The sequence below is a fragment of the Canis lupus genome, chromosome 25 (assembly GCF_011100685.1).
Source record: "Canis lupus familiaris isolate Mischka breed German Shepherd chromosome 25, alternate assembly UU_Cfam_GSD_1.0, whole genome shotgun sequence".
Taxonomy (NCBI): domain Eukaryota; kingdom Metazoa; phylum Chordata; class Mammalia; order Carnivora; family Canidae; genus Canis; species Canis lupus.
In genome coordinates this window covers 2,891,051-2,963,139 of record NC_049246.1, presented here as the reverse complement: position 1 = coordinate 2,963,139, position 72,089 = coordinate 2,891,051, and the positions used below count along the sequence as shown (strand labels likewise).

The window sequence follows — 72,089 nt, the reverse complement described above, 5'->3', positions numbered from 1 at the left end:
GGTTTCGTACAAATAACAATCCTAAGCAAAGTACATAGGAAATAAGGAGACAAATTTTTGATGGATAATGGACTATACCTTGTTACCCAAAGCAATGGGCCATATCTAATCTCCCTGTCTCTGGAAGGCAATTCAAAAGAACACATGCCGCAGTAATGTGACCAGTATTATTGTCTTGAGATTATTTAAATCACCGTAAGTAAGCTTCCTAACTTAAGATACAAAGAAAACTATTTATTTTGAATAAAAACATCAGAACTTTCAAATGGCAAGGACTTAATATACACTAATATTCACGTAAAAGAAGCCTCAGAGTATGCAATCATTGGAGCTTTTGTTAATCTTCCCATTTATAGTTTATAATACTAAATTAACATAGAAGCAAATGAATTTTTCCTATATGCCACACAGAATAAAAGATCACAGAAGCCTTCCAGAGTATGTAGCTCTATGAAAAGTTCTGAAAGATGCATTTAAGTTTTCTTTCCAATCATAAAAGTTGATTCTTTTTTTTAAAGATTTTATGTATTTATGTATTTATTTATTTATTTATCTATTTATTTGAGAGAGAACGTGCATGCATGAACAGGGGGAGGGCAGAGGGAAAGGGAGAATCAGGCTCTCACTGAGCTGAGATCCCCATGCAGAACTGGATCCCAAGACCCCCAGATCCTGACCTGAGCCAAAGGCAGCCACTCAACCAACTGAGCCAACCAGGTGCCCCTAAAAGTTGATTAATTCTTGATTGAAAACATAACACTCTACAAAGTCATGCTAAATGAATTGCATTTTGTTTCAAGTTTTATTAAACAATGGAATTGTACCAACCTGTTTCTAGGAAAATTTTTTACACAATTATATTGTACTCGATTATTCAAAACACTAACTGATGGGTATATAATACAGAAAAACATGATAAATATAAAAGAGTTATTTTGAAAGAGAGAGGTATAAGTTATTTCTGTATTCCAAATTAAGACCAGAAACAATATTAAAAAAATATATGAAAAAAATATATGGTACTGGTCCTCCACTGACTTCTGCTTTTATTTATCTTTACTTTCTTTTTCTTCTTTTTAAAAAAGATTTTATTTATTTATTCATGAGAGATGCACAGAGAGAAGCAGAGACATAGGCAGAGGGAGAAGCAGGCTCCCCATGGGAGCCTGATGCAGAACTCAATCCCAGGACCCCAGCATCATGCCCTGAGCCAAAGGCAGATGCTCAACCACTGAGCCAACCAGGCGTCCCTTTTTCTTTTCCTTCTTGATGTCCCCTTCAGTTTCTGAAGGTTTAGCCCTCAAAACTCCTCACTCTTGGGGGAACAACAGACTTTATCTCTCACCGCTAAGCAGATGGTTCCCAAATCTGTGCTACAACTCCTCTTTCTTGCCACAGTCTCTCCTTTGATCTATAATTTCACATTCCCAAATGAAACTCTAGGTTGTTCCTAGTTAATGTCAAACAGTGAATCTACAAATGAATCCATCATGAAGGATAGAAATAAATACACAGCTTTTTGTGATCTTGTCCAATATATTTTACAGAACATTCAATTCCTTTTTGTGGAACTAACAGATTTAGTCATTTAGTATCCTATTTTGCATGGACCCCTTAACCCCATGGCCTTAATTTTTTAGCCCCCTGAGCCATGTTTTCTTTCCTACAAGCACACCCTAGATGCCTGTTCCTAGAGCATGCAGGGTGGGGGGCATTCTAGTTACTCCTCCATAATGGCAGCCTTGGCTTCACTGATTATGGTAATTAGGCTTCCATTGTTGTTGTGGTCTCTGTTTCTCTGCTAGAAAAATTGCTGTCTCCTGTAACCACAGCAACAAAAACATGACTTTCTCTGCCCCAATTCCAAAATTTAATTTCCCATGAAATACCAAAAGAGAAGTAAGACATTGTTTAGGTTTAGAAATTTGCATTTGGACTGGGGAAATTGTGATAAACATACTTTCTTTGCCCTATGTGTATTTACTGTGTAAAAAGCTGTCAGATCTTTTTCCCCTTCAGAAATAAGAGCTACATTATTCTAATGCATCTAAATGGTATTTTAAACTAGTTTTACTTTATTATTTTGAGTGACTTAATGCAAAGAAAGAAATCTAGATTTAGCTGTGTCCTAGTAGGGATAAAAAATAAAATGGAAAGTAGAATAATGCAACCACCCACTGTGGGCCAGAGGGAGAAGGTTTTAAAATTATTCAATCTTCAAGTTTTATAGATAGCCTCATGTGCTGTTATCAAGTAACATAAATGAGTCTGTCAAGACAAAAATGTAAGTGGCACCACTGAATACTTCAAGTACATGTTCTGACACCCATGTTCTGATACCACACAGGCATAAAGTAGTTAAATAATAAAACCTCGTACTGCTACACCTCATAGAGCAGCAAGTAAATTGAGCATGTCTGCAGACGTAGAAAAACTTTCACATATGACTTACCCTGGAAGTTATCCTTCTCCAAAATGAAGGGCAGTCTATATAAACTCATGCCCACTGTGCAGAAATGAGGAAAGTATTTCTGGGGTAATAAATTGTGGCAGCAGAGGATTAGTAGATTAAAGGGACAGAAATCCCTGAGTTTTTAGAGACACATTGATTTATCCAGTACCTAATTAAGAACATGAATAGCTAAGGCTGCATACACGGTTGATGAAGATATTAATAAAACAATTATATGCATACCTCTTTGTATCCTTTGCCAGATTGCACATTCCATTGAAACCATTCTTGTTCACCACACATGTATCACAAGAATTTATCATAGTGACGGGTACATATCAGGTGCTAAATAACTAATTCTAAGGAGGTTGAGAATTTTCTTATAAGTAAAGCAAAAGTCCTGGTAGGAAGAAAGGGCAACTCCTGACCTAGGTGATCCAGAAGATGACTAGCAGATAATATAGAAGCAAGTGACAAAGAAAACAATAACCGCAAACTGTTATATAATGCTCACTACGTACTGGGTGAGAATGTATATCAATTTATTCAGTTCTCTCAATAAGCTTCTGCAGTAGGGACTATTATATCAGGGAAAAAATTAAAGGTATGGAAAATAAAAATGAGTAGGTAACTGTTTTAGCTTGCACAGGATATGATTGTTGTACAAGAAACAATTATGAAAATTAAGTTATTAAGAACTACTTAAAAAGAGAATTCAGTGAATTAGTAAGGCAAACAATTTATATATAGTAATTAATAGCATACAGATATAAAATACTATCTATATAGAAACTGTAATGAAGGATAAGACCCCATTTGTAATAGCAACAAAAAAATATATAGGAAAAATTATGAAGAAATTAGCAAAACCTATGGGAAGAAAATTGTGAGATAGAGAGGGAATAATGAGAAACTACGTATTTTGTAAAATATGCATAAAGAATCTCTGAAAGACTACACGATAAACTCTCCAAGAACATTTAAGAACCAAGAGCAATTGTTCTATGTGTATGAATTGGAGGTAGTGTGGGAACTGGACCCATGGGGTCAAGGATGGGGGGAAGACTCATTATTTTCTCTTTACACACTTTTTGATCTTTCAATCCATGAATGGATCACGCATTCTAAACTTAAGAAATAAGTTTACCCAAATCCTAAGCATCTATTTTATCTTAATAGAACAGAATTCTTATACATATCATCTGAAAAATGCTCCATATATTCCTCCAATCTCACACTCTTAAATGCATAAGCTGTGATGAATATTGTAGGTGAATTATTATAGGCAATAAGCTTCTATAATGAGCAGACAATTGATTAATCATTCACAGTAAATTTTGCAGGTATGTGGGCTTATCCATCAGTTTCAGTGTAGTGAATCAAGTTCAAATTCATTCTCATCATGAGATGAAGCAAAATGAGAAATTTAAAAGAGCAGTGAAATCATCTGAAGATAACTTTGTTCTTGCTTTAGAAAAAATGATTTGTAAAAGAGGCTTTCAGAGGATTTTGGCAGGAACCTGTGAATATATCTCTATACCTTTCCTGTAATCAGTTGGAAGATACTGAGTATACTAACCTCTCTAGTTATGGCAACTTCATGATCAGACACCACACAAATGCACTGAATGCCAAGCATCATGTTTTTGACTAGAGTTTGCACGGAAAAAATGGAATGACCCAATCCAACAGAATCCATCTGAGGCTCACAGTGCAATTCCCCTGGCACACCAGGGAAGGAAGTGGGTGTTAGGGGATCTTCAGGGCACTTAGTACATGACTTACAATCTGCCAGCAGGGTTGAATGAGTAGCTGTGGGTCATTTAAACCCTAAAGAGTGATCTCTTCTCAACCAATTTTAAGGAGGCAGACCATGTTGTTTGCATGTGAATATGTTTTATTAAATTAGGTGACTGCAATTAGATGAGGCTTAATAATGAACTATAACAAATAATGAATTATTAAGTCGAGGAAACACATTTATTCCTTTAAAAATTCACCTTCTATGGGCTCCTAGGTGGCTCAGTTGGTTGAGCATCTGCCTTTTGCTCAGGTCATGATCCCAGGGCCCTGAGATAGAGTCCCTCATCAACTCCCTGCTCAGCTGGCAGCCTGTTTCTCCTTCTCCCTCTGCTTGCTGCTCCCCCTGCTTGTGTTCTCACTCACTCTCTCTCTGTGTCTGTCAAATAAACAAAATAAAATATTTTTTAAAAATAAATAAAATGAAATAAATAAAAAGAAATAAAAAGAATAAATAAAAATTCACCTTCTAGATGAAATCAGGATCAAATATAAAAATTAATGTTAGGATAGAATTAAGGTGGCAATGGGATTGTTAAGTATTTTTCTCCAATTAACTAAAGGCTTTCATCAATCTTGTACAAACCTGAAATGAAATCTATGGAATGCGCACATATTCTGATTGTCAAAGTGGAGGGATATAACATTCTAGGAGCCACACAGTGTACAATTTGGAAAATTCAGAATTTTGGACATCCTTTGAAATTACCATATTCGAATTATTCCTTATTTTCTTTGTTAGAAAATTGTAAAATATCTAATCAGCTGCAGAACAACAGATATGTCAGCAACAAATAAGTTAATGCAGCAGTCCAGAGTGTGCACCATGGAGTCAAATGGCTGGGATTTAAATCCCTGCCCTGTCCCCTACCAGGGTGTGACTTAGAACAAGTTACTGAACCTCTCTGTGCCTCTTTTTTATCATCTGGAGATTGGGGATTATAATTATGTCTTTTCCACAGGGGTTTTGTGAGTATAAAATGAGTCTTTTTCTTATTAAGAAATGATTTTTTTTTTCACAGAATCATACGGTTATCCGGAAAATCTGAGATTTAATCACACAGCAAAGATTTTAGAGAGATGTAATGTAGCACAGACAATTCCAGAGGCAGTCAAGCTCAAGGGTTCTGGATGTGCTTGTGCTTGAATCTAGGTTGCTTTGCTCACTAGATGAACACTTTTGGGCAGTTTACTTAACCTTTGCGTGACTGTTTTTCTCCATTTACCGAAGGCAGCTTCAGTGGTGACCTCATCATGTTCTTGAGATAATGAAGGAAGGAATGTTTGAAATAGTCTCTGGTAGATGGAATAGTTTAAATATTAAGAATTCTTCTTCTTCTTACTATTCTTATTGATGTGGAAATATTGAGGTTTGAATCAGATGGTCAAGAGAGAATTCTTGAGACGTCTTTGATGCTAAAAGGCAGTTTTATTAAAGCACAGGGACAGGACCCGTGGGCAGAAAGTTCTGCACTGGAGTTGTGACGGGTGACTGACTACACACTTTCAAGTTAGGATGTGGGTAGGGACAGCACAAACCTGCAACGTATTTTGGAAACAGGGTTTCTAGGACCCTGGGGGCTAGCTATTGTTAGTAAAAGGTCATTTATTACTGTCTAGCAAAACCTTAGTCATGAGACCCTTTAGATGTATTTCAGTGGGCCATAATGCTTGGAGGATGATTGCTAACATCTATCTTGGGGGACAGAGATAAAGGAAGTTTCCAAAGAGTTTCTATATGTTTGGAGTAGATTCACAGGATTCTGGGGTGGGGGTGGGGGACTACAACTGCCTTTTGCCCTTAGCAAAATGTCAACGTCAAAGCAACTGAGTTCCCAGACGAAGGTCACTAACTGCCTGTTTCAAGGACTTAGTAATGAGCCACAAGTAGTAAGCGCATTTTTTTCTTTTGCCTTCATTTCCCCTATCACTTACTATATTTTATCTCTTAAACTGATAACATTGATTATCCAGTTAGTCATTTTTCCTATCTCAAAGAATAATGTAGATGGCTGCTTAATAGTGATCAAGATGAATGAAAGAAAAAAGGTGTACTATAATAACGGAGCTTTGTTCCAAATTGTGATGCATGTGGCAGGGAGGTATGTGAGCTGATCCACTGGGTATGTGCGGTCATCCATTTCTTTCATTCAATGAATGAAATAGGAATTCTATTGAATAATAAAATAAAATTTCAATAATAAGAATGTTCAATAATATTTAATGTATACCTTGAATATTGTGGATACAAAAGAAGGCTGGGCCTCAAGAAGATTTTACAGATTGATGTGAACTTTTGAAAGTTTAGAAATAATGTACAGAAAAAAACTATAAAAAAGATAAGCCGGGATCCCTGGGTGGCGCAGCGGTTTGGCGCCTGCCTTTGGTCCAGGGCGCGATCCTGGAGACCCGGAATCGAATCCCACATTGGGCTCCCGGTGCATGGAGCCTGCTTCTCCCTCTGCCTATGTCTCTGCCTCTCTCTCTCTCTCTGTGACTATCATAAATAAATAAAAAATTAAAAAAAAAGATAAGCCATTTCATAGAATGGTCTGAAGCACCAACACCCTGGATCTCCAGTGTAGTTCTGCCACTTATTACTCTGTAATTCTAAAAAGTAGTCCCAGATTAAAAGCATTAGAATCACCAGGATGATTCTTAGAAACACAATTTCTAGAGCCCACCCCAGACCTACTGAATCAGAAATTCAGAGCATGAAGTTCAGCATTCTAGTTCACACCTTCCAGGTGGTCCTAATGCAGGTTAAAGTTTAGGAGAATCCTCTCAAGCAATTACCTTCACTGGGTTCATTCTCTTAACTGTCAAGTAAAGAGGTTGAACTATGTCCCTCTTTTCCTTTATTCCTTCAGTCCAGGAAATTATGGCCACCCCAAATTATTTTCATCAATATTTTAGTTTCATTATGTATCAGTAAATGTCTCAGTTAGAAATTGTCATCTTAAGGAGTAGCTTCAACAATTCATAGTATTTCTGTTGTCTGAAACAACTCAGGAGATGTGAAGTGTGAATTAATTTCTTCCAGTAAATCACCAATTTTTGTCATCTCAGTAATTGTTTCTGTGTGAAAGACTGCTTGCAAAACTATTTGAGAGAAAATGTAGGAAAGTTGAGAAATAAGGTTTCAACATTACAAGGAATTCTTTTTAAAAATTATACCAGAACAATAAAGTTTGATTTGACTAACCCAAGTGTGAATAATTTTCTCTGAAAGAAATTTTAATTCTTTGCTATTGTGCCAATGAGAAGTGTGTAAGAAGATAAAATAAATGCAAATAACTTGATTGATTTCAAATTATGTCAAAGCAATATATAGAGAGAGGGAGTCCTCACTTTGCAAGGTTATGTGTGGGATCATAAAACAGTTTCAGATGCTGACCCTGCAGAGCAGTCTTACTAATCAATGAAAAATTTTACAAATGTCCCATGGCCTTTTTTAACATTTTTTGCCAACACATTAAAAACTTTCTTACAATTAGTCATAAATGTATCAGGAAATGAAAGAATAATAATATTTTAGTACATTCTAATTCAATGCTTTAATAATATTGAGAATTACAATGTCTTATTTATTAGTAAGATCTTATTAGAGAGACCTGCTTCTGGGATACAGAGAAGACATACTTTACTGCTCCATAAGAACAACTGAAAAACATGGATATTATATTTAAACAAACGTAAGAAGGCTGAAAATTGGAGAGAAGAAGGTAGACTGCCCAGGGACCCAAGACCTGAGGAACAATGTGGTGGTAGGTTGCATTTTCTCTTTATCTCAAATATCCCAGACTTAGAGCTGAAGAAGCCAGCAACCAAGAATGGCCAATGGATATAGACCTAGAAAGGCCCAACACAAACCTACCATCTCTAGATAATGGAGCAGGAAATGGCAGCCTAGAAGCACAAAAAAATGTTTGAACAATAATCCCTCTACTTCGGAGAGTACTATAGGAGAAGCTGCAGTCTTTCTTCCACAGTGTTAGTAGAGGCTGGGTGGGACTTAGACTTTCATCCTGTGGAGGCTATAAAGAAACACCCCAATCACCCACTTCTCCCTCAAGGTGATATAAAGAAATGTAAGTGTGGAGGCAGGACTTTCATCCCTGCCAAGTGTAATGAATCCCCCCACCAACTACTATGCACTGTCAGTAGACACCCTGTGTGAGGGGTCTGGACTTTTACTCTCTCCTGTCAGTACTGAGGTACCAGTGGGGTGGTGTTAGAAGTGACTTCATGTCAAGTTAGTACTTTCACCAACGCCCAGTAATAATGAGGCCTCATGTCAAGTTAGGACTTTCACCAACGTCCAGTAATAATAAGGCCTGTCCATCAGTGGAGGCCACATTGGGAACAATAATGAGGGACTTCTGTACTCCTTAGCCAGAAAAGTATCAAAGGAGGCCTACTGGGGAACCAGAACCACCCCTTCTACTCTTAAAGGTACTGAGGAGCCCCTCCTACCATGGAGTCAAGGGAGTTAGAGTGGAGACTCCCACTTCCCTTGCCAGATCAGTGTCAAAAAAATACAGCTAAAATAGAAGGTTTAAATAAAGCCTTGAGTCTCATAATGTAATATTCAAAATGTTTGGGTTTGAACTGAAGATCATTTCTTATACTTAGAACCAGGAAAATCCCAACTTGAATGAAAAAAGACAACCAACAGACATCAACACTGAAATGACAGAGATGTTAGAATTATTTAAAAAGTTTATAAACAAGCCTTCATAAAAATACTTCCAAGAGTAATTATGAGTGTGTTTGAAATAAATGGCAAAACAGAAAGATTCATCAAAGAAATAGAAGACATAAAGAAGAGCCAAAGAGAAGTTTTAGAACTGAGAAATACATTAGCTGAAATTTAAAAGGTCAATTGATCATCTCTACAGCTGAATATAAAGGCAGAGGAAAGTAGTTAACTTGCTGGAAGAAAAATAGAAATAACAACCCAATCTGAACGAGAGAAAAGAGACGAAAATGAACAGAGTCTCAAGGACCTGTGAGACTGTATCTTTTTTTTTTATAATAAATTTATTTTTTATTGGTGTTCAATTTACCAACATACAGAATAACACCCAGTGCTCATCCCATCAAGTGCCCCCCCTCAGTGCCCGTCATCCATTCACCCCACCCCCGCCCTCCTCCCCTTCCACCACCCCTAGTTCGTTTCCCAGAGTTAGGGGTCTTTATGTTCTCTGTGAGACTGTATCTTAAGATCTAACATTTATGTCAACTGAGTCTGGAAAATAGAAAAGGAAAAAGGCACTGCTTCAAGCTCACTTGAGGAAATAATGTCTAGAAATTCTTCAAATTTGGCAATACCTCCTCCACCTAACCAAACCAATCCAAACAAAAACTACAAATTCAAGAACCTGAGCAAATCCTAAATGGGATAAACCCAAAGGAATTCTGTAAATATCTAGGCAGTATATATCCCAAACCCATAAAGTTTCAAAATGGATAAAGTAAGACCACTACCCTGCAGTGATAATTTCTAGTGTTGTTAGACATAGAGACATGGAAAGCAATATAATTTTAATCAGTGTAATAGTGTCGCAAGGTTGCAGTGTTATTGTCTCAGGGATTCGAAGAATGAATCTAGGGGACACAAAATGGTGAAATGAAGTGAAATTTATTATAAAGTGAGGACAGAAAGGAAAGAAAAAAAACTTCTCTATAGTGAGAGGAGTCCTGAATGGGTTGCCACTGAAGGGTGTTATGGTCAGTCTCTTATAGGGAACTTGGTAAATATCTTCTCTATAATCTTTAGGAAAAACAAGGTGGATTTGTAACTTTTATGAAAATCTCTCATCTATATTAAGAACAAACAAGGTGGATTTGTTATGTTCTCTTCTCTCTGGTTAATATCTCATCCATAATATTTCTCCACATCTGGGATTTCTGTGAGCTTGGTCATGTAGCCTCCCACCCATTCCTACCTGGCCTCCCCGTCCCTGACTTAATGGTTGCTATGGTGAATGTCAATGAAGTTTGCCATGGGACATCAGAGGGAGGAACCTTGGAGGAAATCACTCAAACTGAGCTTCCAATTACAAATGCACCCAAAAGGAAGGATCTTGGTAAGGGGCATAAGAGGAACACATTGGCAGAAGGAAAAGCATGAACAGAGACAAAAAGGCTTGAAACAATAGAGTGTGAGTATATTTTGATATTACTACACTGCAACTTGTAAAGTAGATAAGGAGAGATAAAACTAAGGGTGATAGTATGTGAGACACTATGTCAGCATTTGGAAGATTTAACATTAAGTACTGATAGTTCCCTGTTCCCTTTGAGGAATTTGATAAGGTACTAATAACCTATTGTGTTATTTGAGGAGCCCAAGAGGACTGATGTTCTACAAAGCATCTTTGTGACTAATCTTATATGGTCACGGCGATCAAGGCTTTAGACTAAAGCCTTAAATGTCCTTGCCAAAGGGCCCTTAAGTTTTTTAAGCAAAAGGTAAAATAATAATTGACCATCTGTCATTAATATTAGGGTGCTATTTTTATCTTCTTTCTTATCATCTGTAATGTGTAAACATTCTATGGAAGCATCACAAAAACAAGCTTCATTGTAGGAGAATCAGGGTATTGGGGTAGTATAGGGGCATCCGTGTAGAAATTGATATTGATAAGGAAGAAATTCTGGGAGGATAAAACACCTAAGGCAAAATACATAGCTTTATATGGATTAGCTTAAATGTGGGTTAAATAGATCAGTACAAGTAAATAAATTAGCACTGAGTTTAATTTATGAAACTTGAAAAATAAACCCTTTTAAGAGTTGCAATAATGAATAGCCTTTCTGTTAACAGTTCCATCCTATTCCAAAACTCCAGATCTGGTCCCTGCTGCTGAGCCCAGCAAGAGTGTCCACACTTTGCCCTTTCCCAGACTCCTAAGGAACAAATTAATAATGTAGCCAAAACAAAATCATGAATTAGCATTAATTGCTGGACATCTATCTTACCAGACCTTGGATGGAATCCTACTCTTAGTGCAGGACACACTAACAGTTAAATCTGCAGGCTTACCCTTCCAAGCATGCAGCCCTGAAACTTAATTAAATCAACATTTTGAGTTCCAGTTGTAATATTCAGGTTACTGCTGTACACCTGATGTCTACCGAGTGAGCTCAAACAAGAAGTAACCATTGACATTATTGGTATTGGATCAAGCAAATAGTCTCTTGCTTAGAAAAAAAAATAACAGTGAGGCTGTGAAATATCAGACGTAAATACACATGGACAGCATAATAGAAATTTTCTCACTTCTGGAAAGAAACAGTGACTCAAAGCAAAATAAAATGGAAGAATACTGGCATTAGTGCTGAATATTTAGTACATTATTGGGAGAGATTATGAAGAGTATTCATCTGATTTATACTTCAACAAAGAAGAAAATTAAGGCATTAAAAAAAGTTATATGGAAGACCTTAATGTCTATTCATGGTCCTGTGTGTGAAGATGGCTATAAATTTCTTCCACAAATATTTATTGAGAACTCAATTTCAGACTAGACACGATTCTAGCACTAGAGTGACATGTTCATAGGTCCTGGCTTTCACTGAATTTACTTTCTTGTGAAGATGGACAGAAATATGCAAGCAAACACAAGGTTAGAATTCTTTAAAAAATTGAAGGTGTTATGAAGGAAGTCACAATGGTCCATGAAACGGGAGGTTCCTGAATTGGGCAGAAGACTACTTTATTTATTTATTTTTAAAATATATTTATTTATTTGTTTGTTTATTTATTTATTTATTTATTTATTTATTTATTTATTTATTTATTTAAGAGAACACGTGTGAGCACATGTGTGCAAGCAAGGGGCGGGTCTGAGGGAGGGGAAAAAATCCACTGGATCCACTGGATCATCCCATCTCAGTACCCTGATATCATGACCTGAGCAGAAACCAAGAGTTGGACTCCTAATAATTGAGTCATTCGGGTACCCCGGAAGACAACTTTAGATAACGTGGTATAGAAGGCCTTCCTGAGGTGGTGAATTTGAGCTTGTATAATGAGTAGGTAATAGGCATTGCACTCCAGGAAGAGGAGAAATGGGAACAAATGCCCTGAGCCAGGAAAAAATCTTGGAATATTTGAGAAATAAAAAGAAGGGCAGTGCACCTGGAGCATAATGCATGAGAAAGAGAAAAGTAGGGAATGAAGTGAAAGGCATACGTAGGGACAGTCCCATTCTGGCTAATCATTTTTTGTTACCTGTAAGTCAGCATGAAAATGTAAGATAATAGTTTATGCCACAGTTAATTAAAAAAGAAGAGGATGGCTAGATCAGCTTTTGGCTGGACTTCAGATTACAGAAAATTGCTGGAGTTGACAGTGATTTACTGCAGCTGATTGGCGTCAAAAGCAGCTGTCAGAAGCATGTAGTTAGGATGAATGAGAGGGAGTTTTTGGTGTAATAATCTACTTTTCTTTATCTTTTTCTGAGATGACTCTATAATGTATTTGGACTGAGAAGCAAGGAAATTTCTCTGCTTCTGGAAACATTTACAATCTTAGCATTTATGCTGAGATTTTGTGTGTAACAAGAATGTTTCTTTGTAAATATTGGAAATAGTCCTCATGGGCTACTGCAGTTGCATCATGTGATTTCCCGGTTCCTATTAACTGTCATATTCTATAATCCTTTGAAAACTGAATCTGGCAGTGGCAGAATTTAGGCAAGAAGTGGTTACAGCCTGGGGTACATCCAGAATCAATTAAGACTCTAGATCTTGCAAATAAAAAAGTCTCAACAACTTGGTAGAACAGCAAGCAGAAGGAAGGTCTAGAGAGCCATTGAGCTTCCAGAGACACTGTGTTTAAAGAGAACGTACCTATTTATGGACTCTCAGATTCCAGATCAGAATTCCAACACAAACTCAAAGAGGAAGGACTCATTGGGCAAGGGATTTTGAGGCAATGCTGTAACAGAAAGGTGTCATGGCTGTCAATCCAAATGGGAACTTTGAGTGAAGCACCCTAATACAAACTATAATTGACTTAGAGAACAAACATATTGGACCTTTTTAGAGCTTTCAAAATTTGCATATTATTTGGAAAGGTCATTCTGTTAAAAGGAGAACCTTTGACTAATTGTGAACCTGTCTCAATCATTATTCTCATACAAGTGAGGAGAAATAAATACAGAGAATATTATTTAGGTTGATGATTGGCAAGTGGAGTGACTGTGCTCTCTTGCTATTGGAGATAGAAAGGGAGAAAAATGTTATATATATGGGCTAAACCTCATAAAAATACAGCTTTAAAAAATTGGTACTGTAAAATACAAGCTAACGCTAGGCTCTAAATGATATCACTTAACAAGAAGGAAAACAGAGAAATATTAAAATTCCCAATCATAAGCTCAAGAGAAGCATTTTGTTTTAGATGAATAGACAGATATAGATAGATGACAGAGAGAGAGAGAGAAGAGGTAAGTAAATGGCAACACAAAGAGAGGTCTGATGAGCACAAATTTTTTAAAAATTGTATGAAATACAGAGGAATAATTTTATTGATTCCACAAAACATGACAGTGCTCAAAGGCATTTACTTAGTGGTCAATTTTAATTATACTTAAAGGAAAAACAAATTAAAATATTTCACAAAAGATATAAAGAAGGCTAAAACCAAGGACTTATTTTAGTTGCTCAGATGGCAGAACAGATCAGAGAACACAGATCAGATTGTGTTCTATATTTTAGGCATAGTACCTGCCATTTAGGCTTGTCAGGATTTGTAAAAACAATCCATAAAAATGTTTTCATTCATGTTTAAAGAAAAACAACCCTACAAACTGAGCTGTGATGATCTGCTCATGCTAACAAGTATGGTCCTACAAGAACAAGCAAAGAAGGAAGTGCACAGTTCCCATTTAAAGAATTGTTCTTGGGATCCCTGGGTGGCACAATGGTTTAGTGCCTGCCTTTGGCCCAGGGCGTGATCCTGGAGACCCGGAATCGAATCCCACTTCGGGCTCCCGGTGCATGGAGCCTGCTTCTCCCTCTGCCTATGTCCCTGCCGCCCACCCCCCATCTCTCATTAATAAATAAGTAAAATCTTAAAAAAAATTGGTAGTGTTATTTTGTTTAGAGAATGCTGTCTGGAATTCATCATTCCTGACACATCATCACAGGGGAAAATATTAGAGAGCATTAGGATTACAGGCGGTGGGCTGAATAACAGTCCCCAAATATGACCATATCCTAATCCCTGGAACTCTGAATATTACTTACTATGGGAAAAGAGACTTTATAGTTGGAATTAAATGAAAGGTTTTGAGATAGGAAGATCATCCCAGTTTATTGAGATGAGTCCGGTATAACCACAAAGATCCTCGTAAGACAGATGCATGGAGTCAGAGTAAGTAAGAGGAGAAGGTGATGTGATGATAGAATCAAAGATTGGAATGATATGTTTTGAAGATAGTAGAGGCCACAATCAAGAAATCCAGACATCCACTAGAAGCTTCTTTCCTTGGAGCCTGCAGAAGGATCAGGCCCTGCTGTCACCTGGATTCTGGCCCATTTTGACTACCAGTACCATAGAAGAGGTTTTTATAAATTTGTGTTGTCATTAAGTTTGTTATAATGTTTACAGTAGCACTAGGAAATTAAGTCAGTATAGTTCAGTGTTGTAAATGGATACATATGACGGTGAAAATGTGAGGAGTGGTTTTTTTTTCTGGGGTATGTGAAAATTCTTGAGGCCTTTTTATATTTTTTCAAAAGTTCTTAATAACATTGTATTGCCTTAGGAATCAGAATATAAATAATAAGTTTAAAGAGTAGGCATATATAGGTTGAATTTATGTTATTTTTATTTCCATGCAAAGTTTAGAAACAAAGTTGGTCTCAAGGTCAATCTTTCCTTCTAGGTTTCCACTTGTAAAAAATGTTATTACTATCATTTATTGGTTTGCTTATTATTTTAAAAAAATTCTTCTGTAGATTAATAATTTTAGTAGCTATTCATATATTTACATATGTTGCTGCTATAAATTCATGCATTTTTAAAAAAAGATTTATACATTTATTCATTCAGAGAGAGCGCGAGAGAGAGGCAGAGACACAAGCAGAAGGAGAAACAGGCTCCACGCAAAGAGCCCGACGTGGGACTCGATCCAGGGTCTCCAGGATCACGCCCTGGGCTGCAGGCGGCGCTAAACCGCTGCGCCACCGGGGCTGCCCGATTCATGCATTTTTTATTTTTTATTTTTGTTTTTTACAATTATAAATTCCTCCCCTGCACTAGAACATGGCTTTAAAGAAAGGCAATAATTGCTGATTTCCCAGTTACACAAATCCTACTTTTTCAGCTTCATGTCTTTCCTAGAGGAACTTTTTTGACATCAATACGTGATTTTTTTATTCTTACTCCTATCATTATAAAGTTTCTAGGTTAAATTTTATTTTCTGTCTTGACAATCTTCTCAGATTCTCCTAGATTTTATCCGTATTCTTAGCTTATTGTATTACTGTGAATTTACAAGAATTCCCATGTTTTTATGGAAAAATTGGCAATTGTGAGAACTTTTCCAGGTGCTCCTAGGCCAATACCATTCTTTCTAGAAGTTGCTTCCCTATTTTTTTCTCAGCGTCTATAAAAGTGACTACCACTGGTTTTACAATTCAATACCAACAATCTTATGATTTCCTAAGAGATGCTTTCTTAAATCTATGTAAGCAACTACAAAAATATTTCCAAAAATTTTTCTTAAGTAAAAAAGGTGTTGTGGATTTTTACCTCTATTTCTTTAATCATAAAAGAAAAAAATACTAGGATGTGATGTCTAAGCCTAAGTGATCATTTTTTGTGTGTGTGTTTTTATTTTTCATTCTTGTAATTAGAAAAATGAAGCTGGGTTTTTTGAGTAAATTACTCCTGATCCATGTTTTCAGATTCTCTGAGTCACTCACTATTCTCTCTCAATAGATGAGAATTGAATAAAAAACCCCACACTTGAAAAATTAATTTAATAGGACATAATAAATTTCAATTAATTGTCTTAGAAAACAATTTTTCTGTAAGCTACTCTGCTCTGGATATGATATTATGACTGTTCCTAAAATCCAAGATTAGTGTCTTGCTGTTTTATATAAACAGTTACATGAAATTAATGTGTTTTGAATTGATATTTGAAATTGTTTATAAGTGGAAAAGAAACTTAAAAAGAATTATAATAGCATTTGTTTTAAAAACTTGAGAAATAAATCTGCATTCAAATAAAAATAAAAATGCTTTACATCATTCATTAGTCTACCTTTCTTTAACTCCAGATGGTTAAATTATTTTATTGGAATAGAATAGTTTAAATGACAAAATCAAATGAAAATATCTTATTGAAAATTGCTCTTCACATTTGCTATTGCAGCATCACCCAGTCTCATACTCTTGATTCCTTTATCTGTTCTATTTTTTAAATAGACTTATCATCTTCTAATAATACACAATATAATACTTATTTACTCTGATAAAATATAAGAATATTATGAATATATCTTCAAACATAAGCTAGACTTAAACTCAACATGTGTGTTTTGTTGACGGATGCATCTCAAGTATCTAGTATATAAAAGAACCTCAATTAATATGATGAATAAATGAGTGAATATATATTATTGAGAGCTAAAGATTGTATAGGCTCTGGGAATAGAGCAATGAACAAAATTGGCAAAATCTTTTGTGGCGCAATTGACATTCTAGGGGTTAAGATCAACAGGCCTTAGATAGTCCTCAATGACAAAAGAAATTTCAGATTCTTTAATTGGTGTGGGGAAAAAAGGGATGATGCACTAATAACTAGCCCTTTGAGTGACTGTGTTAGTTTTAAAATTCAGAGAAGTCATTGAGGTGTTGCTCTTTATGCTGATCCTTGAATAATAAAAAATAGAATGTCTCTGAAGAGCATTTTGAACAGAAGTCACAGCAAGGGCAAAGACCTTTGAGAAAGGCAAGAATGAGATGTATAAAATCGTACTAGAAGAGTTGGATAAGGTATCAAGAAAGACCTGGGAGTAAGCAAACTGCAGAGGATAATATCAGGCATGGGGGAAAGGAACACTTCAGATAAAGAAACCAGCCTAAAGGAAAAAGAAATAAGGTGTGTCCAGAACGCAGAATTTTAAGGGATATGATCAGGAAATGAGACTGGGTAATTAAGTAATGGCCAGATCCTGAAAGCACTCTACTTCATGCTAAGGTTTGGACTTTATTCTGAGAACAGTTTGAAGATAATCAGGAACTTTAAGCAAGGTTAAAAAAAAATCATAAAATAGGGCAGTCCGGATGGCTCAGTGGTTTAGTGCCACCTTCGGGCCAGGGTGTGATCCCGGAGACCTGGAATCGAGTCCCACGTCAGGGTCCCTGCATGGAGCCTGCTTCTCCCTTTGCCCGTGTCTCTGCCTCTCTCTCTCTCTCTGTGTCTCTATGAATAAACAAATAAAATCTTTTAAAAAATCATAAAATAGATTTCTGTTTCCATTAAGCACAACTAAAAAGCCTGGACGTTATATAAAAAAATGTAAGAACCTTCTGGAAGAAGAGCGCAGACTAGCTAAGAACTTCACTGCCCAAAGAATCAATTGTTAAGTTCCCTGAGTTTACCTTTGCCTTATATATTCAGGACTTGGAGCTGAAGAAGTAGCAACCTAAGAAGGCCAACCAGGCACAGACAAAATTAGCCCCAACAAAAAACTGCTTCCTCTAGCAAATGGGCCAGGAAAGAAATAATTCAATAAGAAAGAACATTCCTAGAAAATAATTACTTTCCTCAAGTCAAATACCACAGGAAAAACTGGGTCCACCACCAATCCTGCCAGCAAAGACTAAGTGAGGAGCTGAGATTTCTATTTTAGCCGGAAGGTAGAAAGCTCTATAATCCCAGCTGTGGTGGAGGCAGAAGCATCAGGCTTTCATTATCCAGAAGAGATAGTGAGGAGAAGAGTTCTAAGCCCCAGAAGCTGAAGGGATCCTCAGCTCTCATGTTCTCTGGCTCTTTTCTATGTGGGGAGGGAACATTTTTTTCTCTGCCCTTCTAGATTCTTCTACCTGGTCTAAGAATTAGATTGACTTAAGACAAATCAACAGGAGAAAACCAAATTCAATTGCATACATACAGGGAATCCACACACACACACATGAGATTCCAAAGATAGTCATACAAATGAGGCATGAATCTCATCCTGCACTAAGAAGGGGGTAAGGGTGTGAGACTAGAAAAGCATGGGAAACAATGTACAGGAAGATGAAAAAGAGTACATGTTTGGTAAACAAATGTTTGCTGTGCTGTACAGAAACAACGGGATAGAGGGAAGAATTTTAACAGACTTTGCTAGGTTCCTCCCTGTCCACCATATCAAGTTCATATTATAATGTAGTTATCTCTGGTGATAACTGTTCCCCTGCAGCAGGTCCTCAAGCTAAATCCTTTTAAGTAGTTAGGGGGAAGATTAACATTTTTCCCTGAATCTTTTAAGCCTCCATTGTTTTTAGTTTAAAATAATCCACAGGCCAAAGTGGCACATCTTGGGGGTGGCCTGCCATTGGCTCCTAACCTGCAACCTAACCGGTGCACAGTCTAAACTGTATCTATTTCAAATCCACCAATCTCCATCCTTCTGTCTTCTACCATAACCTGTCCTGCTTTTGAGAGTATTCTTAGGTTTAAACTTTTCCACACTCTGTTGCAAATGCAATGATTTCCTTGGAGGTAGATTAGGAGCTGTTTTGCTGCCTGCTTCTCTTCTCCAAGGCAAAATCCCTGAGCAGGGCTCTGAAGTTGGGGATTAGGACAATAGCAAGCTACTTTCCGAGTGACACCTCTACTCTACGAGCTCAGTGTGGGGATGGGCAGCAACCAAGGGCCCGTGGGTTGTCTCTGCTGGTGTCAAACCACCACAAGCTGGGGCAATGGTAATTAAGGCCCAGTATTTTCAGTAAAGGTGCCTCACTTTCACAAGTGTGGGCTGTGTGAGAGAAGAGCCCTCAGCTTGCGCTAGCCAGTACAATGGATGGGCAGGATGGGGATCGGCTGATTTCCTCCTCCTCAGAAAATAGCCCTCAGAATGGGAGCTGGGAGATGGCAGGACAGGGAGCCCTGGTTCATGGCTACAGCAGCAGAGTCTCTGGCTTGCTGAGCTGGCAGTGGGGAACCAGGATCTTGATTCCAATATCAGATTCTTGCTTTTCTTACACATGGTTAGGTTATCTTGAATAGAGGTTTCTTCACTTTTTGTTTGTCCTTAGGACAATTTCGACAGCCTTTAAGTGGTTGTTCTTAAAATAATTTTCATCAATTTCACTGGGGAGCAAGTCAATGGGAGTTCCTCACATTTCATCACCCACTGTCTTGGTGTAAATTGATCACCAATGCATTATTTCTTACAACTGTGTGTGAATCCACAAGTATCTCAAAATAAAAGGTTTATTTAAAAAAGAAATCATAGGATAACCCACAAGCAGTTACACAGGATAATTATCCAGCCCATTTCCCTGTTTCTAAGAAAGCTTTAAGTAGACAAGTAAACTAATTTTCCTTTTCTGGAGTCTCAGTAGAGAAAAAAAATCTTTCTATTTTCTGTGATTTGTTAGTATACTGCAAAAACATCACACTGGTAATGTGAATAGAGTTGGTAGGATAATTTACTGATGAGAAGTTGAAGGACAAGACTAAAATATACAGAGGACCCTTGAACAACACAAGGGTTAGGGATGATGATACCTGCTGCCAAACCTCTGTGTACAACTTTTGACTCTCCAAAAGCTTAGCTAATAGCCTACTGATGACTAGAAGCCTTACTGATAACATAAACAGCCAACTGACATCTTTTGCATATGTACTATATGCTATATTTTATAATACAGTGAGCTAGAGAAAAGAAAATGTTATTAAGAAAATCATAAAAAAGAAAATACATTTATAGTACTAAACAGAATTTATTGAAAAAATCTGCATATAAGTGAACCCACACAGTTCAGACTTGTGTTGTACAAGGTCAAGCATATTCACTGAACACCCAGTACCTAGTATTTTCTTCAATTATCTGGTAAGTGAATTATTAAAGGTCCAACTAAGTAGAATAAGTTGGATTAGTAGCGAGGGTGTTACTTCTCAGTTTTTATTCACTGCTGCCTTCTTATTATACTCCCACCACATTTAAAACTCATTTAAAATGCAGGAGTGGGGCATTGCACCAAGGTCACCTGATACATTCAGTAGTGACACTGCCTGAAGGGTTGTCATGGTCTGGTTTATAAACTTGTAGGCAATGGTAGAAGCGTTATCTTGTCAATTTTTATTCAATGTCTCTGGGTGCAAATGATAATCTGTTTTTATCTGTTTTTCAAAGATTCTCCTTTTTTCTTTCTTTCTTTTCTTTCTTTCTTTTCTTTCTTTCTTCTTTCTTTCTTCTTTCTTTTCTTCTTTCTTTCTTTCTTTCTTTTTTCTTCTTTCTTTCTTTTCTTTTCTTTCTTTTTCTTTTCTTCTTCTTCTTCTTCTCTTCTTCTTCTTCTTCTTCTTCTTCTTCTTCTTCTTCTTCTTCTTCATTTCTTGGTCAGAGAGTTGAAGGCCTAAGAAGGTGAAGAGAAATGCAAAGTGGCAGATCAGACCCTGTGAGTGCAGCTTGATAATCCCTGCAGCAAGGAGGAGGAGCCCAGCCTTGGTCCTGATGGTGCCTAATGAGAGTCTAAAAGCCTCTGCCAGGCTTCTTGTCTGTAGCTGGTTTTTTGTTTTTTTCTTTCTTCAGGCTTAGAATATTACCCTACATGCCACATGTGGATGACATGGGGAGAAAAGCACTGAATCAAAACAGACTAATTTCTAAGCCAGAAGAGAAGACTGGTTTGGAATGCAGACCACCAACACTGAATAATTTCACCTCACTATAAATAGCACATTAACTGAGAAGGCAAATTAGCCAGGCAATGACTGAAAAATGTCTTCAGAGTGCTTGCTTTGTCTCTTTTTTGGAAACATGTTCTTTGCAATGAATTGAATGAATCACTGGTAGCGTGGACATCTAGCACAAATTCAAGAGATTTCTCGGTTATTATATATATTCTGTCCTAGCACTCAAATGAACTCCATTGCATATTTACATCAAACAAAGTAGATAATCCTCACATCGGATTTTGTTCTCCATAGACAAAGCCTAAATAAATAGAAATGATTTCAACCCAGAGTAACACTCCTCTTATCTAGAAGAGTTATACCAAAAACAGTGCCTACTCGAAAACTGGCTAAGTAGCAGAAAATAAGAAAAAAGTGAATAATTTGTGCATGGGGACACCCTCATGTTTTCATTCACAATCTTCTGAACTATAGATTTAATATAAAAATGTTAAAACAGTATTTCCTCTCACTGCTGCTTAGGAGTAAGTGGAAATTAGAGTACTGTTGGAACACATTTACTGAGAGCAGCAGTGATAGCCAACAGGCCAGGCTCTCACCTTCTATAGTATTTGATTCTTCCTGGTAACTCTTTATTAAATGTGTGTCCTCCCAGACAGGTTCCAAGATTGCAAGACAAGGATTCAGTCTTCTTCACTGATGAATCCTCAGTTTTAAAAACACTGCCCCAAACATGTTAGCTATATCAATAAATGAATACTGTTCTAAGATTTTTCCAAAACAATGTTTGGGGGATAAAGCCACAGATTGTCATCTTTCCCTTAATTTTCTAGAGCCAGGAACATCATGGAAAGGCATGTGGAAGTCCAGATTGGGCAGAGTGCCAGCTTTGTAGCTTGGAGGCCAGTTATAAACCCAATATTGTAGTCATTAGAGCCACTCACAAATATTCTGCTTCTTCTGGGGCAGGGGGAGAAATATGGGAAGTTTGCACTTTCTCACTTCCTTTTAAGATTGTTTTCACTAATGAAATGTGAACAGAAGTGTCATGCTACACTTCTGAGTGCCTGTGCACAATTCTTCAAGGGACCTGCCATGGGTATCCTGGAAGCATGGATCAGGTTGCAGCCTCCATCAGCCAAGGTTCCTGAGTGACTAGGAAGAGAAGAGCTTCCCAATCCCTTTAAGTATTTTGAAGTTTTGCCTGTCTTCAATTGTACAGTCAAAAATATAATCATTTTCTCTACTTTCTTTTTTAAAATTAAAAATTAATGGCAAATCAGTTAAAACAGTACGGAGAAGAGAATAAGTGGCATACTCAAAGTATGACAAAGTCCGCCTACAAAATTTCTCTGGATTACAGCCAGAGTACTTATTCGGCAATGTGGATGATTGGCTAGACTGTCAAAAAGAAACATTGACTTCCTGGAGTTAAATACATTTTATGTCCAGTTTTACAACTTGCCTTGCATTTTCTTGCAAGTATTGGCGCAAACCTTAAACTGCCATGTATTAATGAAGTTTTTAGAGAATATTCTACACCCGGTAAACATAAAAAATACTTTATAGATGAAACATGAGAATAAAAATGCCTGTAACATGACGATATAAGATATCCTTGTAAAATAAGGCAAGCTATAGGATTTAATATTCTCCTTTATCCCTCGGATATTCTGCAAAGCTCAAAGACATAGATAAGTATAAATGTAATTGCCAGTGAAAAACCTATTTAAAAATAACTATACTAATAAATAATTTAAAGACTTGTTCTTCAACATGAATACTCCAATTCTTTTCTTTTTAAAGATTTTATTTATTTATTTATGACACACACACACAAAGAGAGAGAGAGAGAGAGAGAGGGGGGCAGAGGGAGAAGCAGGCTCCTTGCAGGGAGCCTGACATGGGACTCGATCCAGGGTCTCCAGGATCACACCCCGGGCTGAAGGTGACACTAAATTGCTGGGCCACCGTGGCTGCCTGACTCCCAATTCTTAATACCTGATTTATTTGTATGTTTCAATAGCATCGAGAAAGATGATTAGATTTAGGTTCTTTATGTGCGGGTGATTTGGAAGAAATGCATCTAGTCACTTCCTTTCTACCTTTTCTTTTTCCTAAATGAAGTTCCCAAGAACTGTAATATATACTTAGTAACAATAATCACAATAACAACAATGTACACAAACCTCCTAATACATGAGATCAGTAACAGTAGCATCTCATATTTATTTTGAACTTGAGCTGTATCAACTCATTTTTGTTCCATAACAACCTGATGAGATAGGACCTATTGTTATTTTTGTTTTTTCATAAGACACTGGGTCACAAAGGGTGTCCTGAATGATGATGCCCTTGGAGCACTGTAGGTTTACTCTGTCTCTTCTTTGACTTCCCTTAACACTTTTGACTTTCCTTTCCTGCTATGCCAACATCTGATCATCTGCCTGCCACACAAGAGAACAAAGACACTAGGTGCCTAGGGTTTGGACTTAGTACACCTACATTCACACTCTGCCGGGCATCCTTATTCTAAAATGGGAAACAAAGCAACACAATAGGGGCTTTGTGAAAATTAAATGGGATAATATATGTTAAGCACTTAGCTCAGTGACTGCCACATAGCGATATATCAGTAAATTGTACCAGTTATTATAAATTTTTGCTTCTCAGCCACCAAGAATATTTAGGATATGGTGAAAGTATGCATATTGCTCGTATAATAAACCACTGCTATGTAATTACAACAAACTGTACTCCTGTGTATTTTTTCTTTGTACTTCTGTGTACTTTGTTTTTCTGTGCACTATTTAAGTGATTTGACAAAGCAATATTTCAAATGTTATTCATACAGAAGGCTACACTAGACCCACTCATATTTTATCACAAAGGTCTAAAGTCATACAGCATGAGTTTCTTCAGCCACAACACATAAATTAATTGAGTTTTTTTTTAAAGAAGCAGTATGGTGTTGAGTTTAAGAGTTCAACCTTTGGAGTGGATCCCTCAATTCTAATCCCAACTCTGCTACTCTCTGTGCATTAGTCTTGTCATTTCTAAAATGAAGATACTAAAAGTTCCTAATTAATAGGCTTGTTTTAAAGCTTGAATCAAGCATTAATACATAAAAAAAAGTGTTTCAAAGATTACCTGACAGATAGCAACTGTTATATCAGTTTAGCTATTATTGGTCAATCATAGACACTGACTATAACCTCATATGCTAGTTCTCAGATTCAAGGAAAAAAAATGGTATAACACTCACTTCTCAAAGAATTTACGGTCTTGGGAGTTAGATGTGCTGATACACAACTAGAAGACCAGAAGGTAAGTACTACTGAAGAATATGTGAAATATGAAAAGGAGGAAGAATAGTATACTATGCTGATAGAATAGCTAGGAAAGACATTAATATTATTTCTATTTCATACAGAGAGAAATCACAGCTTAGAAAGGTGAAGTGGTCATTCAGCTACTGAGTGAGAGAGAGGAAACACTTGAACCTAAACCTTTTTTTAAAAGATTTTATTTATTTATTTATTTATTTATTTATTTATTTATTTATTTATTCATGAGAGAGAGAGAGAAAGAGAGGTAGAGACACAGGCAGAAGGAGAAGCAGGCTCCATGCAGGGACCCTGATGTGGGACTCGATCCCTGGTCTCCAGGATCATGCCCCAGGCTGAAAGCAGCGTTAAACCACGGAGCCACCCGGGCTGCCCTGAACCTAAACTTTTAACTGTGGACCTCAGTGTTTCCACTGGATCATCTGTATCTAGTTATTGGTCCTCTATTTTTCCTGTTCTCACTTGCAGATTTTTCTATCTGACAAACTAGAAAAAAATATTGGAAGCAAATCTTCTCATTTGCAATCAAAGTAGTCTATCTGTATTTGCAATCATACATTCTAGCAACAATTAACACTGCTCTGGAAGATCAGCTCCTCAGCTCGGGCATTTGACAGTGTTTCTCTCAACTTCCCAAGGACTTTGCTCCTGAAATTCTTCCGTACTCCTCTGCACTGTTTTCTCTCTCTCTTTTTTTTTTAAGTGTTCCTGTTTTCATACTAATGTGTTGTAAATCGCATCCCCTCAAGCTTCTGTCCCATTTTTCTGCTTTATTTTATAGCAGAATTTCTTGAAATAGTTTATAATTACTCTCTCCACTCCCTCGCCAACCATTCTCTCTTGAGCCCATTAAAATTACACCATTTTCCCACTTCTCCAATGAAACCACTCATTAATGTCATTCATGAACCCCATCTGGCCAAACCCAATAATTATATCCCAGTCTTTATTTCATGCAACGGAGTTAAATAAACACATAGGTGAATGAAGGGTCAAAAGCTCTAGAAGCTACCAGAGCAGGCTGTGAATCATAGAAACCTTAGTTTACGTAACTTTATGATGAAGAACATCTTGATGAAGTCTTAGTACATCTCAAAAAGGGAATGAAGAGAGGAGCATGCCTAGGTTTTGGGGGTGGGGGTTAGTCATAATGTCTTTATAGAGTGGAAATTGATAAGTGTGATGTAAGTCTGGAAGCTCAGAACCAGGTGAGTTACAGAGGAGGGGAAGGCAGAGAGGAGGGAAAGGTAGTGATTGGTCTTATCTCAGTAACGTAGGAGTCCATTCAGGATTTATCTCTGGTTTTGGAAAATATGAATCTCAAAGAGCAGCTGTTAAAACTTCTGAGGTTAGTTTTGTAGCATGGTATGGTATGTTTGGGTGCAGGTCATCTGTTTTGAGAATCATGGTATAGTTTATTTTGCAATTTGGTGCTTCTTTTTCATTTCTCAAGAGGATTCTTAGCTCTTACCTACATAAGAGACCTGGAACAGTGGATCTGCCTACCCAAGTACTTAGCCCCTTAAGAATGTTTTGATTTTCATCCTGACACTTAAACTCACTTACCATCATGCCAATCTATCTATTTCTAAGAATAAATATTTTTAAACGTATTTCCAAGCATACATCCTTATTGGGTTGTATTGTGCCTCTTCAATTACGGAAATAGCACCCTATCTGAAGTGGAAACATAATATATACTTTTAATATTTAAAATTTAAAATCTTAAAATTATATTGTCATATAATTACCTGAATTAATAATTGTGATTTGAACTGCTGCTCCTCTCACCTCAGCTTCTTGGAACATTCCTAAAATCCCAGAAGTAACAAAAAGATCTCTGAAAAGTGGAAGCAGTTACTTGTTCTATGGTTTGTGCCAACTGATGACTATATCACTTCAATTATCTTATTTTGTATCTCATAGAAGGATAGAAGGTAAAGGTAAGAAATGGTGGGAGGTGTTATTAGGTACTGGTACTCTGTCAACACTGTGCAGTGATTACTGAATATCTGCCAGCAGGGAAAGACTGAAGAAAGAAACAAATATGAAAGACTAATTAGTGCATTTGCCTTTTTAATGAGCATTATGACTCCTAACAAGGTTGCATGTAAGTTAATTTAATGTTTTCTTGATGATTCAAAGTTATCACTATTATGAACTATTTTGCCTATAATACACTAAAGCTTTCAAAATCTGGCTGAAAGTGTTATATTTTACCCCAAATAAGTACTTTCTACAGGTCTCTCTGTATTGTGGGATAGTATGATAATAAACAAAAGTAATAGAAATATGGAATGTATCTTAGAAAGATTTCAATAAAGGTGAATATCATTTCAAAACAGACAAGTATCAGGACTTTAAAAACCATACATTGGTTATCTGGGAAATTTGCTTGGGATTAAGACTTTGTTTGTCGGCAAGGCCAGAGAGCTGACTTCTTGCTCTGTCTGAGCATTTGAATGAATAATGCAGGAAAAAAAAAAATCAAGAATGTTGAATCAGGTTATCAGCATGTATTGTGATCCATCTTGGTCAAGAGCCAATAGGGCTGTTATCTCTTCCAGTAGTTTGAGCATCATTACAGAATTCTGACAAATCGATAGCTATTATTTTAATGCAATTCTAATTGTAACATTTGCCATAATAAGCTATGCAGGCTAAGAATACTGTTAACAAAAGTGCTAATCAGACGATTATTGTAACCACTGTATTTTAAGATTTTTAAAAGCTGTTCAGCTTAAGAAACATGTGGCTGGCATGATCTTTCTTTGCCATTGGCAAGTTGTATTCACTGAAGTCAGTAAATAATATGAAAGGAAGAGCTACACACATCTTTATGCTTTAACTTTCGCTACAGTTGTGCTTTGTTTAAAGCTTATATATTTATGTAGCTGCTTCATGGCATCCTTCCCCTCTGTACCTGATAAAGATATTGGTACTTTGAATTAAATCAGATGCCTTATCTTCCTTTTCAACATTTCATCAGCATGCCCTGAGAGCAACTGCCCTGCATTATCTTTGTGCTATTTCCCAAGTTATTGCTATATAAATTCGGCAAACACAATATTGAGTTCATACTTTTCTGGGGTAACCTTTCATTCTTGGCTATAAAACATATTTTGACTACACATTATTTTGATTCTTCATGCTTGTGATTTGTCAAGTGTCATTATCTGCAGTCATAGGACACTTTATTTTAATCATCTGACATGGTGGAATATTGTCAAGAATTGGCCTCATTCCCTTGACTAGTACACCTTCAGAAATATAAACCTGGACAAAATAGCACTGATTCAAGATCCTTGTGTGCTGTTGGCACAATAGGAATAAAAATTAACTGAAACCCATCCTTTAGAAGTAAATTAGGCATGTTAAGAGAAATATTAAGGAAAGGAAAGAAATAATTTAGTTTTCTGTTATATATTAAAGCATGCTTTATTTGCAAAACTCTAGGATAGGGAACAAAGTACCCGTGAAAATGTGAGTTTACAGTTCTGTTGATAGGCATTTACAAAATGGGCTATTTTGAAATTAGCTTTTTAAAAAATATCTGAGCAAAATTAACAGTTATTCTCTGTACAGTCAATTGAACAGATCTATAGTATGCCCAACTCAGCATTTATGAAGACAAAATAAATGCCCCTCCTTCAGTTGTGGTCATTAGATAAAGAATATCATATATTAAGTAAAACCTTACTGGGAAACCTGACTAGTGTCTGGAGCTAGAATCACCTAAATATTTCAATGTATGTCACAAAAATTAAATACCTTTTCTTTGGGGAATCCCTGGGTGGCTCAGGGGTTTAGCACCTGCCTTTGGCCGGGGGCGTGATCCTGGAGTCCTGGGATCGAATCCCACGTCGGGCTCCCTGTTTGGAGCCTGCTTCTCTCTCTGCCTGTGTCTCTGCCTCTCTCTCTCTTTCTCTCTTTCTCTCTGTCTCTCATGAATAAATAAATAAAATCTTAAAAAAAAAAAACCTTTCTTTGAATGCATATAAGCTATAGATTAAGAAAGTTCTCCATATAGTCAAAAAGTAAACTCTGGGAAGTATGCCAAACCCTGAAAGACCTCAAGGGGTGAAAACTAAATTCAAAGAGCAGACCTAAAAGGATGTAGTATACAGTATCTCGCCTTGTTTTCTCTTCATAGAAATTCATGTCAGCTTCAACTGGGAGACATAGCACAGGCCCAATACCTTGTGCTTGACATTTGGCTTCAGAACCAGTAAATACAACTGTCTTCCAACTTCCCTCAGTTTGCCTGACCTTAAATATCAGTCATCCCACTATAAAAAGTTACAAAAACAATCATAAGGACAAAGAACACATCATAAAAAGGCATCTTGGATTCTTCCACTACTCCCCATTCCCACCACTCTCCTAGCATCAGCCAAAAGTCTTTATTTAATAGTACATCTTAACAGCTATCTGTGGTGCAAATTAATGCCTTCAGCGTTGACTCTGAAGTACTATAAGACCCTGAGGGGATTGGGACTCCTCAAATGTAGTACTTTTTTGTGAAATATGTTGTATGCTCCTCTCTTTTTAAATGCAATTTCACATAGAACTCCATTCTACTAAACAGATCAAGGCAGATATTCCATGGCAGAATCACAGAAGTCCGCTGTGAACACCTCAGAGGAACTGCTGGGCTCCCTAAAGCAACGGGTAAGTAATCAGACCATGCGAAAGAGGTGCTGAGGTGTAGTGACTAGGAAAATGGCTTCTGGAGTTGGATTGCCTGGTTTTGAGGCTGACTGTTGCCATTTTTTATGTCTGTGAGGCCACTTAAGTCATTGACTTCTCTATGTCTTGGCTTTCTTATGTGTAATAGTTAGACGACCCATATGAGTCTATTCAAGTGATTAAAAAATGACTTCTTTCATTCATTCATTTTAATGTCCTCTGAAATGAGCAGTGTGGACAACGTAGTATTTTAGGACTAGATTTTATTGGATAGGATTTTGTATTTCCCAGATTATTGCTCCTAAATCTACTATACATTGGTTGACATTATCCTGGATAGATCAATCACCTCAGTGATTCTAGACCTCAGCTTGCATGTGTATATGTTTTCCTGTGTGATCTTTCCCAAGTGGGACATGCCATGCTATATTTGTTTTTAAAGATGAACAAGCATTTTAGAATAACTATAAAAATAATTATTTCAAATTTAAGATCAATTTCTCAATTTTCTCTTCTTTGACTCTCTGTACATATTAATTCAATTAACACCTAGACTCGAGTGATTCACACTATCTAAAATAAATAAATAAATAAATAAAATCCCAAGGCATTTTGAATGGCCTCCAGCAATTGTGCAATTCTTAGTCTGAAATAGAGGTCAGCCAAGCGATATTTTTTTTTTTTTTTTTTTTTTTTTTTTTTTTACCAGCGAAGCCTGTTTTCTGCTTCTATATATGGAGTTTGAATAAAGCCATCATAAATCAGATAGGATTAAAATTTAGGAAGTGATCATAGTACTGGTTTTGATTAGGGTTTTTTTCTATCTTTGTGTGAGTATGTGATAACTTGTGAGCCACTTATTTAGACCTAACAAAACCAGCCAGGTATAGCAGGAGAGACGAAGGACAGTGATGCCCATTACACTGCCTGTCATTATTAATTATGTACTTCCCATTGGAAATTGTACTTATTCCTAGCTGACAACTTTGGCTACTTGGGGTCTGTCTGTCTCTGGCTGATGATGTAGATTTTTTAATTGTGACAAAAATAAAGCTGATGGCAGGGTGGAAAGTTTCTGACATATGAAAGAGAAGTGGGGCATTTAATAGCATTTATTTCTGGGAGAAATTACAAGAATTTGTATTGAATTGGAGAAAACGACTGCAAAGCCAGGAAGGCACACTGTGCTACAGAGAGAAAAAAGCACATTTAGTCCTTACACATTCATTACCCACTGAGTTCAAAGAGAACATAGCTCTTTCTCCAGAGCCACCTCCATGATTAGGGCTTTACAGGATGGTGGCACTGCAAAATAAAAGCTGATTGGGAAAATTGCTAGTTGGTAGAATACACATTTTAAGGTTTACTGCACATACTGAGCTTACATAATACCATCATTACCTGTGACTACATCTGTGTGTGGTTAGTTAGAAAAGGTCATTTAATTTCTGAATCTTCTCACCCCCCACCAAAAAAAAAAAAACCCTACAAAAACTGGCTAAAAGAATAAGATGGATGAATTTCTGAAATAATGTCAATAGCTTTTGAAAACTGCATGCTTTCACTTACTTTAATTTGTGCATTCTTGGCTCAAAGCAAACATTTCCCATTTCACTCTGCTTAAAGGGATATTTCATGTTGGAAATGAGCAAACAGAAAAACAAAATACTACAGAAATACATTAAGTTTTAAATGTCTATTTTATTAAATAATGGTGGTTTTCTCATTATAAAAGTCATATATGCTCATTGTATAACACATGGAAAAAAGAAGCGTAATCATAAGAAAACAAAAGTAGCCATTAATCTATTGCTAATATTTAAAGCAGATTCTTTTCTTCCTATATTTGTGTGTGTGTGTGTGTTGAGGGGATGTGAGAGTTAATATTTCTATATCCTTTCATTTTGCTTAAATTATACAATAAAACTTTCCCACATCACATATATATATTTATATGTATATAGATGTATTTCATTATCCATTATATTTATGGACATATTATAATTTATTTATTTAGCCTTTTTTTACAATTATAGGCATTTACATTGAAAATCTAAAACAATATTGTGACTATCGATACATGACTTTCTTGTACATAATTTATTTCTCTAAGCTAGATTCCTAAAAATGTCACTGCACTATCAAAGTGGATGAACATGTATAATAAGTCTTTCAGTAACTGACATCCCATTTCAGATATGTTGATTAGTTTATACTAGCACCAACAACGTAGGCCACAAGTTTCATTGTGTCACCAATTAGTATTATCAAGTAAATATGTATTTTTATGGTGAATATTTATTTGCCAATTTGAATTAACAAACACAAACATTGTCTCATTTTTTAAAAAGGTGTTAAAAAGGTGTTATTTATTTACCCATGAAGACACACAGAGAGAGGCAGAGACATAGGCAGAGGGAGAAGCAGACTCCCTGCAGGGAGACTGATGCCAAACTTGATCCCAGGACCCTGGGATCATGACCTGAAACAAAGGAGAAGCTCAACCACTGAGCCATCCAGGCACCCCCTCATTATCACATTTTTTAAAAAGTAGCCCAAGGGACTGCCTTTATTTTATTTTTTTTAAAGATTTATTTATTTATTCATTCATAGAGAGCAAGAGAGAAGCAGAGACACAGGCAGAGGGAGAAGCAGGCTCCATGCAGGAAGCCCGAGGTGGGACTTGATCCCGGGTCTCCAGGATCACACCCCAGGCTGCAGGCGGGGCTAAACCGCTGCACCATCGCTGCTGCCCTCATTATCTCATTTTAATTGGCACTTAATTTATATCCTAATCTTTATCTTTCAGGTTAAGGTAACATGAAGAATGGAATGATACTAGACAGTCTTACATAGAGTCCTTTGGAGTCTTTCTCGGCACAAGTAAGGTCTTTAGTAACCACTCCTGACCATGACATGAGGCTGTGAACCAGAGGGACTGGGCATACAGTAATGATGATGCATGGCTTTAAGGGTGGTAGATCCCAACTGAATGTGCTTCTGTTCACACACACAAAAAAATACATTCTGAGAACTTGTAGAGTAATTACAGATTTCTTAACCAAGTCACATTTCAAGTATCTCAAAGTAGTGCTCAAAGTAAAGGAATTTACAAATGAATCCACTAAAACATTTTTTAGAAAATCTAAGAAATAATCTTAATGGTTTTTTTGAAATAATCTTAATATTACACATAATCATCTAATGTGAGCCCCACAAAAACATGACCAAATCCGTTCAGGATGATATTTTTATTAGTTTCATTGTAGAAGGAGGAAAACTTACATCTATAAGTAACTTGCCCCATAGCTCACAGCTACTGGACACTGTGTTCTTTCTCTCTCTCTTTCTCCACACCCCTCATACATATTTAGACCACACATACATATGCACATATACAAATTCAAATATGTGTACAAATACATGTCTATATTTGAATTGAGTGTTTAATGAGTATATGTATTTGTGTACTATGGTTGTATGGGTACATTTTACAAAGAATAGTATTTCAGAGCTTCAGAAAGGTTCCGGCATTCATTAAAGACTAGATATAATAAAGAAGATTCACTGCTTTTTGATTCTGTCCAAGTTTCTAAGTTATCTGTGACTCATCTTCAAGATGAACTTTCTTGCCCTTTTTTAATTGCAGGATACTATATCCAGATCTAAGAATGTGTGTCCTTGCCGGTGGGAGAATATACCCAGTGGATATTTATGCCCAGGGTCTGTCCAGTTCAGCCTCACTGTCAGTAGATCCAGACAATTCCATTTGCATAATGAACTCTCTGAGCTGTCTTTAAAGCCTCTGCCAGCAAAGATTAAGGAATTAGCTGCCGAGGGATTATTGCTATATCCCCTTAGGTGAGCTCTCAGATGCTGTCTACTCTGAGTTGAATTGCTGACCCCTAATTTGAGGGCTGAGTGTTAGTGGTTTGCGAAGACTTCTTAAGTGCCTGAGTTTTGATTATCTCACTGACATCTAGAGAAAGGGTGGCAGGACAACAAGCCAGGCTAAGCGACTGAAAAAGGAGTCTCACATTAACAGGCAAGAAATTGAATTGCAGTGTTTAAAAAGTATTCATTCAGCACCCAATATCAGAAAAATTTGGCCAAGTTGTTTTGGAAAGTAAAAATTCCTATAGATTGACTAAAATTTCCCTTTTCATTGCAGTTAGAACTCCCTTCGCTGTGCAAACTGATGACCCCAAAGGTCATTTAGGTAGGGTAGATACTGAGACAAATTCAAAGGTAAACAAAACCATTGTTTAAGAAATATTTCAAATTATAATCAAAGTAATGTATATATAAACACAAACATAAAGCTACAAAGAAAAGCCACATTTTTTCTTCCTTAGAGAAAACTTCTTGGACTATTTCTATTTTAGTAGTCTTAATTATAAACTCAATAACTCCAAGTAATGTATTAATGCCATTAAGTCTCAATTTCTAATTCTTTAGCTATATTTATTATTTATTGTGAAAAATAGTCATTCTATATCCTGCAGTCATCCCTCCTCCCAGTGTGTTTTTAAATACAGTCTGTTGATTATTATCAATATATTCTTAAATAACTTGAATATTTATTGATTTATCCAATAACTTTAGGTATCTTAGTTTCTTCCTATATAAGAAGAAATATGATTTGGCCTAATCCCCACTGGTCAGCCTGTGGCCTTCTGAGTTTCACCTCAGGACCAGATCACTCTAGAAGCCTTACCCAGAGAAGTGAGCAGAGCTTCAGTAGGATTGTGCCAGAGGTGCTTCTAGATCTCGGTAGGGTGGGCATAGTAGTGGGGAGAAAAAATGATATCTTTCTACCTCCATGTACCACATCTTTCCTAATACACCATCATTCAACTTTTCTCAGCTATACTTCTACAATCTTGTATTCGAAATTTATAACATTTATATAATTTTTTAAGCCTTAAACAGTACTTTTACAACCAGAAGCGTATTTGCCACCTCCCTGTGAAGGAACATTTGGCAAAGAATGGAAACATTTGAGATCATCAGGACTGGTGTCTCAAAGTCATCTACTGGGTAGAGGTTGGGGCTGCTGCTAAACATCCTACAGTGAACAGGATACTCTCCTACAGCAAAGAATTGTTTGGACCAAATGTCAGTAGCTCTAAGTTTGAGAAAACCTGGACTCTCTCTGTTTATTCTGAAAAACATAAACCACAAAAGACAATTTTTAAAATATTGTGTGATGGACCCTTTTGAAGAACCAGGTAATAGTTTCTATGCTATTCAAAGGAGAACGTTGAAAGCACCAAGGTTGAATGACATCCATTTTCTTAAACTTCTTTATTCAGTAGAAATCATGCCACATTGCTTCCTACCTGGATCATGATTTTTTTGTACATTTTTGTCATTCCTGGAATTTCTAATTTTAATGCTTATTTTATTTGCTTATTTTAATCTCATTGAAAGAAGAAATATATATATTTCTTTATTATACTACTAGGATTATGCAGCTCTTTGAGAAAATGTCAGTTTTGTATAGACTGTTTTTCATGACTGCTGTGTGGCTGTCATACAGGAGTTTTTTTCTCCTCTCTCTTTCATGCTCCTCCCCAATCATTTCAGATTTGGCATCTTCATGTCTTAGATTCTTTTTTTTCATTTTGCCAATATATATTCTCCTGTAATTATTTCAAGAATGCTATAGCACAGATGGAAAGGTTTGAATACCTTTATACTTAATGGTTTAGAAAGCTAGGGAATCCCAGTTTCAAAACCATTTACCTCAAAACTTCGAGGATGTTATTTCACACTTAGTGATCCTGAAAAAGAATTTAATGTCCATATCACTCTAAATCCTTTGGAGATCTACACTCCCAAAACTTTTCGAGCTTCATTCAGTCTTGGTTAAATTTGTTCATTTAGGTTATTTTAGGCTATAGATTAAAAGGACAAAGTGAAATTAACATAAAAAAGGTGCTTATATTTTTCACATAAAACAAAATATGAAGACAGATGCTTATGGAGTTGATTTGAAGGTTCTCAGCTAACTTTTCTGAATCTTCTAGGTTCTATCCTTATGGTTGCAGGTTCACTGCAGCAACTTTAAGCATAGTAACCTCCTGACAATGCAAGAAAGTATGAAGAACTTCTCCTTTCCCTTTTGTTTTCCTCTTCCTTGTCTTCCTCTTTCCCCTTTTCCTCCTCTCTCTCTCTCTCTCTCTCTCTTAATCAGAAAGAAATTCTCCTTCTCAAAAATCCCTTTAGCCAACTTTCCCCCTTTCATTTTACCAGCCATAACTCACAAAATCTTCACTTGGTCACTGATCAAGAAGCAGTGTATGCTTATTTCCTGTGGCTGGGATGTATGGACCTTCTCTTAGGTTATTATCTCAACAATTCAGATTCCTCTGAGTAAATAGGAGAAGACTATAGTATAGGGTAAATAAATGACAATGTCTGTGGTATTTTGAAATTTCATCAGTAACATCATGTATGGGCTGTTTTTCATTCTTCCTTGGTGTTGCGTGGTTCCTTTTAGTCTGAGGAGCCATATTTTTACTAGCTTTGGGAAATTTTTTCCTACAGTTAAGCTCCCCATAATTTCTTTCTCTCTATTCTCAGAAACTGCTAACAGAGGTGCTAGCCCTCCTGGACTGCTTCTTTTTGACTTTTATATTTTTCTCAATTTGTTTTCATGTCTCTTATGTAAACCATGTACTGAAAAAGTTCTAAATTCCATAAAGTCTCCACATTGCTCCTTTTTCAATGTAAGTTGTTCCCATGTTAGTGCAAGATCTTGAATCTGTTATAAAATACTAATTAAGATTTTTTAAAGTATTATGTTCTTCTGAAATTATTATTGCTTTGGGCTACATGTTTTGGTTGATTAACTCTTGGTCATATTTGTTCATGCTGAGGGTTTTTCTCACATCTTTGATAACATTGAAACATAGAGTCTGAGGCTAGGTTCTCCCTCTGTTGCCCCCACCACCCTGGCCCAGAATTCCTGGCTTCTGCCCTGAATGATAATGCAGTGCCAGAAGGAAGAGGGTCTTATTCTGAGGTACCAAACTCCACTCTGAAGGTTTTATCAAATTCTAAAAGATCATTCTGGTTTTGAAAAGGATTCCTTTACTTTAGGCTGAAAATAAAAATTTATATATTATACATGATATGTTTAAAGATTGTGAAAAATGGTTCATCCAATCATTCCCATTTCTACCTTTCTCCTAACCTTTACTCTTCATGCTTGTTGAATCTAAGGGCCAAACAATGAAAAGTGTCTCCAATCTCCACTCATGACATCTGTCTATGTTATGAGCTGTTATTTTTCTCCATTATTTTAATCTATAAATCATACCACAGTAGCATTCTATCTTCCTGAAATTCATCTCAATCTTTGGTTCATTCATGACCTCTTTCCCCACTCACATTTAAAAAAAAAATAAAAGTACATAATCTTGTACTTTCTAGTTAACATTTCAAGGATTATTGATAACTAGGGAGATATGGAAAATAAAAAAAAAAACGATTTTTCTGCCGTACTGAAAAAGAAATCAAATTTGTTTTATTAGCAGAATTCCCTGCTCAGGAATACATAGGTTATACAATACTTGCACGGTTATATAAGATTGTATATAACTCTACATTTCTAATCCTTGCTCATATATCAAGCCCACATAAATCTATTTCTCACAACATTGTCCTCACTGCATTTTGTAATATGCTTACATCATGTACACTAAGGCTACATCTTTTAGCATAATGATGGCACATAATATAAGCCCAGGGCACATTATCTGTACTAGTGGGTTAATGAATGCACACCAATCACAAAATATTCAGAAAAAGGGCTAGTGCTAATGGTAGCTATGAAGCAGAACAACTTGTGAAATATTATCATGAATGTTTTTTATAATTTGTTTGCCTTATAATTATCAATTGCTATTGTTATTGGTTGTCCTTTGGCCTTCTAATTATTTGTCCATATTGTTCCACAAGCCTTCACTAAGTAATCTCCCTTTGTCTTTAACCAAATATGAGTTATTTATCCACTAATTTGGCAAAGTGTCCCAAATATTCTCCTTTTTGGGATTTCCTTCACCTACTATGATACATTCTCAATATTTCTAGGAGAATTGAGGTGGTTCATAGTAATATTTGTAGAGTTCAAACAAGGACTTTATTTCTCTACTCTGCCACCCCACCTGCCAATTGTGTGAATTTAGGCAATTACTAAACCTCTCTTTGTCTCAATTCTCTTTATAAAATGTTGATAACCAACAGCACATCATAGCACCACATATGTGTGGGGAGAACCAAATGAGATATTGAATGCAAAGCACTTAGCAGTTTCTCTTATATAGTTAATGTTGAAAAAAATTAGAAAATTTTACAGCAAATATTAAGACCACACAAAAAGCAGAAATTGCAATCATAGTATCTCTAGAACCAAAGAGGAAAAAAAATTGGAGATTTAAAAGCAAGCTGGAAAAAGCATGAGGGGCCCAAATGACATAGGCACTCTAAATTTAATGGTATAATATCTGCATGTAGTAAAAACATTGTATTCAATAAATGAGGGTACTTATTATTAAGTATAGACAGTAAATGTATATCATTGGAGAAAATATTATCTTTGGTAAATGAGAGCAGTCTTTTGTAGATGTGAACTCATTGGACTAAAGAAGCAAAATGAAATTTGCATTTGTTTCAATCTGAGCCATTTCTAGTTAGTTTTATCATTTATCTCCTAGAGACTCCCTGGGGAAACTCACACAGTAGCTATAGGAGAAAGAATGTAAGTCAACAGTCTTCAAAATTTTGATTGCATATTTCAGTAGTAAAAACTTTTCAGGACCTCTCTATTTTTTGGATATATATGTTTACTTATGAAATTTTTTGTATGTAATACTAAATACTGTTCTAAAACTATGTACAATTTAAAAAGCCACAACATAATGAAGTAATAAGTAAACATTATAATATACCCTCCTATATTCCAAAACATTATTTTATATGTACATTCCATAATGGAAAAGGAAAAAAAAATTCTCAGAACAGAAAAATTGTAATGAGGTGTTCAAATAACCAAGCAAGTTGGTTCTGCATTGTTGAACATTGTTACATCCAATTCTGAGTGTAATACCTTACACCACTGAAGTTCATTGAAATGGAATATGCTACAGGTAGGGGTAATCTTTTCAAATCTATTTCATCCTTTGCCTAAAGTGGTACAGTTTATTTTATTTTATTTTATTTTTTTTAGTGGTACAGTTTAAATAATTAATTACATCATGAGTTAAAAGACAATAGGGTGGAAAATAATTGTGCTTGATTATGTTTTGAAAATTTTCATGCCATGCACTCATAGAAGTGGGAAAATTTGTATAGCCTATACGGGTAATTGGTCAAGACTTCTTACAGCCATAACTGACTAGCCATAGGTCTCTCTCCACCCTTGACTCTTCAGAGGACGGGGCGGGGGGGGGGGAGGGGGGGGGGGGAGCTGAAGTGTTAGATGTACTTGAAACTGATCTCAGGTATACCAGTGAGGAACCTCTGCCTGAAACCATGGATTGCTCCTGTGAGGGAGTGATTTCTGAGTTGTATTTTTAAAGATGTGAGTCAAAAAATGGTTTTCAGTACTTTGACATCTTTCATATATTATGCAACAATAGCAGTTTTAGCCTTGATTATTTTTGTATCTTTGTAATCCCCCTCTTCAGACTGGATGTTCTCTAGCATAATTTGAGCCATTTGGCTTTTCTGATACTATATCTTCTAAATCTACTTTCCTTACGACTGCCAGGTTTGTTCTTAAGCATTATTACTTCCATCAAGTTTCTTCATTATTTCAAAATCTCAGTGATGTTCTATGTCTTGGTACATCAAATGTGAGCACTTAAATCTGGCTTTTACAGCTCCTCATAACATGGATCTATCTCCATATACAGTTTTGCTTCTCAGACTTTTCATGCATTCATGCACATTTATCCATTCATTTATGTACCACATGTGTATTGAATGCCATGTATACACCTGTTGTTGTCTCAGGCATTAGGGATCTATGAAGTTAACAAGACATGTGCTTGATGAATTAGCAGCCAAGTGTGGGAAAATGGAAAGATTATTATATATAGCATGGTAAATGTTCTTTAGAAATAAAGTACAGCAGCAAGGGATTATCCTATTTTGGCCATTGCTCTTGTATAAATAAGGCCACATTACAGAGAACTTTAGTGATGTTTTATATTTAAATGTTTTCATTTTCTTTAAAATATTGCCAGTGGAAGGGTTTTACTTCAGAAATGAATCTTCTCTGATAGTTTGTTTACAAGAAAAATGTGGCAGTATGATGCAGTACAACAAGCTCTAAAGAGTTGAATTTTAAAATATGGTTAACAATTGAAAAAGAATATGGTTAACTTACTATGTGGTATAGAATAAATCATTTTTCTACTTTACGTCTCTGTTATTTCATTCATCAAATAAGGACTTGGCCTAAATAATCTGTATTAACCATTTCTGGATTACAATTTATGGTTGTATATTTGGCCGCTGTGGTATCGGCCCTTCCAGATATCCAGAGAAGATTATTTGTTACCAATTCCAAACAGATGGATTTGGGATCTGAGATCCTCAGGTAAGAGCAGAAGAGCAGTTCTGAAACACATTTGGGCTGGACTTCTTCTTTTTTTTTTTTTTTAGTTTTATCTATTCATTCATGAGAGACACAGAGAGAGGCAGAGACACAGGCAGAGGGAAAAGCAGACTCCCTGTGGGGAGCTGGATGGGACTCGATCCCAGGACCCCAGGATCATGATCCGAACCAAAGGCTGATGCTCAACCACTGAGCCACCCAGGTGTTCCCCCCTTAAAGATTTTTTTGTAGACTTAACCCCATGTGCAAGGAATCAGCTAGAAATTATAGTAACTGCGAAATGTCACAGGCATCTCTCCTTCTTCAGGTGTGGACACAGGAGGTAACAGTCTGGAGCACACTGGGAAGAGAGTAGGTTCTGAGGTGCATGCCCCCTTTCAGATCTTCATGGTTTTCCTCAGGCTTCTGGCCAGATGAAGAAGTGACACTTCTTGCTGGGGAAACTTGAAAACTTTAAAAGGAGGATACTCAGTTGGAATTGGAATGAGTTGTAGTTGTTCTTTTTAAAAGCAGAAGGCTTAAAGCTTTAAAGCTCTTGGATATTCCACACCTGACTGAGTCTGACCTCCTCTGTCATTTCACTCTTAAATCCTCTTAAAGGCCTCTAACATTTTATAAATTTTACCATATGCAGTACCTCTCAAAAACAACTTGCATTTCCTTATGAATGTCTTAAAAGTTTTTTTTTATGATCAGAATATGATTACTTGACTAGAGTTCACCTCTTTTACCATGGTCTTTGCATTAAATGTATGTAAGTTTGACATTTGTCTTACACTTGGACAATTACTATTCAGGAAAACTAGTGGCTCAAACCTCTATCTTTGCTGTCAAGATGCCAGAAATTCCTTTGTCTATGTAGAATTTATTCAGATTAGTTATCTATAGCCCAAATGCTATGACTCTAAAATAAGAAAGAAAGAAAAAAGAACACTAGATAAACTTTTAAAGAGAGAAAAGAGTCCAAAGTTGAGATAAAAGACACATATGAGGGCTCACTCTCTCCATCTTTTCTACAAAAGATTCCGCTCTGCATTATGGGATGGATGGATTAAAATGGAGAAAGGAAGAAACTGACATGGGAAGGAATTATCCAAGATTTCATATATGGAGAAGTAGTTTATTTTCTCTATATACATTTTCATAAAACATACTTGTTTTCCAAAAAGCTTTTTGTGAAGTTTATGGTCAATGCTATTTTTGTGGGGTCACTTGTCAGGATTCATTTAGTGAAATATTTTCTCAACGTCTTGCAGGCTAGACTAGTCTTCTAGGACCTTGAATCTTTGGTTAAAAAAGTAATAATAAACCTCTGTGACATTAATGTTCCCGTCCAATAATGACATTTTTGGGCAGCCCTGGTGGCTCAGCGGTTTAGCGCCACCTTTGGCCCAAGGTGTGATCCTGGAGACCCAGGATTGAGTCCCAAGTCGAGTTCCCAGCATGGAGCCTGCTTCTCCCTCTGCCCATGTCTCTGCCTCTCTCGTTCTCTCTCTGTGTGTGTGTGTGTCTCTCATGAATAAATAAATAAATTCTTAAATAATAATAATGAGATTTTCATCTTGCATTTTATCCATTGGTATTCAAAGGAATTATATATTTATCAAATCTTTTTAAAGTGAGTGTGTAAATTCCTTGTACATCATCATCTGCTCAATGTCAAGACTTTAGAATTCTTGAAGTTGACACTGATGGGAAAATATCAAAAGGAAGAAGGAGGAGAAATAATATACCTATCATTTATATGTGATAACCCCATGATTGCTCCATGTATCCTTTTCATGGCATACTCAGGGCCTGGTACAGTGCTGCTATTCATATATAGGCACATACTTAAAGATGCTTACTAGCCTACATGGCCATGAATAAACTTCCATAATCTCTTAATTAAAGCTCCTTCTTCTGCTTTCACCATTCCGCTTTCTCACCAACCTATCTAAGAATCCATGCTGAATAAATGATATTTCAGCCCAGAATGTATCCAAACCTGTATTTTTTCACTTGGTTATTATGAAATGGAAAGTCAAGATAATAGGCCATTTCCTTGGTTGGTTCCTGACTCTAGCTCTAGAAAGCTACTTTAGGAGTGCTGAAAAAAAAAAAAAAAGGTATTCTATAAGTACTTTCTGAATAAATGAATGAGCTAATTGATAGATGTAGTTGAAAGAAAGGAAAGGAAAGGAAAGGAAAGGAAAGGAAAGGAAAGGAAAGGAAAGGAAAGGAAAGGTAGGAATAGATGAAAGAAACATTAAGTTGAAAATTTCAGAGCCCCTGCATGGCTCAGTTGATTAAGCATCTACTGTCAGCTCAGGTCATGATCCCAGGGTCCTGGGATCAAGCCTCATATCAGGCTTTCTGCTCAGCAGTCTACTTCTTTCTCTCTCTCTGCCTACTTCTGCTCTCTCAATCTCTCTCTCTGTCAAATAAATAAAATCTTTTTAAAAAAGAAAGAAAATTTCATAATAATGGATAAATTATTGTAGAAATAGGGTGAGATGAATTTCAAGCTATGTCCAAAACACTAGATGCTTGGAAGACTGAGCTTCTCACTAAGAGAAGAAGGAGGGGGGCGGGCACAGAGAAAGAGCTCATTGTGGGAGCCTGCCCAGCTGTCCTGCTACAGAAGTCCATCAGGCAGGTGGAAAGGCAACTTGGAAGCCTAGGGAAGAAATAAGACCAGAAAATTAAAACTAAATTTCATAGTTTAAATTTTCATACATATTATTCCTTCTGCCAGGAATGATGACTTTTTCTTCATATATTTTGGCAAGTGTTGTATTTTTTCATAGTTCAGACTAGTGGTGACTTCATTCGGCAAGTCTAATTGATAGAAATATCTTTTACCATTTTTTCCTTGGTACCATTGTTATATTACCGCTTGAATATAGCAAAACACTTATGGCACAGTGTTGCAGACAATAAACTATATCCCTGTCTGTTGTAATTCCTATGTCCATACATATTTAGGTAATTCTGAGGGCAAGAAATATATTTATCATTAAATGGAAGTAATAAAACTTTAATAATAGTAATGAACACTTCAAATTTGAATTAATGAAAGCTGTAAATGGAATCAATAAAAAAATGGCTCAATAAAAAAAGAGAGTGAAGAGAAGCTGATACTGGAACGTTGAGGAAAGCTACACTAAAATGGATGAAGACACGGAATTTATTGGTGAAGAGAGAACAGTAAAGAAGATGGAGATGAAGCAGAGGGGTAGGAAATGAAGCAAGAAATGCATTTGCTCCTTGTTAGGGAAGGAGATTTCAAGAAGAAGAAGAAGGTGTTATTAAGGTCAACACATAGATAAGACCCATGGGTTCCTAGGGACTCAGGGCACTGGTGACCTATGAGATAACCATTTGATGGAGTAAAGGGGGGAGAAACAAGATTAGAGACAATGGGAGAAACACAACACTGAACAGAGGATGCGGTCCAGTCTTTCCAAAAAGCCTGATGGCTTGATGAAAAAAGAGATAATGACAATTCAAACCGCTGCAGGATCCTTAATGGTGTTATATTTTTACTTTCCTTGCAATTTTAATATAGAGAAGAACTGAGATGCTATGTACTTTAAAAGAAGATAGACAATTTAAAAGAGGCCAAAACTGCAAGAGAAAGAGGCACTTAATGGAGCAGCATCTCAGAGTCTGTAGGAGAAAGAGGAATAAGAACAAAGCAAGAGAATTTGATTGACTTTGGAAAAAAAGAAGAGAGAACTCTGAAATGGGAGGAAAGAAGAAACAGTGAAAGTAAAGGATTTTCTTTTGTTTGTTTGTTTCTGTTGGAAGGAAAATTAAAGGCATCACATAAACTAAGAATTTTAAAAATCAATATTATTAAATAGATACAATGGCAATAATTTTATCTGTGTCAAAAAGATTGTCAATTAGATGTGAGCAGAAACATACACATAATAATAATCTTTCTATGATGTAATTGAAATACAGTAAAAAATTTAATGTCATTTACAAGATCTCTTAGAAGCCCAGAATACCCCTTTTGAGCATTTGATTATCTTAGCATTTTAATATTATAATTACAGCATGTCAGTACTCTATTTAAAATGCAATTATCAAAGCTCAGAGGAAACTGATTCTTGTGCATCCATAATTTCATACAATATAATTTTAGAGCTTGAGCTATTTTTGTGTTATCATTTCAGTCATAGAAACATAGTTGGAAGTCTAGGGACTTGTAGTTTTCATGTTTCAATGGCTTTTAAGGATAATCTTTGCTTTAAAAGTGGCCTTGTCACTGGATCCACATTTACCTGAAATAAATCAAATTTCTTCCAGTAGAATAAAACGGTTCATGCCGTTTTCAAAAACATATCATGACAACGAAACTATATCCTTCAAAAAGTGTTTTGCGAAACTGTTTCATTGTAAGCTATTTTATCCCTACAAGAATCATTAATTGTAGTGACTGATGGATGCTTTAGTAATTTCATTCAAGTGTTTACTTAAATGTCATCTCAAAGTGGCCTTTTCCAACTACTTTATTTTAAATATCCCTTCAACGAAATGTAAACTCCTTGACATCTAGGGCGTTGCCTTATTCATCCCGGGGGCCCAGAAAGAGGGTCTTCCATATTGAGTCAATAACTGGTTTTAGGAGATGTATGTATATGCTTTAGACAATGATGTTAGCATTGATTAAACCAGTGGTGGTTTGTGGAGAAAAGGGAACCCTCTTACACTGTTGGTGGGAATGTGAACTGGTGCAGCCACTCTGGAAAACTGTGTGGAGGTTCCTCAAACAGTTAAAAATAGACCTGCCCTACGACCCAGCAATTGCACTGTTGGGGATTTACCCCAAAGATACAAATGCAATGAAACGCCGGGACACCTGCACCCCGATGTTTATAGCAGCAATGGCCACGATAGCCAAACTGTGGAAGGAGCCTCGGTGTCCAACGAAAGATGAATGGATAAAGAAGATGTGGTTTATGTATACAATGGAATATTACTCAGCTATTAGAAATGACAAATACCCACCATTTGCTTCAACGTGGATGGAACTGGAGGGTATTATGCTGAGTGAAGTAAGTCAGTCGGAGAAGGACAAACATTATATGTTCTCATTCATTTGGGGAATATAAATAATAGTGAAAGGGAATATAAGGGAAGGGAGAAGAAATGTGTGGGAAATATCAGAAAGGGAGACAGAACGTAAAGACTGCTAACTCTGGGAAACGAACTAGGGGTGGTAGAAGGGGAGGAGGGCGGGGGGTGGGAGTGAATGGGTGACGGGCACTGGGTGTTATTCTGTATGTTAGTAAATTGAACACCAATAAAAAAATAAATTAAAAAAAAAAAAACAAAATATCTGATATCAGAATCACTTGGAGAGACTTTTAAATATTAAGCTTTAAAATCTTCACTTGTTAGAGACATTATTTTGATAGGTTTGAAGTAGAATTTAGGATTTTAAAAATAATATCTTAGATGTTTTGCATAAGTTGGAATAGAATGGCACTCAAACAAAAGCATATCTCTTTCCTTGTTTTATTAAAATATTGCATAACCTATGTGTCTTTCCTTCCTCCCTCTCTCTCTTCCTTCCTTCCTGTCTTCCTTTAACATGTATTGTTAAGCACACTAAATACTAAATATTGTGGATACCAAAAAGAAGCAACAATCATCCCTGCCCTTAAAATGCAATCCATTAAACAATGGAAGGTTTTTAACCTTTGAGAGTGTGTATGCTTATTATAAAGAGTAAAAGATGAGCAAATAGTGAAGAAATTGTTTAATACAGCATGTGTATGCATGAGTGTTCAAAAAATGAGGTATGAATGAAGTAATGAGGCTAATCTTATGAAATTTATGACAGACTCAGGAGACAATACAAAAGAGACACTGTGAGCATATGTGAAAAAGAGCATAGTTTTTCAAATAATTGTAGAAAAAAAAATCCCCAAATTTTGCTTGAGCCAGTCTCCTAAGTAAACACTGATACCTTATGAAAGCAGCCTTTTTGCATTTACCAGGAACATATACAGTGCTTAGGTTCTTTGGCCAATTAAGTTTAACTAGTTCATTAGCTGCTTGAAATAGGTAGGACCCAGAACCTACCACCATGTCTAACTGAATTTCTGATCACATTACATTCAAGACACTGAAGTAAGATGGCAGGAACCTGCTACTTTTACTAGCAACTCTCTTTCAGAAGAGAATTCTCTCCTTCCTGTAACTTCCCTGCAGAACTGTTCTCGTTACACTTCTCACCACTACCTTAATAGGTTAAAGGAGAGTTTACAACAAGGTAGGGAGTTGGCACAAAAAGTACAGCAGAGGTAAGATATCCTCTCATCCCTCTCACCACATTCCTTCTTTAGGTATTCCTCTCTGTATCAATACAATCAGCTCAGAAGCAAGGCAAAAAGTGGGAAATAGGGCTGAAGAGAGTGACTGAAACTGCTCTCTGCTGATAAAAGAGAGGGGGACGACAATGGAATGGAAGCCTGGGTAATCCACTTCAATACAGGTGTTACTGTTGAGAAACAACGAGGAGAATTCAAGAACTACCCGTATTTGGCAAAGTGCATTTGGGTGTGTTAAGTTTGGGTGTGCATACTAACAAAAGCTTCATTATTGTAACATGTCATAGTGGCATGGAGAATGATGGAAGATTTTCCATTTCTCTAAAACATTTACTTTTAAAAGGGCATTTATTTTACTTCATCTGAAGGTTGCTGTGTTAGTTTGATGTCAAATCTGCTTACCATTGATTAAAATGGAATAACAGAAAATTCCAGAAGTATTTGGTCTTCAAAGAATGTCAGCTAACGCACAAATATTTATTGTATCAAAGTGGAAAACAGGATTAAAATTTACCTTATCTCTATACTTCTCTAGTGGGTCCTTTATTTTAGTATTTGTTATACGGAATTGAACTGAGTCTGTTGGACCATCCACAAGACTAAGATTTTTGAGGGATGAGTCAGTGGTGTTCTGATAAGCCTGTTCAGGAGTGTGGGAACACCGATTTGTACCATATTCCAATTTTATTGGTGTAAATATGCTTACCACACTGATTTCAAGTTATCAAGGGCTTAACAAACCTCACAAAATTTCTGAATCTTCAGTTTTGGTTTCAACACATAACTGGCTGAGACAGAGTCTTTGCAACATTTCACCTAACACATGGCCCAGCACAGACCACTATACAGTAAATATTTGCTGAATTCTAGTCGAGTTTTAAAATAATTCTTATGAGAAAATCCTGGCTTTCCCAATTCCTTCATTGTTTTCCTTCAGGGCATGCCAGCTTTTATGGAAACAATTTTACTTTCTCCAGCCAATGCGAATTCCTTTTATACTTTGTGAGAGATGAAAAGATTGAGGTTTAGTGAAATAGTGTCCTAGGTACTCCCTCACAAAGTTCATGAACATTTCAGAATGTATTAGTATTTCAGAGGTAGCCTGGTCTCATGCCACTAAGTGGAGAGTACTCAATCTTATAAATGAGTTATTTCAAAATTCTTTGTAACATTTTTTAACTGTTAAATTGATGAGAAGAATGTCTGTCTTTTTGTTCCCAAAGAGGACAGAGTATTTAGAATGACTTAAATATGCTAGAACTTGCTTAATTTTATATATGTGGCCATCTATTTTATAAATTAAAACAGAGTCAGCTAAAAACTAAATTGAACAAGTTAGGCAATCAACACCGGATGAAGATTGGATCCTTGTTTGACAAATTTCAAAGCCTTTGCCTGTATGGTGAGAAGCTACAAAACAGAGTGATGTGTGGGAGCTGGGTAGGGGTCTAAACATAGCCTTTGCCTGCCCCTGCCTTCTAAAATGAATGCTGTTCAAGGCTCGTTCTGAGCTTCTGACTGGGTCAATTTAACCTCATTCCTTTGAATTTAAAAAGTCAAAAAGAAGGCTGACCTAATCCATAAAAGAAAGAAGATTCCCAGTCCTAGAAAGTGGGAAAAATGTGGCAAGATCCAGGTGTTGTTTTAAGAATCAGAAGAGGGCAGCCCGGGTGGTTCAGCGGTTTAGCGTCCCCTTCAGCCCAGGGTGTGACCCCGGAGACCCGGGATGGAGTCCCACGTGGGGCTCCCTGCGTGGAGCCTGCTTCTCCCTCTGCCTCTCTCTTTCTCTTTGTGTCTCTCATGAATAAATAAATAAAATCTTAAAAAAAAAAAAAGAATCAGAAGAAAAAATCAAGCTCTGATGAATAAACACCTCAGGCGGGGAAAGAGGCTTAGAGGATTTTTTAAAGACTATTTTGTAGGGGGAGGGGCAGAGGGAAGGAGAGTCTAAATCAGACTATGTGTTGAGTGCAGAGCTCCACAGGGGGCTCACCACCCTGAGATCTCAACCCTGAGATCTCAACCTGAGCCAAAACCAAGAGTCAGACACTTAACTGACTGGGCCCAGCAGGCACCTCCCTTAGAGGATTTCTTGATGGAGTCTTGCTAGATGTTGGCAAATGTGATTCTCCCCACACCCAGCCCCTCTCCTGCTGATTAACATTATATGTATTGCCTTAACTGAAGCTTGCCTAAACACAACCCTACTTTATTCTGGTAGTTCCTAGTCAGGAAGAGAAGGGGGGAAGAAAGGAAGAAGGAAGGAAGACTGCAAATGATCAGTTCATAGAAAACATAGAAAAAACTTCCACTTCCTGAAGAAGTGAGATATTAAATGTTCAATGCCAGCTATTTCTATGATTTCATACTTGTTAAAAACATAAATGTTGTTATCGATTTTTTTAGTCAATTCATTATAAAAATGAAGGAAGGATTTTCATGAGACTTCCAAAACAGTACTTCGGCAATTTTACTAGTTATATATTCGACCTAAAATTAAAAAGTAAAATATACAGAGCTTTCCCTTCTTTCCTGAACAGTAGTAATATTTTCCAGTTTGGCAAATACATAACACATAATACATACATACACACACACACATATACATAATTAAAGTTGCTCCCATCATTTGTTGTTCTACCAATGATACAGTTCACTTAACATTTTTCAGCTTAGCTCTTGAGTATATTAGATTATTTGCTGACTAGATAATCTGCTTTACAATCAAAAAGGAATCTAGCCAAGTTCCCTCAAATATCAAAATTTATAGCCTTGAATATGTCAGATCATAGTCTGATAGACATTGGCTTCTGTAAAGCCAGTTCTTTTTTTTTGATTTATGTGGTCATATACAATGATTTTCAGAAAATTGATTAAAAAGATATTTTAAGGGTTTCTGAAACACATCTCAGCTCACAGACATTGTAAAATATAAATAGAGCTTTAAGGCCAGAGACTTCATGGTGTATCAAACAGCAAATATAAGTGAGCAAAATTGACCTGTATATTTTTGCCTGCAGAGCTCGCATTCTTCTTTAGAGCCACACAAAGTCTAAATCTATAGACCTTACACATTGAAATCAACAAACTGCCTCCTCTTGAATATCTTTCTACCCTGCGAATGCTGTCAGCATTTGGGATATATCTAAATTTCCATACATTAAAAAAAAAAAATCACTAAATCTAATGCAATGACCTGAGAAACATCTTACTTTTCTCTGGATTCTCAATTTGTGAAAGTGTTTGTGGTGATAGGAAATTATGCTGTTTAACTAGGGCATTATCATTATGTCAGTAAAGCTATCTGATCATCATTTCCCTCTCCTTGCCCCTCAAATAAAATGGCATACTGGTCTTCATGTAAGGCTTAACTCCACCACCAGCCTTCGGTGGTGGCATCAAGTGAGAAATCTGCTGGTGGGTTTGATTACAAAAGTGTTAGTATGTCAGAAAGAAATCATGAGGCATTTGGAAACCTAACAATAAAACTGAAAATGTAAAACTTTGAGCAGCAAAATAAACCAAATTTGGGTTATTTTCAGGATTTTCTCGTGAATTTTCAGATTTTTATTCCCTTGGTAAATCTGGACTCTGTCGAAAAAGACAAAATAAAAACATTAGGTGTGGAAAGGGAACCTGAGTGTCTCAGTGGTTGAGCATGGTTTCGCTCAGGTCATGATCCAGAGGTCCTGGGATCGAGTCCCTCATCAGGCTCCCCACAAGGAGTCGGCTTCTCCCTCTGCCTATGTCTGCCTTTCTCTCTCTCTGTGTCTCTCATTAATAAATAATTAAAATCTTAAAAAAAAAAAAAAAAGAACTTTAGGTGTGGAGATTTACAATTTCTCATGAGTGTGGTAGGTTTAATGTTGGCCCACAAAATGAATAACCTTCTAAAAAAAAAAAAAAAACCAACACAACAAAATGAATAACCTTCTAAAGGGTCTTCAATTTTTCTTAATTTGAAAAAAAAGTGCATTGTTTTGCCTTAGATATGGATTGTCTCTTTTCATGGCATTCCCTTTGTTTTAGGGGTATCTCGGTCAGTATTCTTACAGAGGTGGGATCAGCTTATATTTTGCAAGGCTTTGTCTTGTTTTTCCTTCAACAATTATTAAAACAACATAAATTTAGTGTTTACATATGCCAACACTGTGCTGAACATTTTCATCAAATCTCTACCTGTGTTTTCCTTGTATACTGATTCTAAATAGCAATTTGGAAGGTGTATGGTGATTTTTTCTTTAAATAAATCTCATCCCATGAAACATGAAAAGTCTTAGAGACTAGAATTATGGTTTACTTGGGACTGCTAAAGCCACGTGCTAGAACCCTAGTTTCCTGGATGACATAGACTGAGATATCCTCTGAATTGAGTTCTGGGATCTGGCCACCCCATTTTTTTTTTTTAATTTTTTAAGGTATTTATTTATTTATGATAGTCACAGAGAGAGAGGCAGAGACACAGGCAGAGGGAGAAGCAGGCTCCATGCACCAGGAGCCCGATGTAGGATTCGATCCCAGGTCTCCAGGATCGCGCCCTGGGCCAAAGGCAGGCGCCAAACCGCTGCGCCATCCAGGGATCCCTGGCCACCCCATTTTTATTCAGGCTATTTCAAGTTCTTGATAACTTATTTTGCTAAATTGATATTAATATGAGGGAACACTGGGGAGATCAACTTACAGCAGAATTTTCCAGGACATTGCTTTTAATGTCAGACAGTGTGGTAATTACTAGCTCAATGACCTTAAGAAGTTATTTTACCTCTGGGATTCAGTATTTTTAACTGTTAAATGAACCATATGGTCACTAAGGTTTCATCTAACTCTAAATCTAAGTTTCTAAAAAGATTATTTGGTTAGATGACATGCGCAATATTTATTCACTCATTTTGTTGTTGACCAGGCTTGGCCAGAATACCTTTACGGTATATAAGATGAAAGTAATAATCTCTACTTCTCTTTTCATTAAAATCAGGCTGTAAGATAAGTTTGGACAATAGGATTAGCTGAAGATCAGTCCTGATATGACATGCTTTGAGTTTCTGTGATATTCTATGGTATACTTTGAGATAATTAGACACCTGTCTGGACTTGCTAAAGGGGCTTCTACATCCAATGCAACTCTTCTGAAAGGAATAACTGTAATCAGATTCCAGCTTGTTAAGGGCAGGGTTGCATTAACTTGAAGTAGAGCTGGCCATTTGTGGGATGTTAAGCTATTAACAGTTGGCTACATATAACAATAGAGTGGTGAATTGACTAAAAAAATGTAGAGTGGCTCCAACAAATAGATGTTTAAGTTTTGCACAAGTAACAATACCGTGAAGGCTTATTGGTTGGTTTGGGGGAAGGTGTCCTTTTTCATTAGCTCTTTAGAGATGCAGGGAAATAGAGGCTCTACTCCCTTCAACACATAGCTTCAGCGTTGGTCACTGCATAGGTTACTCTTGAGGTCATCTCCATGTTAACTAGCTAGAAGTTAAAAATAGCATGAAGGAGTATCAAAGTAGAGATTTTATGAGCTGGACTTGCAACTGGATTGTATAATTTCTCCTTCTCTCATATTCTCTTGGTTAAAATCAGTCACTGGCTTGACCTAACAAGTCAGAATCTATGAAGTGCTATACCTGGCTGGGCAGCCAATAATCAGCAACAACTCCACACAGTGGAAGGGCAAATACAGATTTCTGGTGGACAATTATCTGTCTCTACCATGCTTCACTCCTTTGCTCACCAAATTTTTTATACGCAACTTTTTCCCCACACATAGAACATAGTTATCCTCCTCCAAAGGATATGACTTAAAGTCCCATCCAGTTGCTGTATTCTGATCAAAGTCCATGATCTGTCCTTATGGGTAAGCAATCCACAGTTTAAAGATAAATTAATGTGCCTCCATTATATTCATTGTACACAAGTGGGGGAGCAACAGGATATCAACAAATAAATAATTCCCACTGATAAGTGGGAGCTAAGGAGTAGTCATGGATGACTGGTAGTCAGAGATAAAACCATCATCACCACCATTACTTCTAGACAGACATGAGGTTGGTGCTAAGGACAGAGGAAAGCTGGAATGGGTGCTGAGTGCCAACACACTCTACCTGCTACCATCAGTGAGGAGACTAATGAAACTAGAGTACAGTGACAGAGAGGGGGATGGTAGAAAATGAGATTGGAAAGACGTTAAGGACTTGGATTTTCAGTGTGATGGGAAGCCATGGAACTGTAGGAGATACATTTTATGATTTATATTTTAAGAGGATCATTCTGCTGCAATCTGAATAATTAACTCCAGAGGAGCAAGAATGGAAGAAACAAGCACAGCTAGTTGGCCAGTGGAAGGGTTTAGGGTTTGGACCATTAGTGGCTGGGATTATAGCTACCATAGTAGCTATAGAGATTTAGTAATTAAAAAGATACTTTGAAGATAAAGCCAACCTTATATCTTTCTTTACTCATTCTCTGCAGGATTTGGGTACAAATAAGTCAAATTAAACAATAACCTAAATATCCCAAGCTTTTGCCTACACCAGTTCACAAATCACTTCTTCCACCTTAGGTTTCTAGAGAACCCAGAAGTGGCCATGCTCACAAATAAATGAATTCCAACCCAATGTTTGCATTGTCCTTCCATTCTCTTTCACAGGCGTTCATACCAAGGGCATTCACTAGTGGATATTCTGTATACTCAACTTCATCTCAGACTACTTCCAGACCCCAAAAGGACACAAAAGAGAATTGAAAAGTCAGACCTCATAAAATTTAGATACCATATGGGTCTCAGAAGAGGGGATAAAGCTGATCTGGTAAAATTTTTAACTTGGAGTAGTTTGTCATGGATCCTTTTCTGACTGTTAAGGGGGCTAAGGAGCCCCTCTCACTTCAAACAGCTCTTGGGGATCAAAACTAATGAAACTCAAAACTCTAAATCAGAATAAAGCAGTTCCAGAATAAAATATCTTTTTCTTTTCTCCCAACATATATTTCTTCAGTGCAGGCATTAGAAAAGATAAATATTGGGGCGCCTGGGTGGCTCAGTCAGTTAAAGGTCTGCCTTTTTTTAAAAAAAGGAAAAGATAAATATAGGTACTTTCATTAGTTTATAAACATTTGAGGTATACATCTCCCCAGAGACAATGTTAGCAATTCATAAAGTTCATTATAGTGCTGCATATTACATACAATATTTTACTTCTATACCATTCTCATTATTATTATTATTATTATTTATTCTATTTTATTACTACTTTTGATAGGTGCTGAAAATGTAGCTGAATTTTTATTTTTTATATGAAGTGCATACTATGTGTGAGAATCTAGGTAAAGTTTTTTCTGTGCATAATCTTGCTATAGTAAGAGAAATAGGGGAGAAAGAAAAATAATTGGATGAGCAAGAATCTGTTCTGAGACCCTCTGGATATTCCTGGACCCCTGTTATAGGGAAGAACTAACACATCTGAATTACTGGGGTCCAGCTATCTTAGGCATCATCAGAAAAGTAGATAATTCACCTTCAGCTACTGGAAATGGTGACTACACAGACAAAAAGTTGCTGATATCACTGATCATACTGATTTAATAAAATTTCTTTGCTCTTTGTGATTTATATATATCACCAAATAAATCAGATTAATCATGCTTTAAGAGATAACTTGCATAATCCATTCCTTCATGGACCAGACATGTGGTCAAGGTCTTACTCTGTGTTAGATACTGTTCTAGGCAAAAGTTGGAGATACTCCAGTGAAGAAGTCATGCAGATCTGTGGCCTCATGAAGTTTAGTTGTTAACTACTAAACCTTAAAAATACATTAAAGGGTGCCTGGGTGGCTCAGTTGATTAAGTGATCAACTCTTGATTTCTACTTAGGTCATGATTTCAGGGTTGTGAGATTGAGCTCCATATCAGGCTCTGTGCTGGGCTTGGAGACTGCTTAAGATTCTCTCTCTCCTTCTCCCCCTCCTCTCCTCACTTTCTCTCTAAAAAAAATTAAGTAAATTAATTAAGAATTATATAATTCAATGAATTTTTTTCTGAATTTTTCATAGTCTTTCTCCTCTCAAACTATGGTAGGCTTATAGGATAAGAGTTTATGAAGAACATTTAAACCTTACTTCTAAGTAAGGTTTCTAGAGTTTTTCAAAGACTCTCAGAATAAAGGTCGTATTCATAGCAATATCAGTTTAAAAGACTTCTGAGAAGTATAATTATTTAAAAATTATAAGACTTTAAATAATATTTAGATGGAAGATACTAATTCTAATAAAGGTTTTTTAAAAATTAATAAAATAAGCAAAACCCAATTTTTATGAACATAGATCATGTAATACCATATGAGATATTTACAAAATAAAAATCAGGGGGATCCCTGGGTGGTGCAGTGGTTTGGCGCCTGCCTTTGGCCCAGGGCGCGATCCCGGAGACCCGGGATCGAGTCCCGCGTCGGGCTCCCGGTGCGTGGAGCCTGCTTCTCCCTCTGCCTGTATCTCTCTCTCTCTCTCTCTCTCTCTCTGTGACTATCATAAATAAATAAAAATTAAAAGATATATATAAAAAATACAAAATAAAAATCAGACAAGGCATAGATATTGAAGATCAATAGGCTGCCTTTTCAATTCTATTTGATAGCATTGCCATTGAAGTATACAAGTAGAATCTGATTATGGCCTAGGAAATCCTGACACTGAGACTTACAACATATATCAAATAGATTTTATGGCCTTGTTTTATTCTTCAGTCTATTTCAATTCTATTCTGAAACTCTTATTCGTGGAGGAGCTTTGGCTAAAAGTTGTACTTTTGACTAAGTGTATGAATCTGGCTTTAGGAAGACCACCATCATTAGCCAAGGTAGTGCAGAAATCTTCCATATTGAAAGTAAAATTTTAGAATATGATTAAACTTGTTCATGTATTTTAAAAATGAAACTACACATTCCACTGTTTTAAACATTAAAGTAAACATTATGAAGTTTCTAGTTCACTTTCAGATTACAGATCATTTTAAGATGGTCTCAAATTATGTCTGCTTTTATCACCATTTGTTTATAGTGTTTAAATGTTTAGTGTTTAAGGGGACTCAATAATTGTTAAGGTCATATTTAAAAGAAAATTGAGGTTTTTCTTGACAATACTTCGAAGTCTCTATGCATTTAACACTAGAAATAACTGGGTAAGCTTCTCAGGGTGACTTATCTCGACTAGAACTAATGGAAATCCAATAATACAAAAATGATTACATAGACCAGAAGCACAAGAATGAAAATGGAAAAGCCTTTATGTAATTGCTTATCTTAATTTTATTCTTTCTCTCTCTCCAAGAGTTTTATGGCCCTTTCCTAATCTGAAATAATTTCCCTTGAGGCCCTTGCTTGTAATGAGTTTTAACTTAGTAACTGATAATTATAAACTACTCAGCCTTACTTTTAATTTTTTTTATTGAATTATGGCTGCTTTCAAGCCATTTGATAAATTTTTCATTCTTATCCATAAATTGTTTTATTTCAAACAATAGCCAAAGTGGTTTACAAAGGCTCATTGACCTTGAAACTTCCCATCACCTATTAATTTAATCTTTCCACTTTGCAGAAAGTGGGCACATGCATTTCTGTGTGATTATATGGGATAAGTTCTTTGATATATATATATATACTACTCAGGCTGATGGTGACAGTCTAACTTTCCTGAGCTCTTATCACATGCCAGATGTTCTGTGAAGCACCATTCCTATGTTGCTTCCTAGCTTCACAGATACAATGAGGTTATATCCTTATAGTACCCATTTTAAATGTGTAGTAACTGAGGGTCAGGATGATTATGTAATTCATTAAAGAACATATTCAATGCTTACTAACAAACGTGGAATTAAAAATGTGGATTTGAGCCACACGTGCCTGATTCTAAAGCAAGTGTGTTACCTTTATGGTATGCTGTCCTTCATGCACCTAAAACTATCTAGTTGTAAGAGAACTCAGTTGTATCCTAAGAAGTTAATTCCATTTCAAATTTGCTATTGTTTTGATGGACCAACCTTTACTACTACTACTACTACTACTACTACTACTACTACTACTATTACACTTCCTGCCAACAGCCTCTCAAAACAATAAGAAAATAAAATGACAATGAGAAGCTCAATCAAAAATTTGCCTATTATTCATCCAGAGGAGAGTATTATAAGGTTTATATGATAATTCTAAACTAATTCACCAAGTATGTAGCATATTTAATAGTAGTAATCTCTTTCCTGATCTCTCTTCTGTATCCTAGGACTTGTCTTATTATATCATCTATATTCTCATATATGTGGAGGTCTAATAATCAATAAATAATAAAAATCACACCCCATTTCGATCCAGTTTGGTCCCCAAGATCTTCTCTGGGATTCTGTCTATGCACTATTTTTGCAGAAATAAAGATTTGAACAGAGAATCTGGAAAAGCAATGGATACGTTTTTTGGGGGGTGGGTGGGTAATGAAAGATTCAGAAAGTGAAGAAGTTAGCAAAAACGGTGATAGGAGAAGGTAACAACAGGAATAGAGATGTATTCTTCATGTGGTTAAGATTCTCATTTGCTAGGGGAGAGGATGTTGAAGTGGGGGAATATCTCAGATGGGGAACAGTTTAGAATATTCTCTGGGTCTTATTATCAAATTATATCTGCCTTTTTCTCATCTCCTTCCTACCCTGCCTCTCACACATAGATTCTCATATCACCAAGACTCCCCACTCCCACCCTGGGTGGAGTATTCTTCCCAGCAGGAAATCATACCATGTAATGAGAAATACAGGTGATTGGACTACCTGGCAGGTGGAAGGTGCAAATACTAAACCATTATGGAAAATCATTCTGCAAATTATCAAGCCTGAGGAACAGAGTTGCTGAATTGAATATTAAAGGCACCTAATAGTGTGACATTATGGCTAAGTATGCAGATTTTATATTGACTTGGGTAAGTGGCAAAATCTGTAAGCCTCTGTTTCCTTGCCCACGAAGGGAGGAATTAAAACAATGTCAACCTCATAAGGACATTGTGATATTTAAGTGAGTCTATTATAAAGATCATTCAGCACAACATTGGGCACACTTTAAGTATGGAATGATATGGAGCTGTCTTTCCTCTAAACCTCACCTTGTGTGACTTTATTTCATGAGCTATGCAGTCGTAGAGAATTTAAGCTGTATAAAACATTTAACCTGAATATATAATCTGCGTTATTTTAAATATCTACTCTTCCTCTACTCTTCCTCTTACTCGGTTGAGCCTGATTGTATTCAGGCTGGGGAAAAGGGAAGAGGGAGATGCTGACAGCTCAGAAGAGTGGATAATATAATATATGTGTGGTGAGACTATGCCAAGTAAAGTGGGCTTATTTCTAAAAACAGTCATCTGAACTCTATGAAAGCAACGAAACAAGTTCCAATGATAAAGTTACAGAAGAGGCAGGTGGTGGGGTTCTTTCTGAACAGCTGTTTCAGAATACCAGAGAGGTTATTTTGCCAACTTGGATGGTAGTTTCACCCATCTTTCCTTAAATTCTATTTCCATATATGTAAATGTGTAAGGAGATCAACTAAATTCAAGTTTATTTTTAATTACATTGTATTATTTCATTACAAAAGAAGACATTTGTGAGATCCGAGGGAATCTTATGCATTTTCCCATAGAATTAGTTCCATGCTATGTTGTCTTACTTTTAGGTTAATGCATTAATATATTTTCCTTATAAAGATGTCATCCTGGTGCCAGTTGCTCTCATTGCTACTAGACCCTGCCAGTGAATACATTTAGAAATGGTAGGTAATGGCAGTTAGGTAGGTAGGTAGGTAGGTAGGTAGGTAGGTAGATAATATGCATATTATATATGCATGCACACAGACACATATTTCTATCTATTTATATATTCAATTGTCAGTTATGGTTCCTCCATTCATTTTATTACAGAGTCTCTTACCATGTTTAGAAAAGTTTTCAAAAGTTTCCTGGATTTAACATTCCTCCAGAGAAGTGATTTTATTTTATTCTTATTCTTAAGATATTGGCCCTGGTATACCCTTATAATATGAAGGCCAAAAGGGATTATATTTCTGGTTGAGAAACCCAGGTTCTAGGTTTCTTTGGACTCAACAACTTTCCCTAGTCTAGTAGCCACCTAAATGCCTCATACCTTTCTAGTGTCATCTTTAAATCAATGAGCTTCTGGTACACATTTTGCTTTGTTCTCTTTTATACATCTCTGACTTAGCCTTCAAATCTTGATCTTCTTGAAAATCACCTTTAAGTACTCCCTAATTACTATCACAATTTATTCTTTCTCATTTCCAGAGATAAAACTTTTTCCTGAGCCAAAATGGTCAGTTCATTTAAAGCAAGGGGCAGCAAACCTTTTGTAAAAGAAACAGTAATTATTAGACTTCGTGTACCATCCACTTTCGGTCACAGTTATTCAACTCCAACACTGTAGTGTGAAAGCTGCCATAGACAATACGTGAATGAATAAACGTAGCCGTGTTCCAACAAAGAATTATTATTTAAAAATAGGCAGTGGGCCTGAATTGGCTTGCAAGCTGTATAGTTGTTGATTCCTGGTCTTGTAAAACATCCTGAAATTTTACTTAATACCTCTGTTTCTGCACAAGCATAATTCCTCAAATTAAGGCTGTATTATCATAAACTTTCTTCATTTATATTTTGGACCTTCAGAATCATTATAATTTCGTTTAAGTTTCTTTCTACCATCTACCAAAATGGAGGCTCTACCTTCTGATTTAGTTGGGACATATTAAACTTATATAACAGAGTTCCCAAAAAAACAATGGCTAAAAGAATATTGAAATTCAATACACTTTCTCATAAAAGTCCAAGTTGAATATTTGAGGAGGGTGGACCTCACACTGGCATTCAGAAACCCAGGCAAGCTCTGAGTATGCTATCTCTAAGGTGGTATCCAAGGATGCTGTGGTTGTTTCCATTCCAGCCAGGGGAGAAGGTGAAAGAGTGGATGGGGTAGGCATACTCATATTCTTACCTTGTACCAGAGGTGGCACATATCCTTCATAATTAAAATCCTTTGGATAAAACTTAGTCATAAAACCACAATCAACTCTAAGAAATACCGAGGGATGCAGTGTGTCCATGTTCCCAGCTATAACTTTTATTACTATGAGAAATTAGAGGACGGATTTTAGTAGACAAAGCAATCTCTGCCATCTCCAATGTTAGAATTGTCCCTATTTCCCTTCGTTTGATTACAAAGTCTACCGCATTTTTACAGAGTAAAATTGCAAACTGGATCTTTAAAATTGACAGGGATGATTAAAGAGAAGGGAATCATAAAGGATATGACAGCTGAGATGAGTTAAGCTAGCCTTTGTTGTGGTATATCTTTATAATATGAAGGCCAAAAAGGCTTATATTTTCATTTGAGAAATACAATAGACGGATGAATTTACTTCATTTGGCAAAAGGGCGACAGCCAATGTTTGGAAACTGTTCTAAGGTAGATATTAATGTGAAATAAAAAAATAAAACCCATTTATAGTCTGAAACTAAATGCATAAGTCCATCTTACACTGGCTCCATAAAAAACTCCTGGCATATAAATTTGATCCCCAAATGCTCTGTAATCTCTAATTAACTAGATGTTGGTGACACTATTAGTCATTAGGTTCAGTGGCCAGAAAAATAGCTGGATGTGCAGCAGAGAGACTGTAGGCACGTTGCAAGCTACCAAAACACTGTGTCTGTCTGTCTCTGCATCTAGGCATACGACCTTTGGAGAATAATGACTGTAGCTACTCTTATTCTCTTTATATCTCTTTTGGTCACTTCCAGTCTGAAAATCTTATAGGGAAGCATACTCCAGTAACTCAAGTACCATCCTAATTAAGCTGAGGAGTGCAAATCCCCACAGATGAGAACACGCCTAGCAGATGTTCTAAAATAAAAAAGTACATATTTGCTTTTTTTCTCTGAGCTTTAACTACCTCCTTCCTAGCCTAGGAAAAGTTTTACTAACCTATTTTATGAGATTTTAGAAGACAAGGATTATAGTTGTCATTCCATCACTAACAGATTAGCATCCTTGGAAAGATGCTTAGTTTATCTGTAAGGTGATAAACTTATTTGAAAAATTAAGAGATGGTAGTTGGTGATTTCTAAGACCCCATCTTGCTCTTTGCTTCTAATCGTACATGTAAAGTATTTTCTTTTTCTTTTGAATGAGATCTTCACAGAGCTCAATTCTTAATAATAGAAACCTAGAAATTTTTTTTTCTAAATTTCTAAATGTTATTCCATTTAAAAAGTCTCTCCCATCATAAACACAATATAATTCTACTTTCAAAAGCAAGGAGTCATGTTCAAATACAACTTTGATCTGCCTTCCCATTAGATATGCATAATAGAGTAATTGAAAAAAAAAGACAGAAATGTAGTACATTACAGAGCTTCAATTAAATTTCAGAGCTGGAATGCATACACAGGGAAAATAGTCAACCACAGTTTAATGCATTTAAAATTGCAGACATCATTAGTGTTGTACATTAACAAAGCACAAATGAACTGTCTTGTGCCATTAGCTTTTAAATACCACTCCAAATGCATTTATATTCAAAATCCAAATACATTATTTTAAACAAGAAATTGGGTCTGATTTGTGGCTTATAATATGAATATATCCTTTTCATTTCATTTTCATGCTACAGAAAATGGCACAGTGTATATAACAATAGTCAATATACATAATATATCATTTTACTTCAACCAAAATTTAAAAAAATATCTTGTGTACTGATGGATTTGATTTTTCCTAGATTGAGTACTAGATACTAATTTAGACCTTCTTGAATTATATTTTGCATGTTAACCAAACATTTGTAAAATGAAGTATAAAAATAGTTTACATTAGGTTATTCTTTGACCATCTTTTTCTTTTCTTTTTTTTTTTTTTAAAGATTTTATTTATTTATTCATGATAGTCACAGAGAGAGAGAGAGAGGCAGAGACACAGGCAGAGGGAGAAGCAGGCTCCATGCACCGGGAGCCCGATGTGGGATTCGATCCCGGGTCTCCAGGATCGCGCCCTGGGCAAAAGGCAGGCGCCAAACCGCTGCGCCACCCAGGGATCCCGACCATCTTTTTCTTATCATTTGTTCTGCATTTGAATTAGTCAAACCATTACATGTTTCTCAAGCTGATGTCTTGTACCCCAAACTTTTTATTCTAAATTACGTAAAGCTTATGTTTTAAAAAAAAGTATACTTCCTTGGTCCTACTTCTGTCATTCCCTATGGTCTTCTGTTTGGATAGAACCTGAAAGTCTGAACTGTGAACAAGTTTCCCAGATGATGCCGATGCACATCCAACATTGTGAACCACTACTCATATATTTCCAAGCACAGCTGTATTTGAATAATGATTAAAGACACTTTAAAATACACATCTTCCCAATTTCCAATCCCTGTGACCCTATCAGTCACTTGCCTTATAGTGGTCTCTCACGAGTTCTTTCCTGGGCTATCATGTCACCCTGTTGCCTTCCTCCCATCTGTCATTGCCAGCAGTGTACATTTTTCTCAAATGTAAGTTTCATCACATGACTCTGTTCAAAATCAAGCCACAAATCTATCTAGACTCCTTTTGGCTTTTACTCCAATAGAACATCTGTTGACAATAGATTATTCATGTTTTCTTCATCCTGATGATTCCTTTTTGACTCAGTAATCAACCAAATCAAAAGGACTTTCCAACAGTAAGTATAAGAAAAGTATGGCAACATTGTCAATACTAGCCATATGGCCTCATCTGTGGGGATTAGCAATTCTAGTTCTAGATGTAGGGCCTCCATCCCATAAATTAATGGGATTAATTGATTAATCCCTACTCTGTGAAGTAACTTCTTTTCCTATGGCTTTGCACTATGCTACTTTCTTCCACCGTTAGGCCTACAGATACACTGGTCTCTGGCCTGTGACACTTACTCCTCTTCATTGGGGCTCCTCCTCCCAACATTAGAATGGCTAACTCCATCAACTAGACTTTACTCCTTCCAAAAAGCCTGCTGTGGTGATGTACCTTCTAAATGTCCAATAGCATCTAGTATTTCCCTTACTGGAAAACAGATGCCCTATTTTATAATTGCCAGTTTGAGCTTTTAAACTGGTGATTTTCAATCTCGCACAGTTGACATTTTAGACTGGATAATTCTTAGTTAGAGACAGCACAGGGGTAGTCTTCTGCATTGTAGGATATTTAGCAATATCTCTGGCCTTTACTGGATGCTGGTAGTGCTTCCCTCCATCTCCAATTGTGACATTCAAATGTGTCTCCAGATATTGCCAAATGTCCCTAGGGAGAAAAATTGACCCTGGTTGAAAATCACTGTTCTAGACAAGTAGATTTCAATCTTGGTTCCTAATTAGAATTTCCTGGGGAATTAAAAAAAAAATCTATATCTGGCTGTGACTCAAGAGGTTCTGTTTTAATTAGTTTGATTTGAGATGAGATTTAATAAGAATTCAAAATAAAGAATAAGAAAAAGGAGGAGAAAACTTAACACTAGCTTATATTAGTCACAGATGCAAGGGCTCTGTCTATCTTATTTATGGAATATTACCAGCACATAATAAAACCTAATACTTTTTTTTATCAATAACTAGAGATTTTAGAATGCTGAAATAAATAAATGAAGAATTCAGCTACCTATGCTTCTCCATATTACAGACATCATTCTACATTTTATTGTAGTTCTCTATTCACTTGTTTATCTCTGTATTCTTTGAAGGAACATTCAAAGAATATTTGTGTTTTTGAAAAAATGAAGTAATAAATGAGTAAATGACTGAAGAAACAGCTTTCATACTTACCTCATTCTTATTGTAACAGAAACTACAGGTTTGCAGTTTGTTATTATCTTTAGATTTTGCCAGTTCAATATCCATTCTCACTTTGTCCCATGCAAAAATATTCTGACTTTATTATAGATATTTGTTTCAGCTTGAAGGCTGGTTCTCCAGCCTTTTTGTAGCTGGGTGTAGCTATGAGAATAAATATGGCCAATGAGATACGAGAAGAAACTGTTGAATGGGATTTCTGGAGAAGTTCATTAAAAGGGGGAAAGAAAATGACATATCTCTTTCTGTCTTCCATCTCCTCATTACTTGGTCCTTAATACAGAGGGCTGAAGCTCCAAATGCTATTTTGAACTATAAGGTGACTTGTATAATGAAAGTCAAGGGAAGAAGCAAAAAACATAAAAATCCTCTGTTTCTATGCCAACCTTAAACTGTCAGCCTTTGCACTCTTATATTTAATTGAGGGAAAATAAAATTCAATCTTGTTTCTGATCTTTGTTACTAGCAACTTAAATGCAATTCTTAACTACTACAATAGTCACTAGAACATAGTCTGTTGAAAAAGTCTATTTTCTTTCTCTCTCCCTCATTATATTACATACATTTCAGAGGAAGAAAACATACATTTTACTTATGTCTCATTTTATCATAATGTTTATGAAGATGCATATATCATCCTATAGCTTGAGTGTACCCACTTTGATCTGGTCTCATATTAAAATAGTGTGTTCCTTTGTGAAAATCATATCTAGAGTGTTCTTTTGGAATTCCAGAATGTGCCCTCAATACATATCTAAACAATGTTCACCTGCCTTTAATGGGCATTTTCTTGCTGTGAACTTGCTGTTCATGTAAGAGTACTTCCTTTCAAAGCTTGATTAAGGATCGTAAGCTTCACATATAAAAAAATGACTGGCATGCCTGCTGTTAAGTAGTTGTTTTTAGAAAAATAAATCTTTTCCCTCCAGCAAGTTTCAGCTATCTAAATTCATCCAAATGGAATGGAAATTGCCCTCTTAACTAATTATACACTTGGAAATGTTCACTTAAGGATAATTGTCTATTGGTAATTACCTCACCATCCACCATCTTTAAGAGGTGAGGAAGTGATATTGCAATATCCCTTTGAACATTTCAATGGATTGTGAAAATACTGTAAGCTTTTGCTGAGAGAACTCTGAAATATTTATAGGCCTCAAATTCTCCCCCTAATTGCTTTAAAATATGCACTTATTAACATGAACCCTCAGTTCCTCTCAGCAAACCTAAATAAAAAAGTAATAAGCTTTGTCGATTTATTTTCTTGTAAAACTTATGTTGCATTTTCAACAACTTAAAAGAGAGCTGAACTTTTGTTATTTACCTGTATCTCCTCCATGTGTTTGGGCCTTATTTTCTCTTGTGTAGGCAAAAAATAAAACTATTACTCTAGTGGGGAAACATAAGGAAAAAACAATGATGTGGATGGAGGATACATTCCCACGTTATAGTCATTGACAGAAAAATAAAAGTGGTGGAATATATTTACCCAGCTGTTTTAAAGCAATTAATTCTGCAGCAGTTCTAAAATATCTGGAGTATAATTTTGTTATTGATTTACTGAAATAATACTAGAGACACTTAAAGTTTTAATTCTCTTACTAATCCTTAAAGTGTATTTACAATTTAGTTGGACAGAGTTGTTTGCCATTCATATGGATACTACATTCTATTAGAGAAATACTTAACAAGTATTTCAGTTTATTGAAACAACATGGTCCTTGCCTTAAAAAATTATATACATTGCGTTCTTTGGGTTTTTAAAGATGGCTGTAGTTAATACTTTCCTGAATAGCTTCCCACCCTGACCAGGTGAGATTGATTAGGGAGAGTGTTTGGATAATAAGTGGTCCTAGAAGATGCAAGGAAAGGAAGAAGGTAACTGACAAGGAGATTGTGCATGTAGTGGGGATTTTAGAGACCATGAACTGAAAGTATTTTGAGAAAGGAGTTCCCCACACTGCCAAATATTACCAAGAAGCCAATCAAAATAGGAAATAAATAGTGGACATGAGTTCTAATATTCGATGGGGTAATTGGTAGGGTGATTATATATGCTGTGGTCCAGATGGGGACACCTTTAAGCATGGGACTTTAACATTAAGTCATGATGTAGAATATTGGTACTTCTACCCTTAAAACCAAAAGAAGTCACCGATTTTCTTTATGAGAAAAATAACCATTTTTCCATTAACATTTTATTTTCTAGTTTATGTATTTTAAATATCTTTTTAAGAATCTAATATGAGTAATTACAATTCTCAAAACATGTAAAATGGTAGCATACAGAATACTTTAAGACACAATGTATTATAAAGGCCCAACCTTTAATGCATTTCTTCACTCAAAAACTCAAAATCGCATTTGTTGTTCTCACCGTATTTCCTTTCTACACATTTTATTTTAAAAAACGGAAATATTGAACTATATTATATTTAAGCTTTAACCCGAATTATGAGTTGTGACACTGTCTAAATTCATGCATATACATATTCATATACCTACACACATATTATTTGAATACATATATCCATTGTGTGGATTCCAGCACACAGGAATCCAGTGTCCTTTCATTTCACCCTAAGGAATTTGCTTTATTATTTTCCTAATTTTTGAAGGAGAGTTTTACTAGATAGAGAATTCTTATCTGATACTACTTTTCTCTTGGCACTTTGAATATGTCATCTCACTGCCATCTGGCCTCCATGGTTTCTAAGAGAATCAGCTGTTGATCTTACTGATGCTCCCTTGAATGAAAGACTAACTGCTCTCTTGCTGCCTTCAAGATTCTTTATAATGTTTCTCGGTATGGATCTCTTTGGGTGTATCCAGCTGGAGCTTGTTGAGTTCCTTGGATGTATAGATTAACATTTTCCAACAATTTAGGACTTTGCAACCATTATTTCTTCAAATATTCTTACTGTCCCTTTCTCTATCTCCTCTTCTGTTGGGGCTTCTAGGCTGTATATGTTGGCATGCTTGATGTTAGCCTCCCAAGGTCTGTCAGACTCTTTCTTTTTTATTCTTTCTTTTCTTTTCTTATTATTTCTCAGACTATATCATTTCAACTGATCTACTTTCAAGTTCACTGATTCTTTTTGTGATCTTCTCAAATCCGTTACTGACTGCTTCCAGTAAATTTTTCATTGTGGCTATTTCATTTTTCAACTCCAGGATTTCTACTTTTCCCTTTTTAAAATTAATGTTTATGTCTTTTTAATTTTTCTATTTGCATACATTGGTTTCATGCTTTCCTTTAGTTCTTTAGACATACTTCCCTTTAATTCTTTGAACATATTTTAAATAGATTATTTACTTAGTAAATCCAATATCTGTGCTTTCTCTGGTACAGTGTCTAGTGATTGCTGGTCTTCTCTATGTATGGGCCATAATTTCTTTGCTTTTTTACATGTCTCAGATTTTTTTGTTTGAAAATTGGACACTTTCTTATAATGTGGAAACTCTGTAATCACATTCTCTCCCCTTGCTGGGGCTTTCTTTTGCTGCTTAGTGTCATTGTTGTTGTTTATCTGTTCAGTGACTTTTCTCAACTAATTTTGTAGAGTACTCTTTGTCTCTCCTGGCCACTGGAGTGTCTGTTCATTAGCTTACTGGTCAACTCATTATTGGAGAGAGATACACTTGCATGTCTAGAAACAGAAAAGCCTCATCTTTGCAGAGAAGCTCCATGCGTACATAGGTTAGGCGGTTTATTTCTGTCTCTGCCTCACCATTTCTTTCTTGTGCTTTCACAGTGTGTCAGCCAGACAGAAGGGCTTTCCTGAGTCTATGCACAGCTCTGCTCATGTGTGCTTGCCCTTCTTGATTCCCAGGAATATGTGAAAGTTTTTCAAAATTCTTCTTTCCCAAAGAATCTCTTTCCTCCAGCCTTTTTTCCTAACATTTGGGTCAGTTTTTTTGTTTCCCCCAACTGCTATGCATTGCTTCAGGCGACAGTGGCTAAATATTTGTTGTTTCTTTTCTTTTTGACAAATGACTCACATCCCACCCCCCACCCCACCGAACCCAAATAGAAGCTTCAGCACTAAGCAAGTTCTAAGTTAGTTAAGATAAAGACAAGCTATTTGAACTGGCCTTCCAGGAAGTCATCAGACAGATGACTAAGGACAATTCTTTGCAAATATGCCCATTCTGGTCACTGTAGCAACTAGTAATGGGATTGTCGGCTGTTATTTTGAAGGCTACTGCTGAGCTGGGGGTCCAGGTAAATTAGAATGCCACAAAGCTTGCTGTTCATTCTTTCTGAGATCCAGCTGTTGTTGTTTTATAAGTAGTTTCTGGGTTGCTGCAAGCTTTTGATATGATAACTTTCCAGAGTTCCAAAAGGAGACTCGTTTTACCAATTTATAACTATAAATTTCCATTGCTTCATATCTTACACAAAATTTGGCATTATGAGTCTTTTCAACTTTAACCATTTTGGCTAATGTTTAGTGGAATTTCATTAAATTTGTGGATCCCTACCAACATCGAGTACCTATTTTTCCCTAGTTTTTTTTTTCTTCAAATATTTTGCCCATTTATCTATAGAACTGTCTTTTCTAAATACTGATTTGTGAGATCCCATCAGAAAATCTTAAATTTATTGTAGCTAAATTTAACATTTTTTACCTTCATGCTTATCTCTTGTGTTTTCTATCTAAAGGCTTTTTGCCTACCTTTCAAGGTCATGGGATTATCATTTAGGAGTAATTATTAAAACCAGTGCTTATGGGGACATTTGGGTGGCTCAGTCAGTTAAGCATCTGACTCTTGAATTCAGCTCAGGTTTTGATCTCAGGGTCATGAGTTCAAGCCCTGCATTGGGTTCCACCTTGGGCATGGGGCCTACTTAAAAAGATAAAATTAAAACTAGTGCATATTCATTAATACAGTATTCTACTTCTGAATATATATCCAAATGAAATTTATCCACACATGTACTAAAAGATATGTAGAAACATGTTTACCACAGTTTAACAATTATTTTCATAAAAATATAAACAGCCCTGATATCTATTAACAGTAGAGTAAAAAAAGTAGTAAATTTAAGCAATGGTGTACTATACACAAAAATTTCTAAACAAACTACAACTATACTCACTAACATGGATGGGTCTTAAAAACATTTTTATTTAACCAAAGTTGTCAGACACAAACTGTATATAATATGTGAATCCAAATTATATAAAGTTCAAAAGAAAACAAAACCAACCTATGGTCGAGTTTGGCATTAGGATAAGCAAGACAGTGGTTAACTTTGTTCAGAGGAAATTTTGATTAGAAGATAAATTGGTGTTTCTGTGGTATTGGGATTGTTCTATTTCTTGATCTTGTTGGCAAATGTTTACATAAACGTATTCACTTAGTGAAAATGTAATGAACCATTCACTTGTAATTTGTGTTTTAGTGTGTATATTAAACTACAATAAGTAATTTTGATTTAGATAGAGATCACATTGCACAAAGACCATTAGAAAAAATAGACATTATAGATTAAAAGATAATTAAAATATACACTGTACTTTCAGAAATTCGTATTTACTAACAAAGGTTTTTTTTTTTTTAAGATTATTTATTTATTCATAAGAGGCACAGAGAGAGAGAGAGAGAGAGGCAGAGACACAGGCAGAGGGAGAAGCAGGCTCTGTGTAGGGAGCCTGACATGGGACTCTATCCCGGGACTCCAGGATCATGCCCTGGGCTGAAGGCAGGTGCTAAACCGCTGAGCCACCCAGGGATCCCCAACAAAGGGTTTTTTTTTATCCATTTACTGAGAGCAACTAGTTGATCTTCCAGCCTGATTTTACTTGTGCGATCTTTGCCACTGAAATTATTTCATTCAACAGATTGGCTGGTTACCAATGCAATGTCCCTAATTATACCCAAAGAGGTTTTATTGGGAAGGAAATTTTGGTAGTCACCACATACAAGATGAAAGGAAACATTTTGTATAATCTTCTGTAGAATTGCTATCATCTCCTCTACTTTCATTTTTGAAAACAATTGGGGTATAATTGACATATAACATTGTATTAGTTTAGGTGTATAACGTAATGATTCAGTATTTGTAAAGTACATTGCAAATCAATAAACTACAATGAGTCTTGTTAACATCCATCAGGAACACAGTTACAAAACTATTTCTTGTGAGGAAAATGTTTAAGACTTACATTCTTAGCAACTTTTAAATATGCAAGCCAGTAGGATTAGCTATAGTCACCATGCTGTATGTTTTATCGCCATGCCATGACTTATTTATTTTATAACTAGAAATTTGACTCCCTTCACCCATTTTTCCTACCCTCATCCAGCACTTTTTGATGACCATTCATGTATTCAATGTATCTTGCTTTACGTTTTGGTTTTAGATTCCATTTATAAGTAAGATCATATCTATCTCTGACTGGCTTGTTTCACTTAGCATAGAGCCCTCAAAGTTCATTCATGTTGTCATAAATGGCAGGTTTTTCTTCTTTTTATGGCTAAATAATATTCCATCATATTTATATACCACAATTTTTCTATCCATTCATCCACTGATAGATACTTAGGTTGTTTCCATACCTGGGATTTTATAAATAATGTTGCAATGAACATGGGGTACATATATTTTTTTCAAATTAATATTTTTGTTTTCATTGGGTAGGTACCCAGAAGTGGAATTGTTGGATCATATAGTAGTTCTATTTTTAACTTTTTGAGGAAACTACATCCTTTTTTTCCATAATGGCTGCATAAGTTTATATTTCTACCAGTGATACACAGTTTCCTTTTCTCCACATCCTTAATAACACTTGTTATCTGTTGCCTTCTTCATGACAGCCATTCTGACAGGTATGGGGTGATATCTCATCGTGGCTTTGATTTGCAACTTCCTGATGATTAATGATGTTGAGCACCTTTTCATTTACCTGTTGGCCATCTGTATTTTTATTAAACATTTTTATTTATTTATTCATGAGAGATACAGCACCTTTTCATTTACCTGTTGGCCATCTGTATTTTTATTAAAGATTTTTATTTATTTATTCATGAGAGATACAGAGAGAGAGACAGACACATAGGCAGAGGGAGAAGTGCGATCCCCACGGAAAGCTCAATGCAGGACTAAATCCCCAGACTCCAGGATCACACCCTCAGCCAAAGGCAGACACTCAACTACTGAGCCACCCAGGCATCCAATCTGACAAGCCATCTTGTTCACCTGTAACTCAAATACCACTTTGCTGCAAAAGATTTTGAAAAGACTTCTTTTGGTGGGAAGCTTCTATGCTAGAATTTAGAACTGGTATTTCATCAATTAATAAAGAAATGTCAAACCTTAAAAAGAAAATCTTCCATGGCTAGTATGACCCATTGGCTGGATACATGAATCCAGCAGAACTGCCAACTAAGCTCTCTGGCCAGTTGGAGTCACAGATTTGTATCTGCAGGTAGTAGAGACTTTGGCTGAGATGTCTGCTTGGGTGACATTGCAATTGAGCTTTGCAGTTGCCCAGAGTCTCTGGCCAGGCTTCCTGTTTGGGCAGGAAGTCTAAACTCTGTAGTTAGGCCGGACTTCAAATTTTCTTCCCTGCCTGGGCAGGGACCAGTGTATTTAAAGCAGCCATTATAACCATGCTCCATAAAGTAAAGGTAAACTCTATTTCAGTGATCAGAAAAAAAACAGAAAATTTGACAGAGAAACAGAAATTATAGGAAATGATGAAATAAACATAATAGAACTAAAAAAGTAATATTTGAAAATAAATTCATTGTATTTTTAGCAAGATAGAAATAAAAAAAAATGAGTCTGCTAACTTGAACATAGATCAACATAAATTATGCAATCTGAAGAACAGAAAGAACAAGAAAGAAATGATAGAGATTTATGAGATAATGTCAGAATGTCATATTTGTATCCTTGGAGGACTGGAAGTGGAAGGGATGGGTCCAAAAAAAATCATTTGAAGAAATAATAACCAAAATCTTCTCAGACTTGCAGCTCAGCAAATCCCAAATATGATGGTATCAAAGAAAATCTGACTGAGATATATTCAATATTAATACCTTGAAAACAGCCAGAAAAGATAAATGACACCTTACATATAGGGAAATGATAGATAATTCTAAATAGACTGGAATAAGCTACATATGTATATTATAAACCCTAAAGCAACCACTAAAAATAATACCAAGAGAAAGTGATAAAAAATCTAGTAGACAGGGGCTCCTGAGTGGCTCAGTTGGTTAAGCATCTGCCTTTGGCTCAGGTCATGATCCCAGAGTTTTGAGATCAAGCCCCATGTCAGACTCCCTACTTAGCAGGGTGCCTGCTTCTTTTTCTTTACACTTTCCCTCTGCCCCTGCCCCCTTGCTCATGCTCTCTCTGTCTCTCAAATAAATAAAATATTTTTAAAAATCTAGAAAATTTTAAAATAGAATACTAAAAGTGTTCACATAATGCAAAAGCAGACAGCACAGAAGGAACAGCAAATTTTAAAAAATAAGAGACCAAGATTTAAAACATGGCAGACATAAATTTAACAATATGAAGAATTTTATCTGATGCTAGTTATTTAAAAATGCCAATTTAGGGTCACCTGGGTGGCTTGGTCAGTTAAGTGTTTAACTCTTGATTTTTGGCTCAGATCCTGATCTCAGAGTAGTGAGAGCGAGCCCTGAGTTGGGCTCTGTGCACTGGGCATAGATAGAGCCTACTTAAGATTCTCTCTCCTTCTCTCTGCTCCTCTCCCCCACTCACACACTCTCTCTGTCTCTCAAAAAAAATAAAAAATAAAAATAAAAAATTAAATAAAAATTTAAAATACCAGTATAAAGACATATACTGTCATATTTAGCACAAAGGAACTAACTACATTCTACCTATGAGAAATATACCTTAAATATATAATATAGATAGGATAACAGTAAAAGTTTGTAAAGGATACACATGCAGACATTAATTAAAAGACAATCAGGGGCGCCTGAGTGGCTTAGTGGGTTAAGGTCTGTCTTTGGTTCAGGTCATGATCCTAGGATCCTGGGATTGAGTCCTGAATCCATCTCTCTGCTCAGGGAGTTTG

General features: G+C 36.1%; 1 non-coding gene across 1 annotated transcript; it reads left to right on the top strand.

The window, feature by feature from the left end:
* Positions 1-33,803: 33,803 nt before the first annotated feature.
* On the top strand, positions 33,804-33,938 carry LOC119866040. The gene has a single exon (XR_005378974.1). It is a non-coding gene; the product is annotated as a small nucleolar RNA SNORA52 (small nucleolar RNA).
* Positions 33,939-72,089: the final 38,151 nt, after the last annotated feature.